We start from the raw sequence: 72,089 nt of genomic DNA, 5'->3' as shown, positions 1-72,089 counted from the left end.
GTGGAAAACGTGAATTATGTTTAACGTGGACGTAGGATTCGGTACTTACAGCCACACACTCCATAGGGAGGGCCCGGTTACCTGAATGGTGCACTTACTAATATATGGAAATGAAAGGAAGTACACCAACGAAAAGGTCAGTCCGCATAGATAGGGTCCTGTAAAAGGACTTCCTCTACATCAGGGGACAAAAGCTCGTGGAAATGTTTCAACCGTTGGCCATTGACTTGAAAGGTATTGTTGTCCTTGGGATTTACCAAGGTGATTGCCCCGTGAGGGGTGACTTCAGTAACTAGAAAAGGACCAGACCAACGGGTTTTTAATTTCCCTGGAAAAATATGTAGACGGGAGTTGTAAAGTAAGACCTTTTGACCTACCACAAACTCTTTGCGCAAGATTTGCTTATCATAAACACGTTTCATGTTAGCTTTATAATCCTTCGTGAGATCATAAGAATCATTACGGATTTCTTCAAACTCATTCAATTGAAACTTGCGCTTGACACCCGCCTCATCAAAATTGAAGTTAAGGCTTTTTATAGCCCACATAGCGCGGTGTTCCAACTCAACGGGCAAATGACAAGGTTTCCCAAATACAAGTCTAAAGAGAGACATACCTATAGGAGTTTTGAAAGCAGTCATATATGCCCATAAGGCATCAGATCGACGCTTTGACCAGTCTTTCCTATCAGGATTTATAGTTATTTCTAATATCTTTTTTATTTCCCTATTAGAAACTTCTACTTGTCCGCTAGTTTATGGATGATATGGAGTTGCTACCTTATGTGTAACTCCATACTTTTTCACAAGAGATGCAACAACTCTGTTGCAAAAATGTATTCCACCATTACTAATGATGGCTTTGGGAATGCCAAATCGACAGAAAATATACTCTTTAACAAAAAAACACAACTGTCTTATGGTCATTATTACGGCAAGCCATGGCCTCTATCCATTTAGACACATAGTCCACGGCAACTAGAATATAAATGAAATCGTGGGAAACTAGAAAGGGACCCATGAAATCAATGCCCCATACGTCAAAAATTTCTACCACCATGATTGGATTTAATGGCATCATATTACGCTTCGTGATTCGCCCAAGTTGTTGGCAACGAATGCACGTCTTGCAATGAACTTGGGCATCTTTAAAGAGAGTAGGGCGATAAAACCCACATTGAAGAATTTTAGCAGCTGTTTTCATACCACTAAAATGGCCACCACACTCTTTGTCATGGCAGAATGAGAGAACCTCATTATATTCCCATTGGGGAATACAACGACGAATAATCTGATCTACACAATACTTGAAAAGGTAGGGATCATCCCAGTAATATAGCTTAACTCTGGCCAAAAACTTCTTACGTTCATTTCTTGACCAATCATAAGGAATAACATCAGACGCTAAATAATTCACAATGCCAGCATACCATGGTGCAGAAAAAATAGCATACAGATGCTCATTAGGAAAAGAGTCCGGTATGGAGTCAGAATCACTATCATCGTCGTTTGTAAGTCTAGATAAGTGGTCGGCGACTACGTTTTCGACCCCTCGTTTGTCCTTTATTTCTAATGTGAATTCTTACAGGAGAAGAATCCATCGAATTAATCTCTGCTTAGCATCCTTCTTTGCGAGAAGGTACCTAAGGGCATCATGGTCCGTGTAAACTAGAGTCTTAGAACCAACCAAATAAGGACGAAACTTATCTAAAGCATAAACGACAGCTAAGAATTCTTTTTCAGTAGTTGTATAATTCCTTTGAGCATCGTTTAGAGTTTTACTAGCATAATAAATAACAGTGGATTTATTATCTAGTTTCTGTCCCAAGACAGCACCAACTGCATAATCACTAGCATCACACATGAGTTCGAAAGGTTTAGACCAATTGGGAGGCTGTATAATGGGTGCAGAAGTTAAGGCGTCTTTTAAAGTTTCAAAAGCCTGTTTACAGTTAAAATTAAAATCAAAGATGACATCCTTTAAAAGCAGATTAGTTAACGGGCCTAGCTATTTTCAAAAAATCTTTGATAAAGCGCTTATAAAAACCTGCATGGCCTAGAAAGGCCCTAATATCATGGACAGTCCGTGGAATAGGTAGAGTCGCTATCTTATCTAGTTTGGCCTTATCTACTTCGATGCCATCACTAGATACGATGTGACCTAGTACTATGCCATTTTTTCACCATGAAGTGACATTTTTCCCAATTTAAAACGAGACTCTTCTCTTCACATCATGTCAAAACTTTAGACAGGTTAGACAGGCATTCAGTGAAAGAGTTTCCATAGATAGAAAAATTATCCATGAACACTTCCATGAAACGCTCTACCATGTCACTAAATATATGAAGCATACACCGCTGGAAGGTACCAGGAGCATTATAAATGTCAAAAGGCATTCGTTTATAGGCGTATGTTCCAAAAGGACATGTGAAGGTAGTATTTTCTTGGTCATCAATATCAATAATAATTTGGAAATAGCCAAAGTAGTCATCCAAAAAACAATAAAAAGCATGACCAGCTAGAGGTTCAAGCATCTGATCTATAAAAGGTAAAGGAAAATGATCTTTTCGTGTCATGGCATTTAAACGTATATAATCAATACAGATCCTCCATTTCATAGGACCATGCGTGGCAACATATTCACCCTTGACATTACATACCATGGTAATCCCTGATTTCTTTAAAACTACATGAATGGGACTTACCCATTCGCTATCAGAGATTGGGTATATGATACCCGCATCGAGTAACCGTAAGACCTCTTCCCTGACCACCTCTATCATGGAAGGGTTCAAGCGACGCTGAGATTCACGAGAAGTCTTTGCGTCATCCTCCAAATGGATACGATGAGTGCATACATTAGGGTCAATTCCCTTAATGTCGGCTAAGGACCAAGCAATCGCAGAACGATGTTCCCTAATCACCCTGATCAACCGTGTCTCTTCCTCCTTAGATAACAGAGAAGATATAATTACCGGATGACTACCATCCGGATCAAGTTGAATATACTTTAACTCAGGAGGAAGAGGTTTAAGCACCAGGGTGGAAGGAATACCGATAAATGTTTCTGGATGGTCCTTATCTTGAGTAATGAATACTTACTTAGGCAGCAGGTCTTCAAACTCTGTATATGGAGCAACCGAAGGGTCTACGATTTGTGTAAACTCGAAGATGGTGTTGACTTCCTCTACGTAGGAGTCATCGACAAAATTTGAACTTCCAAAAGAAAGGAATTTATACATATGGTTTTCTGGAAACATGTTATTAAAGTAATCTTGAGCTAAGCTCTCGATCATGCTAACCTCTCCATCTATAGACGAATCTGGTAACTGTTTCATCATTTTAAAAACATTTACCTCAACCGAAAGATGGCCAAAAGACAAGGACATCGAACCATCGCGGTAGTTTATAAGCGCATTGGCAGTCGCCAAGAAGGGACGCCCTAAGATGATCGGAACAGAGTCATTAGTGACTTCTGTATTGAGGATAACAAAATCAGCAGGATAGTAGAAATCCTGGACCTTAACAAGCACGTTTTCAACCACACCCTTAGGGTACTTAATAGATCGATCCGCTAATTAAAACGTCATTTTAGTAGGTTGCATCTCTTGTAGACCTATTTGTTTGTATAGATAATACTTGAGTAAGTTAACACTCTCCCCCAGGTCTAGTAAAGCGGCCATCGTGTGGGAATCTCCTAAGGTGCATTGTACAGTTGGACGACCAGGGTCCTTGTACTTAACGATTCCATTGTGTTCCGTTAAAGTTGGAAATTGTTTAGTTAAAAAGGCGTCTTTAGAAATATTTGTCTTATGCCTTTTAGTGCACAACTCTTTGAGAAACTTAGCATGGTGAGGTAATTTTTTAATTGGGTCCAGAAAAGGTAAGTTTATCGTTAGATTTTTAAAAACTTCCCTAATCTCGTCGAAGTTTGTATCCTTGTTTAACATAGCTAATTTATGGAGAAACGGTGGTTTCTCTCTATATTTAGCGTATGGATCAACTAGATGTCTAACCTTTGCTTTCTGTTTCTTAGGTTGTGGTTTAACCGGTACCTCTACAGGGATAGGCTCTTCAGTTTCTATTACGGTATCTAGTTCAATCTCCGGTGTAGGGAGAACTGGTGGGGTACCTATAGGCATAGTTACTTTGTTATCAACCACTCTCCCAGAATAGAGAATGGTGATGGCATTTAGCTCACTTACGTTTTCATTCTCCGTACTAGTATTACCACTTACCACAAAGGCTGTGTTTGTCATTTTAGGATTAGCTATCGCTTGACCTGGAAACACACCTTTGGGTTGTACTTTCTCTTGAGCTAACTGCTGTAAGGAAAGTTGGATGGTTGTAAAATCTGTTGTTAAGATTGCATAAAGGTATCGAAAAGATCCGGTTGTGGAGGAGTGTTAGCTATAGGTTGTGTGACAGGAACTATGTCACGTTGATTATTAATTGGTGGATTTTGATAGTTATTATTTACCGGAACGATACCTCTATTAGTATTATAATTATTATTGTTATAATTATTATAATTACCCTGACCTTGTCCTTGTCGTGGTTGAACTTGGTTGCTATAATTATAATTATCCTGACCTTGTCTTTAACCTTGTCGTGGTGGGCCTTGGTTATAATTGTTTGCTGGCCTAACATTTTGATTATTAAACCCTGGAGGTGTTACTTGTTGATTATTTCTCCAACTGAAGTTGGGATGTTGTCTCCAAGGGGGGTTAGGAATAGGAAAACTATTAATCGAGCAAACATTATCTTGTTGTGACTGTTGTTGTTGATAGGCGAGAGGACAATAGGAGTCGGGATGCTCTGGACTCAAACATAAATTACATGGATTGGAGTTGACCTTCATGACAGGGATAAGCGTTTGTTGAACAGAAATAGCCTCAACCTTTTTAGTTAGAGATTCGATTAAATTTTTAAGTTCCGGATCGGGTTTTATCTCAAACATACCGGCTGCTTTAACTGTTGTAGAAGAACTAGCGGAACAAGAGAAATCGTTACTACCCGGTTATTATTACGCTTAGTTTGATCTTCTAAAAATTTATAAGCCTCTAAGGCTCCCTTACTTAGGAAACTACCCCCATTCATTATGTCAAGGACTTCTTTATGGTGGTGTAGAAGTCCTTTGAAAATGGCACGAACTAGCGTGTCTTTCGCGAGGTTATGGTGTGGACACTCTATAAGAAGATCGGTGAAACGATTCCAAGCCTCTGAAAATGATTCATGAGGATTCTGTCGAAAGAAATGAATCTTGGAAAGCATTTCATCGGTCTTCAGTGGTGGGTAAAAATGTTCCATAAACAGTTGAACATGTTTAGCCCACGAGTCCACAAAATTTGGCGCTTGGGCAGCTAACCAAGACGTCGCCTTATTGGCTAAAGTGAAAGAAAATACCCTTAGTTTAATTTGTTCACCACCAACCGTAGGATGGTGGAATGTAGTAAGGACTTGGTCAATCCTACGCATGTGCTTATAAGGCTTTTCATGGTCTAACCCATGAAAAACGGGTAACAAATTAAATATATTTGGGGGGATTCGGATAGAACGATGCAAGATTTAGGGATATCGTTCAAGGCTTTATAAAACTCAGAGAGAGGAGACTCTCTTTTTTCAGCCATTACTTCAGGTGGTGTGTGTGGTATATTAGCTAGAGATGTAGTGAGTGGTATACTAGAAAGGCGTGTTTGTTGACGTTGCCGGTTGATTACGTTAGGCATTTTTATTTGGCCTGACCTTAATCTCATGCAAGGCTAAGCCAATCTTAACGAAACACAACAACACTCTAAACAATCCTGATATGCTAGTATGAACCTCTAACAGGAGATGCGAGGTGTGGAAGAAAAGAGTACCTGAATGCCTCCTTGCTTCGCTTATGAATAGCGTCTTGTTTACGTGTGCTCAGTGTGTATAACAAGTTAAAACACTAAAAACTATGAAGAAATAGAAATTTGAAACAAACCTGTGGAAATCAAGAAGCTTTTAATGCAGGGCGCAGTCGAGGCCAGTCAAGCTGGAGTTCCAGCGTTTTTGAAGCTGGGTGTCGCTCCAATTTAGCCTTGGTAGGGTGCGGGTCGCGCTCAGGGAAAATCTCAAGGTCCAGGCACTTCAGCGCGGGGGGCGATCGTGTTTTGCCTTGGCAAGGCACGGATCGCGCTCAGCCAAAACGTGGAGTTCAGCGCCTTTGGTGGTGGTGCTCTATTTAGTTTTGCCTGTAGGCTGGGCGCTCAGGTGTAATTCTTCGAGGAAAATTTTTGGTGCTGAAACGGACAACCACAGTGAGAATCAAACAAGGGTGGGTGGGTTATGGGATTTTGGAAAACTAACAATTCTACAGAAAACAAAACTAAAGGGAACTAAGATGGCAGCGGCGCCATTTGATAAAGCGATAAAATTGAATACAATTCTACTCCAAATAAATGATGAAGAATAAACGGAAGTAAAGCTAAAACTTTATCGTAACACAGTTCTTATCAAAGATTTCTACTCTCGATACTATTGAAGTAGAGTTGGAATAGAAGATTCGTTCCACTCCTAGTTCTTTAGCATTCAAGTTTCCTACGACTATCAATCCTACCAAAATCAATGAGAGTTTTACGAATTATACTACGATGCAATTTATACTAACAAGATACTGGGATTATAATGATTCAACTACGAAATGCTACGGAATACTAAAGTTTGAATCTAGAATAAGAATTAAGGGGGATTGAATCCACCTTGAATCCAACTTAAGAACTATCATAGATTGTTGTAATCCAATTCTTACGTTCTTACGGTAAGAATTGGCCGTTCTAATCCCTAATTATATATGGTATCTCTACCAATTCATAACTAGCATGTGAGAAAGTCCGCCCATTCTCATGGCAAATCAGCGACCTTTTAGAGTGGAATAGACTCTTACAACGATTCTACACTACACAATCAAGTTTTTATCAAGGTTTCATCAAACCACTCTAATGGAGGTTTAGCCTTGATTCATCAAACTATCATTTCCATATGAATCAACACTAGATATCATAAAAAGATTGGAACTTTGCTTATTTAAACTCAAATGGAAACTACTCATGCAATAATTGATTTAAACTAATAATGACAAATAAGTAAATCTAATAATTGAAACTAATAATTAATTGAAAATGAAATTAGATCATCAAGAACTAAATATTTTATTGATCTAACAACTAAATAACAATCATTCAATACTGAAATTAAAACAAGAATAACAACTAATTAATTAATTGAAAAACTAGATCTAGAACTAAGCTTTAATGGCAACTTTCTATCCTAACCTAATTAATACTTAAAAGCTAATTCTTACGTGTGGAAATAGAGGAGACCAGATCCACATTTTCGTACATGGGCTGAAGGTCCATGTTTTGGGCTGGAAAATCAAGCCCAAAGCCCAATTTCTTCAGTCCACATGGCCCTTTTCAGCTGGCTTTGACTTTAATAGGCTTTTCGTCCACTTTTGCTCCTCTGATTGGGTCAAGATTTGGACCATTGGAAATCTCTTTCCGAGACGGTCGTTTTGACATAAGGTACTCCTAATTCTGAGGCCTGAGTCCAAAGATACAGTCTTCGGAAATTCTGCTGACTTTTGTGTGCTGTTTCTGCCCGTCTTGACTCTGACTTTTCAGCTTCTGACCGGGATTTACAAAGGCTTTTTCTCCTTAAATCTTGGACTTTAATCGCATAACTTCTTAGTAACCAACCCTTGCTCCTTTATATTGCCAAAGTGGCACATTTCTGCACATAATTGACTTCAATGCCTGAAATACATAAAAACACGTAATTAGCATTAACTCTTATTTATTACTCACATAATTGGTCTAAAAGTATTATTGTTAAGGGGTTAAAACTACAGTTTTGGGCTCTTTTCATATACTCTGAGTAGGAAGAAGTGAAAAACAAAAGGAAAACTTTGAGGTTCAAGGTGAGAGATGAAAGTGAGATGTGTGGGTTTTGAGTATAGAATGAAGGAAGTATATATAGGGTTTTAGTTTCTAAAACGAATTAACAAGTTGCCCAAAAAAATTTAAGACAATTGCCGGAAACAAAATATTTCCAAAACCTAAAACGGAAACAACTCATATGCATTATTCTAAAACAAACCTAATATCTTTTAGATTGAATTTAGAATAGCAATTTCCTAACTCATTGAAATTTCATCCTACCACAATATCTAATCATAGCCACACCAATAATAGCAACATTCTCGACCAACTCATTGCAAAATTACTTCTAAAATGGTGGATCGGATAAAAGCAATGTTAAAAATAATAATACCACCCCCAAACAATTCGGGAATGTGGGATTTACGCAAAAATCATCGCATGCTTAGACAAAACCCAAGTTAAATTAAAATAGAAATTCAAATAACAATTAACTACATAATTCAAATTTAACTACTGGATTTAACAACTTAACATTCAATATACTAAAAACAATAAAAACAACATCAAAACAAAAATTTATAGAACAGAGTTTACGATGGAAATACCAACACCCCACCCCCCAAACAAATTCTATAGAACAGAGTTTAGAAAATTTGTTTTAAACGTGGGTCTTTTAAAGTCAGATTCCCGAGACTTCATCTCTAACATATGTATATAATGAACATGCAGTTTACCATATATCAACAACCAAAATAGTTGTGGATCTTGCCATAAATAATTAACATGAAATGCACCCCTGAACAGAATCAAGCACCAAGATTTTCTACGACGTAACTTAGTGAAATGAAAGCGAAGTCTGATTGACCTAGAACGTAACCGAGCATGCACCTTCTTCTTCATCTTTGAACGAAAGGGTGACCAAGTGAATGATCGTGAGAAAATGGATGTTTGTGGAAGATATGTTGGAGATGGATAAGTTTTAGAAGGAAAGAATGGAAAAAATGGGAATATGGGTTTAGCACAAAACTCATTCATGGTGTAGGTAGGAACTGTCTCAATTCTGAAAATGAATGTGTCAAGTGCCTTTTCCTTGGGAATTATTTCCGTATTAGGAGGATTTAGAAAATTATGAAGCACAGGAGAAACAAGAGGGTCAAGTGCAAACTCAAGGTTCCTTTGAAAAGGTGGAAGGTGGGGAATATTGGTGATGGAAGATGAATGAGTGACAGGATGATGTGAGGTGGATGAATGGGGCTCAGCTAGAGCTCTCAGATCTAGATCATCAGAAGCCTTAAGATATGCAAGACATTTCTCAAGAAGTGGGCCAAAAGAATCTCTGGGATAGAGGGTGAAAAATTCATCTTCCGTCACAGCGTCAAGGGATGAATGGATGTTGACAGGGAGGGACTCGCAAGGTGGCAAGGAAGAGTTGCAAAAGAGTCTAAGGAAATCTTCCTCGACTTCCAGGGAGTTCTCGTCGAAGTTGGAACTTCCAAAGGAAAGGAATTTGTGTATCTAATTATCAGGAAACGTGGTTTTGAAATAATCTTAAGCTAAGCTCTCGATCATGCTAACCTCTACATCTTAAGTCGTATCTGGGAACTATTTTATCGTTTTAAAAACATTTACCTCAACAGAAAGATAGCCAAAAGACATGGACATCGAACCATCGCGGCAGTTTATGAGCGCATTGGCAATAGCCAAGAAATGACGCCCTAAAATGATCGGAACAGAGTCGTTAGCGACTTTTGTATCAAGGATAACAAAATTAGCAAGATAGTAGAAATCCTGAACCTTAACAAGCACGTTTTCAACCACACCCTTAGGATACTTAATAGACCGATCTTCTAATTGCAATGTCATTTTAGTATATTGGAAACACATTCCCAAGGACCTGCAATGACCGACCTGGAATTAGAAGACGTGTCCTTAGTATATTGGACCTGCAATTAGAAGACGTGTCCTTATAGCATTTTAGATCTTGCAATGACCGACCGCGCTATTAGACCTGGAAACACACCTTTGGGTTGTACTTTCTCTTGGGCTAACTGCTATATGGAAAGTTGGATGGCTTGTAAAATCTGTTGTTGGATTTGCATAAAGGTGTCGAAATGATCCGGTTGTGGAGGAGTGTTTGTTACAGGTTGTGTGACAAGAACTATCTCACGTTGATTATTAACAGGTGGGTTGTGATAGTTATGATTAACCGAAACGATACCTCTATTTGCATTATAATTATTATTGTTATAATTATTATAATTACCTTGTCCTTGTCCTTGTCTCTGTGGAGTTTGATTGTAATTGTTTGCTGGCCTATCGTTTTGATTATTATACGCTAGAGGTGTAACTTGTTGATTATTTCGCCAACCGTAGTTGGGGTTTTGTCACAAAGGTGAGTTAGGTTCGCTATTAATGGAACAAACATTGTACGGTTGTGCAGATTGTTGTTCATAAACTAGAGGACAATATGAGTCGGAATGTGCAGGACTCAAACAGAAATTACATGGAATAGAGTTGATATTCATGACAGGGTCGGGGTAGGCTTTTGTTGAACAGAAATAGCTTCTACCTTTTTAGTAAGGGATTCAATTAGAGTTTTAAGCTCGGGATCGGATTTAACCTCAAACATACTAGTAGCCTTAACTGTTGAAGAAGAACTAGCGGAGCAGGAGATATCGTCACTACCCCCCCCAGTTATTATTATGCTCTGTTTGATATGATCTTCTAAAAACTTATAAGCCTCTGAGGCTCCTTTACTAAGGAAACTACCCCCATTCATTATATCAAGTACTTCTTTATGGTGGTGTAACAGTCCCTTGAAAAAGCACGAACTAACACGTCTTTCGCAATGTTATGATGTGGACACTCTATAAGAAAGTCAGTGAAACGATTCCAAGCCTCTAAAAAGGATTCATGAGGATTTTGTCTAAAAAAATGAATCTTGGAAAGCATTTTATCTGTCTTTAGTAGTGGGTAAAAATGTTCCATAAATAGTTGAACAAGTTTGGCCCATGAGTCCACAGAATTAGGCGCTTGGGCAGTTAACCAAGACGCCGCCTTGTCGGCTAGGGTGAAAGGAAACACCCTCAACTTAATTTGTTCAGCACGAACCGTAGGATGATGGAATGTGGTAAGGACTTGTTCAATCCTACGCATGTGCTGATAAGGTTTGTCATGGTCTAACCCATGAAAAATAGGTAACAAATTAAATATATTTGGGGGGATTTGGAAATCTCCCACTAGGTCTGCAAGAACGATGCAAGATTTTGGGCTATCGTTCAAGGCTTTGTAAAAGTCAGAGAGAGGAGACTCTTTTTCTTCATCCATTATTTCAGGTGTGGTGTGTGGTATACTAGATAGGTGTGTGTGTTGACGTTCACGATAGATTACATTAGTCGTTTTTTCTCTACCTGACCTTAATCTCATGCAAGGCTAAGTCCAATATTAAGGAAACACGACAACAGTCAAAACAACCCTGATATGCTAGTATAAATCCTCTAACAGGAGATGCGAGGAGTGGAAGAAAGAAGTACCTGAATGCCTCCTTGCTTCGCTTATGAATAGCGTCTTGTTTACGTGAGCTTAGTGTATTTAACAAGTTAGAAACACTGAATAACTTGAAGTAATGGAAATTTGAACTGACCTGTGAAAATCAGGCTTCGCCAGAAGAGGGCGCGGGTCACGCTCAGAAATGGCCTTGGTAGGGTGCGGGTCGCACTCAAGCCTAACTCGAGTTCCAGGCACTTCAACGCAGGGGGCACTCGAAAGTTGCCTTGATAGGGCGCAGGTCGTGCTCAGGTCCAACTCGAGTTCCAGGCGCTTCAGCGCTAGGCGAGCTCAGAAGTAGCCTTGTATGGGCACGGGTCGCGCTCAGGCTATTCTTGCAAAAAAAATTTAGTTTCTGAACCAAACGATCACAGTTATTACCAAACAAGGGTGGATGGGTTTAATGGGACTTTGGAAAGACTAACAATACTAATAAAAACAATTCTAAACATAACTAAGATGGCAGCGGCGCCATTTGATAAATGGTAAAATGATAGTTTTACCTACAAATAAGTAACGCAAGTCAAACTAAAACTGATTTTCGCTTAATTATCAAAGTTTTCTACTCTCGATGCTATTGCAATATAGTTGGAGTAGAGAATTCGTTCCACTCCTAGTTCTTTAGAATTCACGTTAACTAAGATTATCAGTTCTATCAAAGTCAATGAGAGTACGGATTATGTAATTATGCTACGATGGTAATTCAACTAATCAACTATGGAAATATTAAATTGACTATATGATAATGAATTAGGGGGATTTGATTCCACTTTAATTCGACTTAATCAACTAGCAAGGAATTGTCGTAATCCTAATTGTAATGCTTCCGCATAACAATTGGGTGTTTCTAATCCCTAATTGTTCATGGTAATCTCTACCAACTAACAACTAGCATGTGAAGCAATCAAACTCATTCTCATGGTGAACTAATTACTTTCTATAATGAAATAGAATATTACAAACTATTCTAGGCTAACAACAATCAAGTTTTCATCAAGGCTTCTTCAAACCCCTCTAATGGAGGTTTTAGCCTTGAATCATTATACTATCATTTCTTAAACAAGAACAAATATAACAACTCATTATTGAATAAATAATTAAACTTTATAATCTAATTTAACAATAGTCTAAGATTTAAAATAGATTAAACTGAATTTAAAACTAATTTGGAACTAAGATTATGAATACTAATTATCAAATTAAAACAAACTAATTATGAATTTAAGACAACTAAATCTAGATAAGAATTGAATCAATAAACTAAATTGAAATGAAAAACTAATACTTTATTATAAAACTAAAACTGATTCTAAATAATAATCTACTTTGTTCTAAAACTAATTAATTGAATGTAAAACTAGATCTAAAACAAGTTATTGGATAATTGCTAACTAAAAAAAACTAGATGCTTAATAGCTAAGTCTTTTATCTTCAAATGGAGGAGACAAGATCCACTTTTTCGTGCATGGGCTGAGGAACCATGTTTTGGGTCGAAAAATTAAGCCCAAAACCAAATTTCGTCAGTCCACGGAGGCATTTTCAGTTGAATTTGACTTCAACAGCTTTTTCTTCCGTTTTTGCTCCTCTGATTGGGTCAAGGCTTGGACCATTAGAAAGCTCGTTCCGAACAGGTCGTTTTGACATAAGGTAGGCCCAATTCCGATATCTGAGTCCAAAGATATGGCTTCCGGAAGTTCTACTGACTTTTGTGCGTTATTTCTGCCCGCGTTGACTTTGACTTTTTAGCTTTGATCGGGCTTTAAATGGGATTTTTCTCCTTGGATCTTGGCATTTAATCATAGAACTTCTTAACAACCAACCCTTGCTCTATTATCTCGCAAAAAGGGCGCATTTCTGCACATATTCGACTCCAATGCCTGAAATACATAAGAACATGATAACAGTACTAACTCTTACTTATTAATCACATAATTGGTCAAAAAGCAATATTGTTAAAGGGTTAAAACTACAGTTTTTGGCTCTTATCATCCATACATCATTGATCTCCCCGCCACCTAAGGATCTTATTTTCTCTGAAATTTAGATGGGACTGTTCTCGATAAGCCGTGGAATGCGTTTCATCTGCGCAAGTTCTATAAGTAGATTTTAGTTGTTGTTTTCCTATTATCTTACCAAAAAAAAAATCTTTAGTTTGTTTCTAGTTCAGTCGTTTATTTTCCATTATTATCTTTGCACTTTTTAAAACTCGGTCATCAATAAAGATGTGGTTCTTTCACCTTAGTTCCAATGGTATTATTATGGTTCTAGTGAACCTTATTATCGCTATATTTAATTTCGTCTGTCTAAGTTTGAACGTTTTTACGCTCGCTTAGTTCGTTACTATCGCTACGACAAAATCTGATGAAGTTACCACATTTAGCTTCGTCAGTCTAAATTTGAATGCTTTTACGCTCGCTTAGTTCGATACTATCGCTACGATAAATCTAACGAAGTTACCACGTTTACCTTCGTCAGTCTAAGTTTGAACGCTTTTACACTCGCTTAGTTCGTTACTATCGCTACGACAAAATATGACGAAGTTACCACGTTTAGCTTCGTTAGTCTAAGTTTGAATATTTTTACGCTCGCTTAGTTCGTTACTATCACTACAACAATTCTGACGAAGTTACCACGTTTAGCTTCGTCAGTCTAAGTTTGAACGCTTTTACGCTCGCTTAGTTCGTTACTATCGCTACAACAAAATCTGGTGAAGTTACCACGTTTATCTTCGTCAGTATAAGTTTGAACGCTTTTACGCTCGCTTAGTTCGTTACTATCGCTACTACAAAATCTGACGAAGTTACCACGTTTAGCTTCGTCAGTCTAAGTTTGGACGCTTTTATGCTTGTTTAGTTCGTTATTATCGCTACGACAAATCTGACGAAGTTACCACGTTTAGCTTCATCAGTCTAAGTTTGAACGTTTTTACGCTCGCTTAGTTTGTTACTATCGCTACGACAAAATTTGATGAAGTTACCACGTTTAGCTTCGTTAGTCTAAGTTTGAACGCTTTTACGCTCACTTAGTTCGTTACTATCTCTACGACAAAATCTGATGAAGTTACCACATTTAGCTTCGTCAGTCTAAGTTTGAACGCTTTTATGCTCACTTAGTTCGTTACTATCGCTATGACAAATCTGACGAAGTTACCACGTTTAGCTTCGTCAGTCTAACTTTGAACAATTTTACGCTCGCTTAGTTCGTTACTATCGCTACAACAAATCTGAGGAAATTACCACGTTTAACTTCGTCAGTCTAAGTTTGAACGCTTTTACGCTCGCTTAGTTCGTTACTATCGCTACGACAAAATCTGACGAAGTTACCACGTGTAGCTTCGTCAGTTTAAGTTTGAATGCTTTTACGCTGGCTTAGTTGGTTACTATCGCTATGACAAAATCTGATGAAGTTACCAAGTGTAGCTTCGTCAGTCTAAGTTTGAACACTTTTACGCTCGCTTAGTCCATTACTATCACTACGACAATATTTGACTAAGTCACCGCGTTTCGCTTCGTCAGTCTAAGTTTAAACATTTTTATGCTCGCTTAGTCTAATTTTGCCAAGTTAAGTTAGCATTGGGGAGGTGTCTCGTTCTATTTTGTTTCATCTACATAACTCAACAACATTGTCAGTTTTCCACAGGTATGTTCTCTGACACAACAACGATATTCAATAGTAAATCCATACTTTATTTTTCTTTTCATCAAAAGACGTTTTAGGTCTATGGTATTACATTCCCACAATTACATAGTCATTGGTTTGGGAAAATCCAATGATTCTAGTATTCTGCAGATCTTTCTAAGAGAAATTTTATGAGCGAATTATTTTGGCAATTTCATTATTTTTTCTAAGGCATTATTATGCCGATCTTTCTATGTGAAAATTTCCGACATAAATTTTCCGACAACTTCACTATTTGTTCTAATGCATTGGCCAATATTCCAACAACTTCACTATTTGTTCTAATGCATTGGCCAATATTTCTAAGCGACACTTTTCGACGGCTTTTCTGAGCGAAAATTTTCTCTAGTTTCTTTCTTTTTTTATAAGGCATTGAGATCTTTCTGCTCAAATCTTTTCTTCGTAGACTTTTTCGTCGATATCTTTCGCCCTTATAGGCGGGGAAAAAAAAAACTAATAAAATTTTTTGTCTGAGTTTTTCAGACTTAACCAAAATTTTCAAATAACTAATAAAAATTATTGACATGCTTGTTTCATGCTATCGAAAATCACACGTTTTTGTTATCCATTGTTTTCGTTGCCAGACTGATTTCTACGTCCTAACTTCTTTCCATATCCTTGATTCTTCTGCAGCTTGGTACATCTTAACTTCACCTACAGTGATAACTAGATTAATTCCTTATTCAGACAACTTTTAATAATAATTTAAACCAATCTAATCACTATTCTCACCTTTGCCACAAACTTTTGCTACTGTCTCTTTGCCACAAATATGGAAGAAAACCTTTTAGCCACATAGTTTATTGAATCGTTCTCCTCACAGTTTTGGTGTTGTTTTTTGTTTTAAGAAGTCAACCCCACTAGTACCAGCAATAGTTTTTTTCGGCAAAGTACAGGAGCTCTTTTTGGCTTACTTTACTTTTGCTTTCCTACGTATAATCAAACCAATAAATCAAAGACCTATTGCAATAACCTTTAATGTTCATAATCGCCCCGTAGTTTTTTTATTCCCCTGTCAGTATAACATACCTTTTTGTCGTCGTCTTGCTCTTGTGCCTCAATCTTTCTGGTAATCTGTTAACACATTGCATTCTTGTTCTTCACGGTTCTGACGTTGGCTAAGGGCCTAAGGTAAGGGTCCTCTCACGCTTTTGTATATAGAGTTGTAAGCGGTGGGTTTAAGTAGAAACTGTCGTGTGATTGCAATAGTTTAACCGAAAAGAAAAAAGAAAAAGAAAAGGGTTTTAGAGCATCTCTAGGTGGTGGTAGTATACTCTTCAAATTTGAAGAAATTTTTTGGAGAATCTGGTCGCAAATTTCGACCAACTCTAGGTGGTCGCAAATATCGACCGCAAATGCAATTGGAAACCCTACCACGCGCGCCATTGGTACTGGCGCGCTCCAGTACTAATGTCGTGCGACATTACCACTGTCGCCCCCAAGTTCAAAAAAAACTCCCGCGACGTAAAAAAAATAACTTGCGCAACATTAGTAGTGGCGCGGCGCCAGTACTACTGGCGCGTGGTGCTGGGCAAAGTCAAAAAAAAAACTTGGGGCGACATTAGTACTGGCGCGCGACATTACTATTGTCACTCCGCATCCACATCCAAACCTCCAGATTTGCGAACAAGAATGCGAATAGACAGGTTATGCGACCATGAATAAGGCCACCTAGAGATGGAATTCCGAGAAATTCCAAATTTTTCTTCAAATATGAAGAATTTGACAGGTTATACTACCACCTAGAGATGCTCTTAGCTTACTGTACTATTTTTTATTAGAAAATGGAATTGTTTGATTTTGGTTTCCAAAAAAAAAAAATAATAAGACAAAACAGTTTGACCCTTCAAAGATTCTCTTCTTTATACAAACTGTTTCAAAATAACAATTCGGTGCAACCACTATTGATGGATGTTTACATAAGAACAGAATACCATGCATGCATCGGCTTTTCAACACCATGCATGCGTCAGTCCAAAAAGTGTTAACAGATAGAAACGAGTCCAATTGGCACGATATCAATTGATCAGATTGTTCTACTAACTTTTTCCTTTTCGTTGTCTGTGCATAAACGTCTCCACCGATTCAAAACTTAATTTCCAATTCCTTATGGCCTGCTGCCTTGTCACGCCATATCACTCACCCTTGTATATCTTTCTCTATTTTTTTTTTTTTTTTTTTCGTCTACTATTTTGTATATGGGAGCTTAGCCAGCACTTATATAATATTTCTTCGATCTAGTTTTGCATTGCTGGTTGAACTCTTATCTAATCCGAATTCTTATTTAATCCAAACTCTTATCTAATCCGAATTCTTATCTAATCTAAAGTTGGCATCCAATTTTAGTTGCTAAAGTCTTCACCTTCAAATCCAATTCGTATTTAACTTTCTTTTCTTCCTATTATTACTAAACTGCCCCTACATTTAATTGTAACTGTCTACTCCTAATATAAATCTTCTACTCGCATGAGTAGTCAAAATCAATTTTATTATTATTACGTAATTATTTCAGTACAGTTTTTGCCATCAATTTCTATTGCAATTTTCCGTGTCACCCATTTCGATTCTCACTTCAACCATCTTTCATTTAATTACATTGCATCCCATATAAGTTAGTTTGACATTATTTCGTTCACAATACTTCACGTATTTTTCCTGACAGTCCATTGTCCTATCATTTATATTCACACGACACTTTGTTATACATTTCGCTCACTCTTTTCTTATTCCATTTTTTCTTCGATTTTTCTTCTCTTCTTTGTCATATGAACTTTGTTCGCATGCCAAAGAGGGGGCGGTGTTTCGACCCACACCTACGTGAAAAACGTCCATTAGTAGGGGTCTCCATTTTTATTCGTTTAATCGACAGGGCTAAAGACCAATTTGCAATAAAATGGATCAATGTATATGCCCATTAACTCATGTGTCTAGGGCTAAACCCTAGCCACATGGCTTGCCACTTACGTACATTAATTTATGTCTAGATTTGTTTCATATCAAAGAGATAATCATCAATTAAGAGTCAGGTTCAATTGCAATTACTTGAGCTACAAGAAATCTCTACTCTACAGATATAAATACCAAACTATTTTTCATACAGAACTAGGTTCTTGAGACTTGATCCCATCGATAATTTAGGTACGTAGGCAACCGAAAGGTACAGTCTCATCATTCTCCCGATCACCATCACTTTTCTAACTACTTTTCTATGTTTTTCATCTCTTTCGTCACCACTTAGTGTTTTGATCATATTTGGTCGAAACAATGCCCAACTTGTCAACTGAGCTATCAAACACTTTTTTAGATACACTTTTGGTAAGAACATCAGCTAATTGCTCCTCTGAGGTTACGAAAGGAAAGCGAATAACCTTCCTGTCAAGATTTTCTTTAATAAAATGACAATCAACCTCCACATGCTTTGTTCGATCATGCTGAAGTGGATTATGTGCAATTTGAATGGCGGCTTGATTATCACAATGTAAATCCATAGGCTTTTGAAGCTTGAAGCCCAATTCCTTCAAGACATTACGGATCCACAACAATCCACATACTCCATGTGCCATACCTCAAAATTCAGCTTCTGCACTTGATCTGGCCACAACTTTCTGCTTCTTACTACGCCAAGTTACAAGATTTCCACCGACAAAAGTAAAATATCCTGATGTAGAACGTCTATCAGTTTTATCACCAGTCCAATCTGCATCTGTGTGTCCAATAATGTCCAATATATCATTCTTTCCAAATAGTAAACCTTTGCTAGGTGCCTTTTTCAAATACGAAAGATACGAAAGACTGCATCCATATGTTTTTCACTCGGACAATGCATAAACTGACTAACCATACTCACATCATAAGCAATATCTCTAGTATGAGAGAGATAAATTAACCTTCCTACAAGGCGCTGATACCTTCTTTTATCAGTAGGAACTTGGTCAGGATGAATGGCGAGTCCATGATTCATCTCAATGGGTGTCTCCATCGGTTTGCAATCCAACATCCCTGTTTCAGCAAGCAAATCAAGGACATACTTCCTTTGTGAGAGTGAAATCCCCTTTTTAGACCTTACAACTTTAATACCCAGAAAATACTTCAATTGTCCTAGATCCTTCATTTCAAATTCCTTCGACAAACACTTCTGCAATTCATTTTTTTCCTTCATATCATCCCCTATAACAATCATGTCATCAACATACACAATTAGAGCTATAATCTTACCATCCTTGTGTTTGATAAACAAGGTATGGTCAAAATTGCTCTGTTTGTACCCAAAAGCTCTCATGGATTTTGTAAATCTTCCAAACCAAGCTCTTGGAGACTGTTTCATGTCATACAAAGACTTCTTCAGTTTAAACACCTTCCCAACATCTTTGGGATTGTTCTTCACACCTGGAGGCATATCCATGTATACTTCTTCCTCCAAATTCCCATTCAGGAATGCATTCTTCACATCAAGTTGGTGCAAGGGCCAATCTTTATTTGCTGCAAGCGAAATTAAAATTCGGACCGTATTGATCTTCGCCACAGGTGCGAAAGTCTCCTCATAATCATTTCCATAACATTGTGTGTATCCCTTGGCAACCAATCTTGCCTTATATCTATCAATTGTTCCATCTGTATTAAGCTTCATGGTAAACATCCAACGACATCCAACAGTCTTCATTCCAACAGGCATATCAACTATGTCCCATGTTACATTCTTTTGAAGGGCTTCCAATTCTTCATTCATTGCTTTCTTCCATTTTGGATCTTTCAAAGCATCCTGCACGTTACTAGGAATAGATACAATAGATAATTGATTTATAACAAGTGAATGTGATTCAGAAAGCCTATGGTTAGACATAAAGTTAGCTATAGGATATTTAGCATTGGCTTTAATGTCTGGTTCATATTGTTTCTTAGGAACTCCCTTACTAGCTCTTTGTGATTTTCTAGGTTCAAGACTTTCTAACCCAACAGACTCATTAAAGGTTGTAGGAGGTACCTGAGGCGGATCATTCTGACCGAGATCTTCAGTTGTTGATGAAGAAAGGGAAATGTCGTGTGCTACAATTTCAGATACATCCTGATCATGTGCTTATGTCTGATCGCTGGGAACCAAAGGGTTGATTGTCTGCTCATGATTATTCTCTACTGCTACAAGATCAATTTTTGCTGTAGGAAGATCAAATCGTTCCTCCAAGTGTTCTAATTCTTCAAAGACATCAAAGTTGTCAATACACCAAGGATTCCCTTCACCACCACTCTCCCCCTGAAGGCAAGACTGGGAAACTCCCCCTGAGTAATACGGGTCTAATTCATGGAATGAGACATCAAAAGATATATGCATTTTGTCAGTAATTGGATCATAACACCTATACCCTTTCTGAAACTCTACATAACCCACAAAAATACACTTCTTCGCACAATGATCAAGTTGACTTCGTTCTGGTTTTGGGATATGGACATAAGTTGTACATCCAAACACCTGAGGCTCCAAGTTAGGCATAGATGAGATGGACAAAAGTGTATGGAGTTTCTGATAAGGATTCTGGAACTCAATTACCCATGAGGGAGTACGGTTGATAACATATGCTATTGATTTCACTACTTCACCCCAATAGGATTGAGGTACATTCATGCCAAACAAGGAAGCACGAACAACTTCCAACAACTGCCTGCTCTTCCGTTATGCTAAACCATTTTGTTGGGGGGTACTAGAATTGGAAGTTTGATGACTAATTCCAATTGACCGGAAAAATTCAGACATGAGGCCATTTATAAATTCTCCACCATTATCATACTAAATACCCTGATAGATTGTTGATACTACATCACCACCATTTTGTAAAAATCAGTAACATCCCATATACATCACTTTTGTTTTTCAATAATGACACCCAAGTCATGCGAGTGCAATCATCAATAAAAGTTACATAATATCGAGTTCCAGAAAATGAAGAAACTTTTGCAAGACCCCAAACATCAGAGTGAATTTTCATAAAAGGAACAGGACATCTATTAATACTTGTTGAATATGAAATGCAGTGGCTCTTGGCCAGTTCACAAATGTCAGAATGAAACTCAGAATCACTAACAACTGAAAATAAATGAGGTTGCAACTTCTTAAGATAACTAAAAGATAGATTACCTAAACAACGATGCCATAACCACACAACTTCTTTTGCATTCTCGACCCTATTGACATGATTAGCTTGCCCCATAAAATTCTTCTGTTTCTCTCCAGTTTATGTCAAATCCAGATAGTACAGTTTCCCCTTCTAACACCATAACCAAGGACCCGTCGAGTCAGAATGTCCTAAAAAACATAGAAAGATGGATAGAACATCACAATACATGCAAGTGCTAGAATAATTTGACAAACATACAATAGGTTATAAGCAAGAGATGGAACAACTAAGACAGATTCAAGAGTGAAGGTATCAGATAACACAATAGAACCTTCTCCGCTAACCGAAGTTGGAGTACCATTAGCAGTAGAAACAGCATTTTAAGGTGAATTTCTCTAAGACTTTCCACAAGGCTAGGGTCATTTGTCATATGGTCAAATACACTTGAATCAATTATCCATATACTATTCAAAATAACCTTACCATTCATACCGGATTGCGCTATATTAGCCGAAGCATTGTCTGGATGTCCAATCACAGCATTAGCAATGGTGGCCTTGCTTATATTCTTTTGTGGCCTCCTTGCGAAGTCCCACCAATCAGGATAGCCGATCACTTCATAACATCTCTCCTTGCTATGACCCAATTCTCCACAAACACTGTACCTTTTATTTGTATAAGGATTTGATTTACCTTTAGGGTGGCGTGAAGGACCAGAAAAACCGGGAGGAGTAATTGTCTTGCTATGAACAGCCAAGACAAAGGATTCAGTTAATACAGAGCGCCCCATAACCAGTTTCTCAGATTGTACCTTGTGAATGTAAGCATAGGATCTTGCGAAGGATCTCTCCACACACTTGATCGTACTCCGAATCTAGTCCACGCAAAAACATATGAACTCGCAATCTAGACATTGTGGACATTTCATGGACTACAGCTGCAACATTATTATTCTGGGAGGTCACCCTTTGATCAATCTCTTGGAACATGGCCACCAATTCATTGTAATAGGTAGGAATAGGTCTCTCATTCTGCTTCGCTTCAAAGCACTTCGTATTAAATTCAAAGATTCGAGTTTCATCAGAGTCATCATAAAAGGTCTTCTCCACAGGCTCCCAAATGTCTTTTGCAGTAGGAAGACGAATATATTGGTTCATAAGAGAAGTCTCCATGGAATCAATAAGCCAACGTTTCACCTTTTCATTATTTGTTGCCCAAACTTCATATTCTGGAGGCTTTGTGCCAGTCAAATAACCAATCTTTCCCCTTGCTCCAATACGCATCCGCATGAGAGGAGCCCATATGGTATAGTTGGACTCATCTAATGAAATAGTTTTTGGAAATGCCGAGTTGTCTTGTGGGGTGTAGTGGTGATGAATAACTTGTGAGGATGATTGATTTTTTGGCACAATTGGATTTTCGGTAGGCATTGCATAAATTTGTTGCAAAAAAAAAAAAAAAAAAAAAAAAAAAAAAAAAAAAAAAAAAAAACTGGTATGAGATTTAGGTTTAGGAAAAAGTTTGATATTTGGGTTTGAGATTAAGGATTCAAGGATGGTTTGCTTTCAATGGTTGTAGTACGCAATGGATTCAAGATTCAATAAGAAAAAACAAGTTCAAAGGATCAAACATGCTCCGATACCATGTAGAATTAAAAGACTTCAATTCAATGTATTTTATGATTCATCCCAAAACATGGGTTTATATACAAGTTAGTTTCTTGTCTACCAAGACACACTATTCTAAATACATAATATTCTAAATATATTATTTCCTATTTAGAATATATATATACAACTTTCTACACCTTACACAGATGAAAGCAAAAATATTCAAAAATGAAAATCCAATCTTAAAAATCTCAAAATACAAAATTCCTTCTATAATCATCATTACTTGATATAGCGTCTTTCATATCTCTATCATTAATATCCAACTATTTCCCTTCTTATGTAAGACTACTAGTGTTCTTTGCAGACGACTTGAACACTTTTCAACTGACTCAGTTTGTTGACCATAACTAAGAGTCACTGATTTGTTACTAAGACTTACTGGTTAGTTTGTCACTGACGCAGCACTATCATGCATCTATGTCTTCTGTCCGGCCTACTCGTTGCACAGTTCTTGTATTTCCCCATGTGTGTCATAAGTTTTACATTCTAGTTCTACATCTTCCCCATCATCAATATAATCTCCAGTGGAACCTTATACATTGATAGAGAATTTCTTAAGTTGTCCTTGTAAGCACATGATAGTCTTAAGATGGTCTTCGGAGCTCACAACACCAAGGGTAAGAATTGCTAAGAATTTCAAGCCTCTCATTTCCTTGAAACAGTTTGCTATCATGGGTGAATCCATCTTACACTGCCCAGTTCCTTGCATGAGTAGTTCTTCAAGATGAGAAAGTGAAGATATCACACCAACTTGTATGCTCTCTAATCTTCTGGTTTCTGAAATGTCAAGTGATCTGAGGTTAACCAATCCTTCCATACCCTGAGGCAATACAGTTCTTTAATAGACGTTCCACGTAGGTTAAAAACTCGTAGTTTGTTGAACTTTTCTATGGACGGTATTTTCTCCAACTTAGACAATACTGTAGAAACAGAAAATTGAGGTTGGCCAGTTCAGAAAATGATGGTGGCAACTCTCTAATCTCAATATAAGAGATGTCAAGAATTTGAAGAGTGGGCATAGGGTAAATAAAGAACCCGCTGGTTGTGTATGAGATAGGATTGTTCCGCAATAACATCATTTTGAGATTTTAACAGTTTGAGTTAATGGGAACTAGAGTTTTTATTTCATTTCTTACCAAAGAAACTATTTTTCCGTCCCATTTTGAATTGTGTGGTATGGACGTTAAGCGTAATCCAGCTTTAACCATGAAGCCAGGGTCCGGTCTAAGAATTGAGATAGCTAATTCTCTGAACAGATCATGCATTTTTAACCTCTCCTCTCCACTTTCCACTAGCACCTCCAACATTCTAGCAGCAGTCAGTTCTCTCATTATATTAAATCCCTCGTGTATTTCTTTTAACAAGTCCCCCTCATCCTGTATTAAACTCTCGGCCATCCAAAATCCAATCAGTTCTTCAGGTTTAAAAAGGTAATTGTGAGGGGAAAATGCACAGTACACGAAGCAACTCTTTATTGTATAATTTTTTTAATGATGATATAACTTAATCATAGTGTCACACCTCAAATTTTCAAAAAATTTAAAATAAGGAATTATCCAAGATATAATTATCTCAATCCTCACCCTATTTAATAATCTGAAAACCCATGATGAAATGAAACCCTAATAACCCATTAACAAACACGACATTAAAATCTAAGATCAAATTAAAACCAAAAATGAACAATCCTTCAATCACGCTTTCAAGAATTACTAACCAACTCTATTACATCTATTTCAAATTAAAACTTTACACTTCAGAAAACTTAAACCAATAAGGCTTCAAGAGCGAATCCAAATCAAACGTCTTCATCCACTACATTCTACTATCTATGTTTCCAAGAACACATCCACGTTGCAAAATAAAGCAAACATGGGTCAACAAATTGAATTTGCTGGTATGAGTAAGACTAAAATAAATTAATATAGCAGTAAGTTCAATCTTTCAAATCAAGAAATATACTATTATAATCATTTCAACTTGGAAAACAATTTAGTTCTGTTTTCTCAAAACAACATGTAGTTTCTTGTAAGATTTAAATCCCAGTATACATTTCCAAGAAATCTCATATAACAGTACTTGTAAGGGGGATTTTCCGTCATTGGATAGATGACACGTGTATGGGAAATAACCTAAGACTATAGATGTCCAGAATGAGACGAGGACCATTGGATCAGTTATGTGAATAAGTGATCTCGTGCTTAGCACAAGTGTTTAGTGGACATGTGTTAGGCACGTGGCTGACCGCCTCTAAGTATAACAGTTCTCCAAGTCGTTAGGAACTGATATAGACAGTTCCTGAACAGAAGGAAACTGAAGATGGCGATCTCTGATGATAAGGAAGGAATCGTGATGACATATCTTAGGAGTTATCTTTTAGATATAATCTTCTCATACACGATGGAACATTATGATCAACAAGGAAACTTACCTCTCATAAGATATAGTATAGATTCATACTTCTATAAGGAGAGGAATCCTAAAAGGAAGGCAGAGTCCAAAGATGGAAGGGAACTCACAAGCGGTGAGGACAGTCCTAACCTTAGGACTCTCATAGCTCTTCCTATATAAACCATAGGGATTCGCTCTTAAGAACTACGCAAAATAGGGTGATTCTTCTAAATAAACAAGAAGATACGTAGGCAGCCGCCAGGCGGTTCAACCCTGAACTCACAATTTTCTCATCCCTTCTCTACTCAGTCAAAGCTTCTAGATCACAGAGGAAGATCAAGGGATACTCGAAAACTCCCCTACAGTAGTCATTATTCTCACTTTCCAAAATAACTCACAATATAAATATCACTTACATTCCACTTATTAAATACACATATGATAACTGAATTAATTATGAGTTTGATACACCTTACCTTTAAGCTGATACGTCGTCTTAGGGTAAGATATTTACGTCCCTACATACAAGATTAACATATCCTAGCCTCCTGCAAAACTGAGTTATATATCACAATAAAAAGAATTTATCTCAGCCAATCAAATTTCCATTCATAATCAAACCTCATTTAAGACAATGAGGCCTAATTGATAAAACATGGTTTGTCTCGCATATTTGGGGAATACCACTTATCATAACACTAACAGGTCATTCATGACACATTCAATGAATACATTGGGTCATTCTCACCACATTCAAGGAATACACATCATAACACTAACAGGTTATTCATGGCACATTCAATGAATACCTTGGGTCATTCCCGCCACATTCAAGAAATACTCATCATAACACTAACAGGTCATTCATGGCACATTCAATGAATATCTTGGGTCATTCCCGCCACATTCAAGGAATACCCTAACACTAACAGGTCATTCCCCAACATTCAAGGAACACTGATAATCATAACACTAACACACTAACAGGCCTTGCTAGCAATTCACCGAATTATTCGCGAATTGAATTTTTGAATGGCAAAACGTATAATACTTCCGAATGTTTGAAAAATTCAGAATAATTTGCGATTTTTTGCCTTGAAAAGTATAATACAGATTTTGGCGAATTTTTTAAAAAATCGGCTAAAAAAATTAATAAATAAACGAAAATTCGGTGGCACTTTTGTTATTTTTTATGTACTTTATGTCCCCACTCTTACTTTAAGTCCCCAACTCTTACATTTTTAGTGATAAATTAATCCAAAAGCTTTGCTTTTATACTTTTTGAGCACCCATATTTAAATTGTCATGTCATGGTGTGTGTATTTTAAAATTTGAACGGTAATTTCAATTCAAGAACAAATAAATGAAGGCACCTATGTGGACCATTCAATTGGTTTCAATGTTTTTGTAGCTAAATTGTTTAGATATGTTTGTTATGTTGTAAAGAATGACAACTATTATTAATATTTACTAACATAATATCACGAATTTTTTACTTCCGAATTTTTGCAACTAAACGTTTAAAACGCGTATTAATTAAACACCGCATAATTGCCGTATTGCAAATTTTTGACTGAATATTTGACCGTACCGTTTTTTTGAATCACTGAATAATTCTCGAATTATTCCCGTACCGAATTTTTGTCGTATCCCGAATTGCCAACAAAGCTAACAGGTCATTCATGGCACATTCAATGAATATCTTTGGTCATTCTTGCTACATTCAAGGAATACCATCATAACACTAATAGGTCATTCATGGCACATTCAATGAATATATTTTAAACAATCATAATCACGTACACAATTAAATACTAACATTGTACTCCCAATATACAATCCATATGATCACACATACTAAACAACATATCCTATTTCTATGGAAACAAAAAAGAAAGAAATATAACTAACTCACCGATATCATAAAACTTGAGATCATATCTACTAAATAAAAGCGGAAAACAACGTCGCGCCGATACTCCTTAATTTTTTCATTCTTCTTCCAACTTTTATCTCTGTCTGTCTCACTCAAGCACTCTCAAGTAGTATACACTCCTTCTCTTTTTCCTATTTACGTCTCTTTTTATTTTATTTTTAAACAAAAAATAATAGGGTTCGACAAAAACCAAAACACCCGAAACCCCCATATTTCTTGCAACTACTCATCCCATTTCCCATGTTTTTATCTTTCTATCTTTATTTTTATCCTTTCTTTTTATTACACTACTAAAAAAAGGACATTTAATGACAGTTAAAAGTTGTCATGAAATACATATAATGACACTTTCTAGTTGAAAAAATGGTCGTCATTACTGGGGGTGTCATAAAAAGTCTACCAAAACTGTCATATAAAGGCCATGACAATTTCAATGAAAGTGTCAAGAAAATTCCATTTTTATTGGTAAAAATTAGTTCAAAAATGTCATAACGGGACACTATTTATGACAGTTTCTCGTACAATTGCCAAAATTTAATGAGAAAAAGCATCAACATATAGTTCACTTAATCACATTTATGCTACAAACGTCATAAAAAATTTCTAATTTTTCAAAAAATAAAAAATTGCATTTCCCATACTGTAAACCTCTATCGCTGATGTACTAGATATTCAACCTCTATGCTCATTACCATAAACTTAAATCGTACTATATCAGTGTAGAAGAGACTTCAATTCAATCTATATATGTTGTCAATAACAAGATCATAACATCATCATACATATTCATTCACAATTAACATTGATACACTATTGAAAAACTACAAAAAACTAACTACATTATTCAGCAAAAATATCTAACAAAAATGTTAATCAACAGCCAATACTTGTAGTCTTTCATTCATCTTTCGAACCTCATGCAAAACCTAAGAAAAAACAAAGCCAAGAAAATACATTATATTCATTAAAATATACAAAATAAGATAAAATTGAAAGCATAATAAACCACCGATGTGATATTAATGGACTCAATACAATACTGCAAAAGTTAAGTAAGCACTAATTAATAATTCATGTAAGGAAAGGAATAGTAAGATTATTGGACATAAATTAAGCAAAATTGTATTAGAAGGATAGTACGTGGTGGTTAGAAATTTCTACAAAGTGACACCTTCAGCTCATTAAACTTCTATCTCATTAGAACAAGATTGTGTGTTTAATAATGTGACTTCAATGATTCCAATACTCATCTATGCCGAACACTTACAAAGTCATTCCTCTTGAGAGTGGAAACCTATTGGGCAAGGAGCCAAGGACCTAATACACACTTCCAAATTAAAGACAGTGAAATTACATAGAAACGTACCAAGTTAGTGCTGAAAATTCAGAACGTAACAAGTTATTACTGAAAATTCAAACTATGCTAGTCCAAACAAAATTAATCAATGGCAACAAGCCCTTACTGATAAGTTGCAACTACAAACATAGTTATTCTTCCATGTTCCATCCGAGTGGTGATTAATGCGTCAATGCTTTCTAACAGTGTTCTACTACCTAAAATATATGACCAATGTTTAATTGAATAGCCCTAACATCAAACAAACCACCCACATACAGAGATCTCATATCCATCCTTATATCTCCTACTGTATTCCAACTTCTACCAAGTCCAAGAATTTCCAAACAAGCTTACATTTCTCCATCAATATATATTTGACATAATTAGCAACTACATTAGTTCAAGCTGTGCGAAGTACATACCTTCTTTAATTAATAGCATTGACTTTCTAGTTTGATCCAAATGTGAACCTGGTTGCTTCCATTACCATTAGATTTCTTTTCGACTTGACTTTTGGCAAAAACAATTCAGTCACTCATTCCACATTATGAATTACTATGAGTTTGATGGACAAGAAAAATAGTTAATTTAATACTAGAAGCACTAAATGATCAATGATGTACAATGTAATATTTAAGTAGTACTATGCTAGTGTGAATCAGAATATGAGAGGGCAAGACCAGACATATATCTATTAGAAGTTCATTCAAACAGTGTATATGCACTTGCACAAAGACCCCAGGCAGTTTAAAAAATGATCGAATTATATATATATATATATATATATATATATACAAACCACCCACATACAGAGATCTCATATCCATCCTTATATCTCCTACTGTATTCCAACTTCTACCAAGTCCAAGAATTTCCAAACAAGCTTACATTTCTCCATCAATATATATTTGACATAATTAGCAACTACATTAGTTCAAGCTGTGCGAAGTACATACCTTCTTTAATTAATAGCATTGACTTTCTAGTTTGATCCAAATGTGAACCTGGTTGCTTCCATTACCATTAGATTTCTTTCAGCTTGATAACCTGGCAAAAACAATTCAGTCACTCATTCCACATTATGAATTACTATGAGTTTGATGGACAAGAAAAATAGTTAATTTAATACTAGAAGCACTAAATGATCAATGATGTACAATGTAATATTTAAGTAGTACTATGCTAGTGTGAATCAGAATATGAGAGGGCAAGACCAGACATATATCTATTAGAAGTTCATTCAAACAGTGTATATGCACTTGCACAAAGACCCCAGGCAGTTTAAAAAATGATCGAATTATATATATATATATATATATATATATATATATATATATATATATATATATATATATATATATGCATTATAATAGTGATAAAAAGCAAACATATACCAACCATTAATTAATTGCAAGAAACTTTCCATTCCCATTTTCATTTCATACTAGCTGTGAGAGAGAGAGTAATACTATACCTTGAGGTATTAACTCACTGATTGATAGGATAAGGATTGTCGTTGTTGTTCCCTTGTCTAACACGCTCACGCCTATTTCTTCTGCATATCCAACCAATCAATACAAATAGGGATAATAAAAAGGGAATTGAATACCCATATAAGATGAAGATCGATCAGAGAGATTTGAATAAAAGAAATGAAAGAGAAAATAACCGTTTTTTACCAGAAGGTTAGGCAGAAAGATGGTTACGAAAATCGCATCCTCTATGTTTCATGGGGACACAATACTCTTCTTTCTCGTTTGCTCCATTGGACTGTGGGAGCTCCAATTTATTTGGTTAGGCATGGTTTGCAAATAATGAGATAACAGTTTTGTTTTATAGATAAGAATATGAGATGAGATGAGAGTGGAGAGTAGCTGGGGGTAACCACACTAGTTTTTCTTAATCTCTTGAAGTACGTCTATCTCTCACGGTATTATCTTGAAGCTAAATATTATAGAATCAAAGCCAAAGTTAGAGCCGGAGCAAATGGTGGAGAGGGGTTGGAGCTTGAGAAAAGATTGGAGAGAAAAATCCATGTGCACCATTTTTTTTAATTTAATTGTCCCTACTTCATTTTGAGTACCGAAATTTTGAGTTTTGAGCAATGGCCGTAGTCTTTAGGTTAAAACATTTTGGGTTTTAGAGCATTCCCAATGCAAGTCATTATGGTGGGTTCGTTTGTGACTTTATTCACCTCTAAATAGTTCAAAACCTTTGCCCAATGCAAAGGTGAATACTAAGGTGGCTATTTTCCCAAGTCAAAACAAAGGTGAAACCTTCAACCGAGATAGTGGCTAAGTTGTGAACTTCGGATGGGATGTTGGATTCCGTCTTTTTTTTTTTTTTTTTTTTTTTTTAAATGGGTTTTTTTTTTTGACGGAATGTTTCATTCCGTCTCGCATGATTTTTCAAAAAAAAAAAAATTTTTTTTGGTAAATTTCAGACGGAATCTAACATCCCGTCCGAGATTAAAATTCACATTTGCATTGGGCAGCTTCACCTTGCTTTTCACCAAAACAATGGAAAAGAGGGGGAAAATAATGACTTGCATTGGGAATGCTCTTATTACTTGGTGGGAACTGGCGAGTGTGGTTTAGAATACTTTAGATATTCGATATTGGGTATTGACTATTTGACCTAAAAAAAAATGGTTGCTTAAAATAAGAAAAGTTAAATATAATTAGCTTTATGCTTTTAGAAAAAGAATCAAGAAAATCTATTACGGCTCCACTATCAGCGTCATGAAAAAAATGTAAAGTTAAGATTCTTGGCAGTTTATCCAAAAGTCGTTAAGAAAATCGATGACGGCTTTACTATAGATATCAACAATATACATCAAGCGTCATAAAAAGAATGTTTAGTAAAATTTCTTGACGGTTTATACGAAAGACGTCAAGGAACATAAAATTTAACCGTCATAAAATCTCCTTTTTTTAGTAGTGTTATTTTTATTTTTATTTAACTTTATATATGGATCTTAAGCAACTCTACTTCCATACCTTAGATCAATGATGAGGTCATTAGATCATGCAAAGCTTTCCTCCATGCAATGTTATTATATTATCCACATGTCTCATAACATGGCCAAGCGTGATGATGGCGATGGGAATACCGCCACATTAATCCTGCTAACAAACAATTCACATGCCTCATCCAAGGACAATGTTTCCACTCTGATATTCTTATATGTGTGCATATCATCACAAACACTCTGCAAACGAGTAGTCAATACTATCTTACAACCACTCCCTCTATTGGGCATAGGAATTCCCACTTCTACTAAAGGAATTGGCTCGCAAACATTATCAATAATGATGAGAAACTTCTTGAGTTCCTTCAGCCACACATGTAACATTTCACCTCGAGTTTCAGTGTTGCCATATTTTGACAGATCAAGGTTAAATTGACGAGCGATGTCATCCTAAATTTTCTCTAAACTCAGTCAGCCGAGGCGACCAACCAGATGATCTTATCGAACATTTCTTATCTTACAAGTTGATTGATGACTTTCATCATAGTTGTCGTCTTGCCAACACCACCCATGCCAAGGATCCCAATTAAACCAATCATGGGATCCATCAAAGTTTCCCATATCTCATTGAAATTCCTCTCATTGGTGACCTTGCCAACTAAAGATGGTGAAGGAAATATTGGTGCCTTATATACGAATTGCTTAATTCCTAGTCTATAAGGAAATTTGTTGGTCTTTAGAAGTTGATCCACCTCTTCATAGATGGATATAGGGGGTGCATATGGGGGCGGTCGCACCACCTGGGATTAGAAAAACTCCACTACCACATAACTGATTGCCTAGAAAAAATTTCAAACTATAAAGACTCGCACCCCCCAATTTAGCAAACTTCCATTACCACAAAATTTTCACAACTATAGTGAGAATATAATCAACAAAAAAAAAGTGTAAAAAAAAAACTAATAAAAAACATTCCAATAAATCAACATTTTTTTTACTTCTATTTTTGCCCTTACAAAATTATCACTTATCATTTATTTTGAGTCCAAAACCATTATTAAATGAACAAATGTGTTTTTGAATGTTTAATGGGTTAATATGACTAAAACAAATAGCCAAAGGCCCAAAGCCCAACTAGTTAGTTTGTATAATTCTAATCTTTCCCTCATTTTTTTCACTCTCAATTCTTAAATAAGCGTCAGACCTCAACAAAAAAAAACAAAAAACGAAAAACAAATTCAAAAAGTACTTGCAACGCAGCTTGTTGCAAATTATTTATAAAACTCGTTATCATTATCAATAAAATTTTAACTTAAAAAAAACACAAACAAACAAAAAACAAAACAAAACAAGGTAATTTTTTACTTTCAATGTTAATCTTTTATAGTTTTCTCTACATGATAGTAGGGTTATATAGACTTACAACATTATAGGAAGTTAACAATTTGTTGAATTGTTGTAGATTTGTACGTATACTAGATTTTGTAGAGGGCACTACAACAAAAGGGGTTTTTTGCAGCGCACTCTTTTGCAACGCCAAAAAATTGTTGCTACAAGTCACCAATTGCAACGCCTGTAGGGGCTGCTAAAATTTCACCGTGTTATGAGTTTGAATTTATCAATTGCAGCCCCTCGTGCGTGGCAACTAGTGTAATTAAATTTTTAGAAAAAAATAAATGCAATTTTTTTATTAGGACTTTATCAATTAGGACGCCACTTTCGCTGCTAATGTTACAGCTTATAATTTACCGCGCCTTCTTCGTTGTTACAAGGATGTACAAATCTAAAAGGGGTATTTGGTATATCCTTTATTGTGACGAGAATGGTGTTGCTCTTGGGCATTCTTAAGAGCGGGGGGTATTTTCATTTTTTGGCTCTCGAACAAAAAACTAGAAATTGAAAAACCCTAAACACTTTCTTTTCTCAAACTTTTCCTCCAACCACCAAAGCAACAAAATTGACCACGCTTTATTTCTCTCTCTTTTTGCGGTGAGCAAGTTTTTTTTTTCTATCTTTTTTTTCGCTTGAGAAGCTTCAAATTGTGGGTGTATTGCAAAGCTTAATTTTGGTTTTAGGTTTCCTTCAAAGCTTCGACTTTTGGGTTGAGCTTCAAAAAATTTCAGGTTGGCTTAATTATCTTTGGCTCTTAATTGATTTATCAGGTTAGATGCTGAAATTTCTACTAAAGGAAAAAAGTTTGATGCTTTAATTTTTCAGGTTCGTATTCTTCTCATTTGTAATTGTTTGATTGTAGATGGTTTTGATTCTTTCCCAAATGGTGTTGTTTTGATGTTCCTTTGTTTTTCCCCCTCATTACGATGTTCCTTTGTTTCCCCCCTTTAGTAAAACATAGCTTTTGTTAGTGGAAAATTTGTTGTTATGCGCCATTTTAGTGGAAAATTTTCCTTGATTAAGTGTTGTCAATTAAAGTAATTAGATCTTACTTCCAAAGTTCTATGTTCCATAGTTGCTACTAAATCTGTTCCCGACTTATACAGCTCAACCTTTTTTCTTTACCATTTTTGCACAGAAGTAGGATTTGAACTTTTTTTCTTTGCCATGTATTGTATACAAACCTTTAAGTTAATAAATACATTAATGGAATATTTGTGCCATTTGTTTGGTGGAATTTGTTTCACCTTGTTGTAGTTGTAATCAAGTGTTCCCTCACTTCTATGAACTATGAAAAATATCACTAGACTTTGTCCAGACCTTTGAGTGTGTACTTGTTAATCTTTAGAATAGGAAAAATATTACTAGACTGTGTCTAGACCTTTGAGTGTACTTTTTAATCTTTAGAATAGATAAAATTCAGTCTCGTTGTTCCTTAAATTTTTGTGTGGCTGTACTATAAGTTATGGGTTGATAGTTACATTATGAGATATTATACTGGGTAAATGTTTGGGTTGATAGTTACATTGCCTTATCGGTAGTTCATTTTGTTACGTGGATGTAGTGGTTAGATTGGTGTTAAAGTTCTGAATTGTACGTAGGTTAGTTTATACTTGACATGGGGTAAGTTGCTTTTATACTAAAGTTCTATGTACATACAGTAGTTGTAACCTGGAATGTTTTAAACACACAAATGATGCTTGCTTCATTTTAAATGCTAACACATCCAAAGCCAGCACTACTCTAGATCTTCTTTTGGCTAGTCTTAGAACTTGCCTCAACATTTAATTTAGACTATTCGTGTTTTGGTGGTTCCCATGTTGTGTTGTTGTGGACTTTTGGTATTCTGATTTCTTTCCCCATGTTTATGTCAGTAAATAGTTCTGGTAAAAACTAAACTTATAGGTGAGTAGTCCAATCTTCATTTTCTGGTGGTAGAAACTAGTGTTAAACTTATAACTAGGTGAGTATAAGCCCTAGTCCCAGTAACTAAACTTATAGATTTTTTTTTACTTGTCTCACTAAAGAGATTATCTTAACCTGGTGGTGATTTTCGGACTTCTGACTCAGATATATCACCTACTCAAAAGAGGAGGAAGCAGTTCGATGCATTCAAGTAGTGCATAATTATATCTTACAAGGTCAACCTTTAATGTATGCTCATGGTCATTTCTTCAATGGGTTTGCTTTCGAAGAAATGTCTCGATTTAAATGTTAATGGCTATTTATGGGTTCGTTTTTTGCGAGCTTGATTTGGAACCACAAAGAAATCGCCACACTTGGTTGAGAAACATGGTATAAATGTGCTACTTGGTGTGCTTTTGGCTGTCATGTGCAATTTTCTTGTGTTAGCTTGAGCGTTTTTCGATACAATGTCTTTCCCGATCCAGCCTTGTAGTAATCACAACCTGTGTATATTTGCATGATATTGGAACCGAAGAAGATAGTTTCCTTAAAGATGAGACTGCTTTCTGCATATACAAGGTATAGTATTTACGGTAGAACAATGCATTTGTTTACGCTTATTATATCTTAGCATTGTACTTTTAAAACATGTGAGTACATCCGAGGATGTATGGGTGTATATACATACATAGGTATTTACTTTGGTCATAGCAACAAACTATGTGTTTTTTTTTTTTCTTTTTTTTTTTTTTTTTTTTTTTTTTAGTTTCGTTCTTTTGAGTAATTATTCTGTTGTGGTTTGATTTGTGTAACATTTTGTTGTTTTTCTCTTCATTATGTTCTCTCCTACTGTAACATTTATTTTCTAGCGGGCTTTCTCACTTTACAACCTTCTCTTTGAGTAAGATATAACTTTTAATGTTTTTAAAATTTGAAGCGGGTTGCGACTAGTTCTCACCGAGGAAGTGGTCCACTTGGAGACCGAAAAGCCAAACGCATCGGCATCTAAAATCCATCTATTCTATTGTCTTATGCGGGACATACCGTTCAGCAAGCTCAACACACGCCGACCCGAAGCCTATCCTATAGTATAGAAGTAAGAGGGTGTATATATGGGCATAAACGACCCGGCGAGGTGGAGCATCCTTTTCCGGTTAAGCCTCTAGAGTTGGGTCATACTCAACTCGATCCCGGTCCGGGTCGACCTAACCTTGATGAAGGAGTGGATAACCACGACCCCGCAGAGTTTGAAGTGAGGAGCCAAAGGAGTGAACGCGTCTAATTTCTATTAGAGTTTAGATAGATAAAATAGGGGGATGGGAGTCAAATCCATAGGTGGCAAAGAATAAGCAAGCGGGGGAGTAGATCGATCGACTTCTAATCGGGGCAAATTGCGGTCGTTTTTCTCACCATTCGATTCTTGTACCCACCGGTGATATCGATGCGTTTGCCCGATTAAGGGCGAAGGTGGTTAAGTCAGTCAATCAAGTAAAAGTACATTATTTGGTGATCAATTGCCCGGCTTAAAAGGCTCAAGGACTTGTTTTCCGAAGTTTGGAACGATAACATCCCGCAAGGTCATGCTTGATTCTCAAGCGGCGAGAAGCGGGGGTTTGGTTTTGTTGCCTTTTCTACCCGAGAGAATGCCACTAAGGCGATCAAAGAAATGAATGGAAAGATGATTGGAAAAAGCCTCTTTATGTTCTTTGTGGCCCGAGTAAAAAGAAGAAAGGAAGGCAATTCTAGAGGCACGCCCCGCTTTCAAGTTCAAGCATCGGGGAGTGGCACATGTGTCCTCCGATTTGCATTTATCATCTCCTTTGGCTTCTACCCGTGGCCCTCAAAGAACCTTACTTTGGCCAAGGTTATGCTAGTTTAGTTTGACCACAGCCGCGGAGTTATGGATATGAGCAATTTGATTTTGGAAATCGCCCGGCTATGGCTCCACGATTATCTGATGACATGACCACCTCCGGAGCCGCGGCGGCTGAATCGCCAATAGGTGTAAGACTAAGTGGAACTCCACAACAACAAGCTGCATCGCACGCCCCTGCTCAAGTCCAAGCATCGGGAATGGCACATACGTCCTCCGGTTTGCATTTATCATATCCTTTGGCTCCTACACTTGGCCCTCAGACACCTTACTTTTGCCAAGGCTATTCTGATTTAGTTCCACTAGAGCCTGCAGGTTGTGGCTATGAGCAACAATTCGTGTTTGGAAATCTTCCAAAGAATGGCTTTAAAGTATATGATGCCGGACCCACCTCGGAGTGAAGGGCGACTGGACTTCCGATGGGGTGTAAATCGCGATGGAATTCCAACCGCAAATCGCTTCGGATGTGAGAGTCGGATGTATCCTCTGCTGTAGTGACTTGAACATGATTTTCTTTGGTGCGATGGCGAAACTAGCGTAGATGGACCGGTCCGGATCTCTTGAAGAAGTAAGTAGGTGAAGCCATGATTGGCCAGTTGGCTTTTAAAGGGAGAATTTTGTTGCTAAGAAAGTTGATTTATGTGTTTATAGCTTCTATTATAGAATTGAATACTAATGGAGAACAGTATCATTAGTTTAATCAAGGCCATGGTGTTTGGCAAGATCCGAGCCGCACGTCACGGATCGGTCATATCACTATTAGTTGTATAATGAGTGTGCGTTTTCTGAAAAAAAAAATTGCCCTGGCTTAAGCTTATGAATAGTATGATTTTGTTTACACTGTTTACGCAGCTCTCGTATCGAAAGAAGAGGAAGACTAGTGCTTCTTTTGAAGACGAACATCAAAACAATGATTTCTTTTAATACGCTTCGACATGAGATCGACCATCAAGGGCTTTTGTGCCTAGGGTGGAGTTGGGAATAATTCAATTGGAACACCACAGAGGGCACGCATGACCAGGAAGGTTTTGAAGTGAAACTATACCACACCTCCCTTTTATTTTGTGCTTGGAGTTGGAAATGAGCTGCTATGCCCACAGCTCTTATTCGAGTCCTTTTATTTTGAGTATACAGGAAGCATCCCACGCTCGATACCTTTACATCTGACTCTGCCATCTGTTGGAACTGTTTTTTGTAGTTGAGCTTGTTTGCTTGATTTACTTGATGTTTAGCCTTGCTTATTTTATTGTTTCATTGGTGATAACTTTATGACACGAGGTTTTTTAATGGTTTGGCATTTACATGTACAATTTAGTTCAAAATCTATTAGCTTTTGGCTATTTTTGTCTTCTTATTTGATCTGTACCTTCATGAATGTGATCGAGTTATAACTTTGATAAGTTCTTTCTAAGTTTTTGGCCATGGGCACCAATTTACGCATATAGGAGGTGCATAGTTTTATATGCATTGCCAACTTGTGTATATTAGGTTTATTAATGCTTCTAATAAATTTACTAATGTGATTTTTTTTTATTTATTTTTTTTTAATTTGTTGTGCCAGATTGGTCGATTGGTCGCCAGAAGTAGTAGAATCAAGAAGAAGCTCGAGTGGATGCTGCTCAAATTAGCATGCTATAGACATTATTTGTGGAATTTTAGTTTTGAATAATTCGTTTAAATTTAGTTGAACGTTGTAAAGATTATGTGAGATGATGTATTTTCGCAAAAAATAGTTATGTGAATTCTTTAAGATTTTTTGTATTGAATGATTTAGTAATGAAATTCATTTTGTTATGATTTGTGGTGAATTGTTATAGGGTTCTTGTGTTCTATAAAAAATTGTTTTTGGGCAGGATTATGTAAATGAAAATGTACAGGTATATGTATGAATTGCACCATTTGTAATGTTAAATGCGTCCCAAATAAAGCGTGTGCTTTTCTGGAATTTATATCATTCGCAACAATTTTGGTGTAGCTAAAAGTTTTGATTCTACCGTAACGTAGACACCTTTTGCCATACTTGGTGTGTCGCTAAATTTATGGACGTCTTTTGCCACGCCAAATGTACAGCTAAAAATTCAAACTTTCCACACTGTGTAGCCAAATATTTAAACTTTCCGCAACAGAAATAGTGTAGCAAAAAGTTGCCTTTTGCGACGCTTAGTTGTGCAGCTAAAGGTATCACTTTTGCAACACCATCCTAGTTGTTACAAGCTCTCTTTTGCGACGCCAAGCGTTGCAAATAGTTTGAAATAAATTTGTAATTAATTTAATTTTCATAAATGAAGTAGCAACGGAATTAGTGTATTAGCAACGCCCATAGGTGTCGCAACAAACTAGGAACATTTGCCACGCCAGTTTTGGCGTTGCATTTGAGTATTTGAGACGCACTTTTTAGCCACGCCTTTGCAACGCCATCTGGTGCGTTGCGACAGATCTTTTGCCACGCTCAAAGGCACTTTTAGCGATGGGGTATGGCGCTGCTAAAAACATGTTCTGTTGTAGTGAGATATGTATAGACATAGTAGTATCAATTAATGGCTTAAGTGCTTATGTTTTTTTTATTAACAAACTTGTTTTAAATGAGATCAGTAACTCTTTGATGCTGGCGGGGTTCGAGCCCCCAGACCTCTAGTATCATCACCCAAAGTTTTTACCGACTTTGCTAGTCGGCACCTGCCTTAAGTGCTTAAGTAGTTAACTTAATCAATCCATATTAAATTCTTAGTAGTCAACGCACTCTAGTTTTGTGAATTGAAATAAATGTATAATTTTGTTGATTTTTATTATTTTGAACTTCCGACAAAAAAATAAAAATAAAAATAAATAAAAATAAAATTGCATACTTTTCACCCCTTGGCTTAGAATCTTGGCTCCGTCTCTGCACCTCTTCCGATCCGTCACCAGTGTGACTTGTTTACTCACCTGTCTGACTTGTTCAAATTGTCTTTGAGGAGACCAACCATTGAAACAGGATCTTCTACGAAAGTCGTTCTCTGCAAGGAATGTTTCTATGTTCATCATTTGGCTTGCGACTCTGTCGAAATCTTTTAGCCTAATCGGTACCTACTCAGTGGGGTTCTCTCCTCTGCTGTCAGCTCTTCACAGTTCCATCCTTATGCTACTCTCCTTCTCACTTATTTCACCGTACTTCCTTCTGAGGATGTTCATACCGCGTTCTAACCTTTCGACATCGTTTCTAAGGAATAGGCAGACGTTGTATAGGTATAGGTATAGGCATAGGCATAGGCATACGACTAGGGCCCCCATCCATAGGCATAAGCGTAGGTACCCCATGCATAGTAGTTCCATAACTAAAGACCCCTCACAACCCTCTAAACACATGTTATTTATGCCCAGCCCGCACCAATTAATTAGAGCAACAGTCAAGCTTAGCAGGATCTAGACTACTTGGATTAACAATACAGGGAGTGACTCTCAAGGACAAAACTGTCGAAAAAGTAACTCTCAAAGACACCTTTTTTTTCCGTAACTCACAAGGACCGGGTAGATGAAAGGTCAAGTATGCGTACCCTTGACACAAAATAAAAAACGGATCGGGTAGATGAAATGTCAAGTATACCCCTGACGCGAAATAGTTAACGGCCCAGCCCAGACGAAACGACCCGGTGTATTTAGTATGAACATTGAATGTTCATATATACCTTTAAGCAGGTGTGAACACTCATTGTTCATACCCCCAATTACAAACATTAGCTATGAACAATGAGTGTTCATACCTATTGGAGCTATGAACAATGATCCAATAGGTATGAACATTGATCCAGTTATGAACATGGATTGTTCATACCTATTTGGGAGTATGAAAAATCATTGTCCATACATCAACAGTGTTCATACATCAAACATGAACAATCATTGTTCATGACTACTTTTAATTTTTTTTCAATTGGTAGGTATGAACATTGAATGTTCATAGTCCTTTGGGTATGAACATTCAATGTTTATAGTGAACATTCAATGTTCATAGTCCTTGGGCATGAACGTTCAATGTTCATACCCAAATGACTATAAACATTCAATGTTTATATCTCAATATATTGTATAAGGTACATTCACCTATATGGATATGAACAGCAGAAGGTATGAACACTCATTGTTCATAGTAAAATGATAGAAAGGATAAAATTGAAAAATATTTATTTTAAATCCGAGTCATTTGTCCTTGAGGGTTATTTTTACGGAAGGGTATAACTGACATTTAAAAAAATGTAAAAAGGCGGGGCCAACTTATTTTTTCCGTGAGGTTCCTAATTTTGAAATAGTGGGTTCGTGAGTTACTTTTCCCCAAAATTTGTCCTAGTTACTCACAAAAAATTGTGTCCTCGAGACTTCCTTTTTCCTGAAATTGGGCCTTGGGATCAATTTCTTGTTAACAATATGACCCAATTTAGAGCAAATCTCTCTTCAGAAGCCACCTCTGTAGTTCGAAAAATCAATATCCAATTCCGCACTTCAGCAAAAATTCCGCCTCATATATAAATTTAACAAAAAAAAATAATAAACTTCTCGAAGAGTTAGCTTAGAAATCCAAGGAAGATGGAAACAATTGAATGCAGTTCTAAAGATAAGAGTTGAAAGAAAGAAATAGTCAGTTTTAAAGAACCATTGTGGGGTCTCAGGATTTGTGTAAATCATTGCAGTCGTTGGTAGGAAACTTCTAAGAAGCCAAAATTGTCTCTCTTTTATAGGTTCACGTGAAAATAATTTATGTTCATGTTCGTTAAGTGAGCGGAACAAATGTTTTTGGGAGAGGGAGAGGGTACTTTGCCCAAAATGTAATTTAATAGGTTTCTGTCTTTCTGTCCTCAATTTTGAACCTTCTAGCGAACTTCCTTTGCTCGACCCTCCTTCTCAACCAAACCCAACTCTCTCTCTTTCCACACCTACAAACCCATCTCTCCTTCTCTCTTCTTCACCCTCCGCTCACACCCCATGGATTGGCTTGCAGTTATCTAGTATTAGATTGACTGTGACATGGGAAAAATAAATTGAGGATAAGTGGTGGGATTGTATTGGCTGAAGTCTGAAGACTTGAGGGGAAAAAAACTTTTAATATTCTTCCAAGACATGCCAATATGATGTTTCTTCCTTCCATCCCCTCCCCTGCACTCTACTTTCGCAACTCATTCAACGAATGAGAATAGACTGTAATAACGAATGACGTTATTTATTGCACTTGTTTTCTTAGTAATCAACGAATGAGAAACTTCTTGACTTCCTTCATCTTCATACCTTACCTAATAATTTAGAGTGGACTACTTGTTTTTTAAGCACACAAAGTGTGCCATTTATTCCCCTGTAGTCTGTACTCTGTAGAGTGTAGACCCAGAAAAATTCCTTTTCAAAGTTCTGTACGCAATTTGAACTTATGGGCTTAGCCATTTTGATCATTTTCTTTTTCTTCAACCATGTGAAAGCAATCCTGACCATGACCACCGCAAGGACACGGTTAAAACTAGATATTTCAAGATGTTCTTTCACTGGTTGTAAAATAATTGGTAGGCAAGTGGGGTCATATTGGCTGAAGACCTGAGGGCATAGACTTTGAAGATTCTTCCTTCAGTCTTTCTATTGGGCTGTTTCTTCCTACCTTCCCCTCCCCTTCATTCTACTTTCACAGCACCTTCAAGGAAGATCATCTTGTAATAAGGAACATAATAGATGGAGTCGCTGAAGCTATAGGATCTCTTTGAGATCAACTAAAGATATTATATACAAACTTCTGAGTTCTGATCTACTTAATTACTTAGCTCTCTGTCTTAAGTATTTTGTTTTCCACCACTTGGCACCTTAAATTAGCAAACAACAATGGAAGGTTTAGCAACACCTGCTACTGAGGCAGCTAAGTACTCATCTGCTTTTCTTGGTCCTCGAATTAGTTACATTGTCCATTACAAACAATACGCTGAAGATTTGTCGAACAAAGTTGAAGATTTAACCAGCACGAGAAATGATATAAAAGGAAGAGTCGAGACAGCTAGGAGGAGAGGAGACACGGTCTACCAAGTAGTTGAAAGGTGGCTAAAGAAGGTGGACAAGGTGCTAACAGATGCGATCGAACTGAAGACTAAAGCCAGTGGCATTGATAGTTCTTTCAAAGGGTGGGGTGGTGGCCGTTACAAAGTTGGGAAAAGATCACAGAAAACATTTGTTACGGTCACTGAACTACTGAATGAAGCGAAAAACTTGAATGATGTATCGAATCCTGCACCGATATATGACATTGAACTGATGCCTACTGAAGACTTCGAGGCATTTGAATCCACAAAATCAGCAATGGACCTGGTCATGAAAGCATTGACGAATGACAAAGTCAGCATAATCGGAGTGCACGGAATGGGTGGTATTGGCAAGACGACCTTGATGAGAAAAATTGGCCATCAAGTTAAAATGAACAAGCTGTTCAACGTGGTTGTGATGGTGAGTGTTTCACAGAACCATGACTTGAAGAAGATTCAGGATGAAATTGCGGAGGAGTTGTGCCTGAGTTTTGGACAGGAGAGGGGAGATTTAAGAGCAAGGAAATTATTTCAAAGATTGAAGCAAGAAATGAGGGTCCTCATAATCTTAGATGACATGTGGAAGGGACTGGACTTGATGGAGGTCGGAATTCCTTGTGGGGAACATCATACTGGCTGTAAGGTCGTGCTAACAACGAGAAGGCAAGACGTATGTGGCACGATGAAAACACAAGCCAATGTTCGATTAGAATGTTTATCGGAGCCAGATTCGTGGCGTTTGTTCCAAAAAAATACAGGTAGTGAAGTAGATTCTTCTGACTTGAATAAAGTGGCTAAAGATGTTGCAAAAGAATGTAAGGGATTACCCGTAGCACTTGTTACACTTGGAAGGGCGATGCGAGATAAGGATCAAAATGCGTGGCAAAATGTACTTGAACAGTTGAGACAGTCTGACTACTTCACTTATATTGAAGATATGGAACCAAGGGTCTTCCAAGCAATCAAGCTTAGCTACGATTATTTACCAACTGATGAAACCAAAGCAGTCTTCTTGTTCTGCTGCCTGTTCCCTGAAGACCACAAGATAAGTACGGATGAACTGCTGAGGTATGTGATGGGTGAAGCTCTAGTAGGAAATATCAATCTTAAGCAAGCAAAGAGAAAATTACAGACAGTGGTTGACAAACTTACGTCTTCACATCTGTTGTTAAAGGGTGATAGGGATGGATACATTTTGATGCACGACGTTATTCGTGATGTGTCGATAATAATTGCTTCAAAAGAGCATGATTTTATCGTTAGAGCCGGTAGAGGTTTGGAAGCATGGCCAGAGAAGGAGATGTTGGAAAAATGCAGGCGACTTTCGCTGATGAGTAATGAAGTTACTGACCTCCCTGAGCGTTCTGAATGCCCAAACATCTTGACCTTGGCATTGTCGAGGTGTCAGTCACTGGAGATAATCCCTGAAAGTTTTTTTGAGGGCATGACATCTTTGGTAACTCTGGATCTCAGCCACACTCCCATCCTCTCCTTACCATCATCACTGGCATGCCTTGAGAACCTCCGAACGCTTTGTCTGGATGGTTGCTCTGGGCTGCAAGATGTTTCTTTGATTGGAAAATTAAACAAGCTTGAAATGATTAGCCTGAAAAAGACTTCCATCAAGATGCTACCAGTGAAGGAAATACGTGGATTTACAAATCTAAAGTTGTTATCATTGGAGAGTTGATCCAACTCCAACTTCTACCACTGAAGATAGAATCTCCAAGGAACCATCGTATTGAAATGCTTGTTTGGGTAATGATTTTTTATTAAGTGTGAATTATATCAAGTCTTCTGGTGTGCTTAATGTTCGTCATTTTTATTGATGAGGTAGTGTGAATCTGTGAGATGCAATACAATGTTTGAGAATAAATGACCACGGCCACTGTTGTAAATAGATGTTGAAAAAGGTTTTTCCTTCTCTATTCTGCCATTACTTAACAATTCAATTCCTAAATGCATGACTAGCTCTCATATCTTAGTTTTTTCGGTAAAGATACATATATATTGCCTGTGCCTCACAAATCTTTCTGTTACATACACCAACAGTATCAGCATACAAAGCAGGAAGAAGAGAATTACGTGGTTGCAAGCAACAACAAGAACCGAATTAATTTGTCGGTTTCAGTAGCATTGCAAGTGAGGGGACTCGAACAGTCGAACCTGCGTGTCCAATTTTCGTGCGCTAACCCTGATGGGCTCAAAATCGCATGGACTATAACTTGCTAGAAAGATTAAATACAGGGGCAATTAAATATATAACACATTAACACATCATTTGATGGACTTCTACAATTTAACTGTTAGTTTGTAACAAACCTAATTCTAGTATTGAAGGAAATAGAAAAGGTACAGAGCTTCTAGTAGCCCTGCAATTTTAGCTTTTGATAGTTGGTGTACAAGCGAACAAACAAAAAACACCACTGGAGATAGCACGGTAAGGCTCAGGCATAAAATGTTTCAAGTAAACTTTGGAATCCAATCCTCACTGTGAAAAAAATATATTGATCTAACAGCTGGAAGACTAATGTGTTTAATTCCTTTGTTGTTATGCAAGACGAGGTGTGCCAGACTCAAAATTGTGTGTGAAAAGAGTGCATTAAGTGTATTGGAGACAAAAAGTTCATGTTCTACATATACTCAAGGTAAAGTTCTACATATTCGAAAATACAATAATGACGGGCAAAATGTACATACATGTATACAAGGGAAAGAAAGAAAACTCCCGCTTTCTTCGGACTTCCCGTACATCTATTAACAAGAATACAGTGGCTGCTAGTAGAAATTGTAACAACAAAACCAATTTCCCTCCTCTAAACGAGAACGATTGTTCATCATTAGAAGATGCATGGCTAATTGGATTCAGTACCAAAAGACGATAAGCCGTTTGAATTCCTTTTCAACCATCAAGTCTGGTTGAGCCATCTTTCTCTGTATCCCCAATTTGAAGTGGATTTAAAGCTTGGCTGTGCTAATTTGTGCATATATGCTTCACCAGTTACAATGCATACAAAACTTTTTAACATCCAAGAAACTACACCCCTCTAGCAGTCCTTTTCCCCCACCATTTCTTACGAGTCCTATTGGATTCTGCATTACCAAGTTTTTGCAGTGCTGCTTTTGTCTCTCGCAATTTAGTTTTGTAGTCTTTCTTCCATGCCTCAAAATTGAGCCTCAGTTTTCGAAGCTCATCAGTGGGATTCAAAGTCGAAGCTGACTGCCCTGATTTGACCTCTATAAGGAATTTGGCATCATCGCTAAAGACCCGTTTCCGCTGTTCAAACTCGTTTACCAGGTGGCTGACTGCACTACAAGCAAAATTGGATTCTTGCCCTGCTGGAGAATTAGAAGTGTGATTTGATAATTTAGCAGGTGTGCTTTCCTCAGGAGTGTGGGTTCCCACTGACATTGTATCCTCAGAGTCATAATCATGACGCAGGGGGGAGGCATCAAACTCCCCGTTTACGTTAGTTGTACCGCCAGCAGCGAGACTTTTCTTAGCTGCAGCTAGACTTACCTACAACAATTTCCACCAACAGTTTAACCCCCAGTGATGTAAGTGTAGCGTCACTACTAATTCCGCAATCTCGTATAGAAGCACTGTTTGACCCAGATAACTAACTATAGCCTGATATTGTTCAAATCTAAAAACTAACAACTTTGTATGGTCCATATCAGTTAACTTGCACTGGGAGAACCTTTTTAGACTTTAATTTTTTTTTGCAAGTGGTGTTTCCGCTCTATCAGACAGTTGGTAAAGCGAAACAAAAAGAGTGATGGTGGCAAAAACCTGTGCATACTGACGTATATTTGTAACTTTTCAAGTGGAAAGAACATGTGTCCCTGCTGGAGATGCTAAGAAATATATAACTAGGTGAGAGAGTCACCTGAAGAGATGTCATCTGCTTTTGCCATGTTTCCTCCATGGATTTCATCTTTTCCTCATACTCTGACCACCTCGTTTCCAATTGCTTTACACGTTGCTGCAATAAGGAATTCTCCTCTTCCTTTTGTCCAAGTGCTGCTTCCGCCTTGAGAACTCTCATTTGAAGTTCTTCAAGAACTGAAGAATGGACAAGAACATGCTCCACGGATTTCTGAGGAAAAAGTATACGAGATTAGATATACAATGATAATAATTGAGAAGGAAACTCAGAATACACGTGGTAGAGAAACAGGTACAACCCATGGTAGATATTCTTCCAGATACAGCAGTTCCATTACATTACATACCCCAATCAATTGTATACTGAAATAGATTGTAGATGCATACACATGATCTCATCTGGTAGTCCTGATGGAAGAATCTACCAGGTGGCTTCATGCCATTTTTCACAGGATTATGTACCTAAGAGGGTGTGCATAATCTGAACAACCAGCAAGTAAATAAGAGCCAAAAGGGTGACATGATAAGTGAAAATAGGAGAGAACTAACAAAGGAGGGCCCAAACAAAATACAAAATAGCAATTGAACTAATCCCCAAATCAGATGATTCATCACAATTGAGATAGATTTAGTAGTGGGTTCCTCAATGAATCAGAAATCCTGAAATGTATGGATTTCATACGTTCACTTCAAGGTTTTGTTACACTTATAACGCGAGAAATATGTGTCGGATATGTGTCCGCATATCCGTGTCAGACACAACACGCACAAGTTGTATGTAATTAGCTCAGTTATTTATATTTCTCCATGTCGAATACGGTGTCAATGTAACTTTGGAGAAAAACTGTACCATCCAAACAATGCATTTTGTTTCCAAAGAAGAAACAGAATGAAAACCTGTATAATTAGTAGATACCAAAAAAAAAAGGAATCCTTCTACTTAACTTTCAGTATAATAAGTTAGATTTCCTTTAGCGAGACCTCCACAGAAAACTGTTTATGGAACTTAGGTTGAAGGATTTTAGGTTCACCTAATTGAGTTCACTAACAAAGTTGAAACACCATAAGGACCTTCCCACATAACAGGTTATGGAACTTAGGTTCAAGTATTTTCAAGTCCACTTTATTGAGTTTAAATAACAAATTGGAAACTCCACAAGGGCCTGCAGATTGCAAATTTGCAACTCAACCAATTTAACCTAATGACAGCGGCACCAGCTGACCTTTTTTACAATGCCCTATTTTAAAATGTTGAGTAGTCCAAGTAATACAAAATTTCTTGCCACTAATGATCTTCAATACTCCTAAAACCAGTACCCGGAGGTCTAGGAATAAGTACCTTAAGGCCTGAGATATTTGGTTCCTTTCCAAACTTTCTGTTGTCGGAATTTGAGTTGTCATGCTTCTTCATCTTGTATATATTCCTTCTGATCAACCAACCTCTAGTTGCTGCAGAAAGATTGGAAAAGAAAAAAAGTTATGTGATTGCACAGAACAAAAAATGTCATTCCACTAAGAAAATAGTTATAGAAGTTACCAGACTGCAAATATGTAACTGCCTTCTGCCGATCAGCCAGTGTTCTCCTTGCAATGTGCTTTTTCAGATGCTTTTGTATGAGAAAAGCTGCTCTTCGCCTATTTATTAAAAGCTGATACTCCTTTCTCGCATTTTGGCAGCGGATAACTGTGTGAACATAAAACCCAGCCAAGATCAGACAACAGATGGTATGAAACCAATATCAACATTAAATAATCGAACAATAGTCAAGAGTGAGTTCATATGTAGTACGTGACTGCAATATAGATATTGTTCTTTTTAAATCATAGAAGTGAGAACGGGCTTGATGACCACGGAAACACTTTTGAACCATGACTACACCATTCAGCAGCCCTTTTCTTGCGTCTTCCAATGCTGCAATCTGTAAGGCACAAACACAGAGCAAATTCAATCAAAAATGAAAACCTGGAACTTTTGGTCGAAGTAACTTCTCCTAGAGTAGTTGCCACATCTTACAAAGAAATGGGATATATCTACATAACTAAGACAGAAGCAATACAGGCAGACAGCATGTCAATTGAAATAATATAACAGTTGACACAAGAAACAGTAAGTTTGAATGTTCATTTTACTTGATGTCCTTTAGACTCTAACAAGTACAACTGGTGAGTAAACATGAAACAAGGAAAAGAAACTACGAACTCCTTAACTCAATAAACCTACCAGCACGCATCACATGCCATTTATCACATTCGGTCTATCTAATGCAAGGTCTCTAAACTGATAGTTACCCCTTTGAAAACTAGTAGACATCCCATACCAAAGCAATCCTTTCACTTCTAACACTATTGATGTAGACATAGAGTTAAAGTCAATCCCATGGGTTGCATTAGGCGGGCCCTTTTTAGTTGGTTTATTTTATTTTGCTATTTGCCATGTGGCATAATTTCATTGGTTTGTTTTGTTGTCAGTTAGTATAAATAAGAGCTTGTGGTTAGGGTTTCAATAGTTGTATTTATGAATTAGAGTGAGATTCAATAAAAGGTGAAACTTTTAGGGTTCTATAAAGTGTAGATTTTGATTAATTTACAAGCTCTACATTATTTGGAACCCTAAAAGTCTCACTTTTTATTGAATCTCACTCAATAATTCATAAACACAACTACTGAAACCCTAACTACAAGCGCTTATTTATACTAATTGACAACAAAACAAACCAATGAAAATATGCCACATGGCAAATAACTAAATAAAATAAACCAACTAAAAGGGGCCCGCCTAATGCAACCCATGGGCTTGACGAACTCTATGTCTACATCAACTATATTGGTGTTATTTGAGTGTAGTGGACCAAACAAAAAAACCTTAATTCCTTAAATACCAAAAACATTCATTACACTCTTAGATGTTATTAAAGCCTATGTGATGTATCTTATTGGCGGAAGCTTCAACAATGGATACTTATCAATAATATTTAATAAAAGAAGCACCTAAAACTAGATGAGCCAACTAGGATTTCCCCCTACTAGAAGAACAATTCTTTTAGAATAAATGTTCAATAAAATCCAACTAACAATGAAGGTCTAGATACCTTTATATAATAAACCACAATCCTATTTCTAGTTAGAGTATAAAATAGAAACCTTACTAAATAACCTAGTTCTAAAACAAATAAGAAAGCAATATTAACCTATTACTAGATGAGCCAACTAGGATTTCCCCCCTACTAGATGAGCCAATTAGGATTTCCCCCAACTAGATGGGGAAATTAGGGTCCCCCCCCTGAGTACACACAAAAAAAAAAACACTCAGGAGGGAGACCCTAATTTCCCCATCTAGTTGGGGGAAATCCTAATTGGCTCATCTAGTTGGGGGGTAATACTAAAAAATCCTTTAATGAAAATAGGCAATATGCCAATTCCATATCAATGCTCCTGCATCACTACGGGAGCCATGAGATCAAGGGGCAGTGAGAACCACACTGCTGCTCCATATTTACATGCATTAGATAATTTAAATTCTCCAAACATAAAATGTTTCTATCCGTATCTGTGTACAATCAAGGTTGATAACCGTGTCCATATTCAGGCATGATAGGCCATCATAATCGTTATCCTTACCATTGGTACAGTTATTGTAAGCACTACTATACTGTTATAATTAAATACTATTATTTTTGTTATTAGTACCATTACTATCGTTATTATTACTATAATTGTTGTTGTTATTATTACGACTACTACTAGTAGTACTACAAACAAAAACCCTTAGTTGTGAAGATTAAAGAAAATTCGTAGTGATGTCGTCAATTAAGGGAATTACCTGTCCTGTTCGGAGAAATAACTTTGTATAACCAACTTGATACATATCAGGATGGATATTAAATTGCTGGAGAATAGCCACTGATATGCTTAAAGGATCCTCAGGTAAAACATTTTCAAAGAGAAGAAACCTGTATCTGCAAACAATTTTTTTTTTAAAAAAAGTATGAGTAAATCCTAGAGGATTTCATAGTGGTCTGCATCAGGCAACACCTTATAACGACTTTTTTTCACACTTCTTTATGACCATCAGATCTGGTCTAGCCCAACACATCGAAACTCCAATACCCTTCTTTACCTTCATTAACTAATACATAAAGTGTATTTTGCATGATCCTTTTCCGTTAATCGTTTGTGTGATACTTAAAAGACTAACTCTAACACTTCACTCTAGGCATGATCCGCTGAACAAGTCCAAAAGCTTCTAGTAAACCTGAGTTCAAATTTTTTTCATCATCTGAAAAGACTCAGTGCCTAGACCAAAAGGAAATCAGCACTGAAGGCCTTTCTGTTAAAGTAATCGCTTACAATCGATTATCACCATAAACACCTTCAACAAAGCCTCAAAGGTTAAGCGTTTCTCAAAGTTGTCTATCCAAAACATCAAGCAATTCTCTCTCGCCAATGACTTCTTCTGTTCTTAAATATTCTTCCTTGAGAATCAAAGTTAGGGTCCTGTTTCTGCTATAAGCACTAGTTTGCTAGTTTGCCAAGTAATCTACTACTAGTGCAGAAGGAAGTTTTTGTGACAAGTTTGGTGGAATCTGATTGTCTGTAAGAGTGGAAAAGAATTCACTTTACTGATTACTACTTTTGCTTGTGGAAAATCTATTGGACCTAAACAAGTGTGCAATGGGTGCCCTTTTAAGGTGTCACATTGAGCAAGGATAGACATAAATTTGAGCAAGAATAATTATAAAAACATAAATGCATCATATACTACCTTCTGGAAAACTGCTGGTGTGTCATTCGAGTTGGAAACCCAGACCTTGAGATCCTGACCACCTCCAAAACTCCACAGCATCTAAGCTGTTGTAGAACAAGATCATTATCATACATCCCAGGATGTTGCTTACTGTTTGGCTTAACACAGCGTATAAAGTGTGGTGTGGTGGTCTCCAACCACTGCATCAATTTGAACAATTGACCCTACAAGTAATAAGAAGGTTTACATTAAGCTTCCATGTTAGTGATTTCACAAAAACATGGTGAACAGCACACCAAAATGCTCTTAACTTCAAATTTAGTTCATTTATCATACGTAATAATAGATTAAAATGGCATAAAGCTAAGCTTATGCACCAAAAACAGTCCAAAAACCAAAATGCTCTTAGCTTATTCTGATAGAAGCTATACAAAAGAAATTACCCCAAAATGACTTACAAATGAATCTTTACCATAAACCAGAAGAAATATTTGCTCATATGATTAAAACCTAATAACACCCTTGATGTATCTTGTTGGCGGAAGCTTCAACAATGGATGAACATCAATAAGATTTAATAAATCAAACACCTAAAACTAGGGTTTATACCTTCAAACAAAAAGAACAATTCACAAAGAATTAATATTCAATAATAACCATCCTAACAATGAAGACCTAGATGCCTTTATATAAGAAAGCAACTACTAAATCTAATTGGAAACCAAATAGGAAACCATCTAATTCCTATTCCTAATTGAGTTAGGAAACCAAATAAAATAGAAACTACTAATTAATTATTTATTCCATGCTCATGCATCATACTCCCCCGCTTGAAAGAAACTCGTCCTCGAGTTTGTTGCATGTAGACTTGTGAATATTCCGCAAAACTCTTGTACTTTATCATCACATTCCCGTGGTTCAAAGGAATTCGACCTTGAATTTTACCCAAATAATTGCTCACAAGAAGAATAATACACCAAAACGTTGCCAGCACTCGGTTCCAAAAATGATTTGGTGGATGTAACTCGCGTAAAATGCACTTCAATGCTTTGTTGTCGTACCCAGATTCCACTTCGAAGTTGGAAAGGAAGGGATCAACATACTCAGTGGAAAGCTTACAAAACTCGCGACAACCATTAACTGAATAGTAAATCCAATGTAGACTACAATCTTGCCATTGGTATTGTCGATTTCCATTGGCAATACGGTCACCCATGACTTCTTGCCCATGGTTGGCAAAACTTGAAATGTGAGCATTAGCATCTGTAGCCCTGACATTTACAATACCATCTATCATGTTACGACAATAGAAAACAAATGTTCCTCCACAAGGATCAAAATCCTTTCTACCTGTAAAAAGATTAGAAGTTGATATACCTAGAAACTGACAGCCTTTTTCTGAATTTCTTCGAATTTGATCAGACAATTGGTAGACTTGAGGCAAAAGTTCCTTGTTAGCAGGCTGGTGCTCCACTCCTTTAGAAATCATGACTAGCATGGGCTGGATACCAAGTCCAACAATGTCAAAGGGCCATTGTTTCATATTTGTCTCATCTTTCTTGGCTAGTGAGTCTTTCTTCTCTTCATCTTGAGCTACTGCAACATGTGCAACAATCGCTAGTTGGGACAGCACTACTGGTGCTAAAAGATGTTCGGCATGGTGATGGTGAGGTAAGGGTGACAGTGGTGGGGAGGGATTGGTCTCGACATTGTCTTCTCTCCTCTTGAAATCAGTGTTTTCAACTTGAATTGGTGGTGAATAGTGAGCCTGTGAAGAACTGATATCCTCTTCGGTGCAAGCAGTAGCTCCCCTCATTAACTCCTTCAAACTCTCTTTATTCTTCTCATTCTTGACAATCATTGAGGTGCTGATTTCAACATCAGAATCTTTCAATTTTTTCTCATCACGTTGACAAAAGTCCAAATCACAGTTTTGCAATTGAACAAGTGGTAGTGATGGAGTGGATTGACTATGCTTCTGATCGGGGAGAGCTGAACCCAGATGTTGTTGACGTCCAAGAATTAGACTCTCATGATGACATTCTTGTGAGGTGATTTCTATCTGATTAGAAGTGTAAAAATCCAGCTGTGGGGATGAAGAACTTGGTTGCGGGTTTATTTCGTTAGAAACAAAATCCATTGCAGCAGCAGCTTGGTTAAAACAATCACTAGCAGAAGGAGCACATGCTTTATAAATCCCATGTGTATTAGATATACAAACCGGCGGGATAACCTACTTCACAAATCTATCAGAAATTTTATTCCTTATCTTCGCCTCACTGTGTTGGGAATTCAAATTTAGATGACCTCCCTGATCACCCCTACCTTGTTGGTGTTCATGATGCCTATGGGTTTGGGGTGTTGGTGCAGCCACCCAAGCATGAGTACACTGCTGTGGTTGTCGATAAAAAATAGATCTATAACGACTTGACTGATCAACACCATGTTGATGGTATTGATTGTCCGGATTTCGACTATTAGAAAAATCAAAGTCGAGATTCCTCATCGGTGGTAGTTGGGGATCAAAACAGGATAACAACTCAACAATGAGATGTTGTTGGGATGGGTAGTATGTCTCAGGATCAGCATATTTATTTTGGTGAGAATATCCCTCATCGGAATACTCATCTTCATCGGAATCAATAAAAGACTCCTCTTCATTGTAATTGTAGGATTCATTACGAAAATACGATCTTCGCGACTCAAAATTTTGGCGGCGGCAATTGGGAGTTGGGGAACGAAATCTAAAGGGAGGTTCATACCTTTTTGAAGGAGGAAATCTCGATCGGCGGCTGCGATCTAAATCACAATCACTCCAAGTATGAGGATCGGTATGGTACTTCGATCCATGGGGACTTCGCGGCAGTTGACTCTCTTCTACCTCTTTTTCGATAATCCATCACAATATCTCCCAAGAAAAACCTGGCTCTTGATACCAATTTGATGTATCTTGTTGGCGGAAGCTCCAACAATGGATGAACATCAATAAACTTTAATAAATCAAACACCTAAAACTAGGGTTTATACCTTCAAACAAGAAGAACAATTCACAAAGAATTAATATTCAATAATAACCATCCTAACAATGAAGGCCTAGATGCCTTTATATAAGAAAACAACTACTAAATCTAATTGGAAACCATCTAATTCCTATTCCTAATTGAATTAGGAAACCAAATAAAATAGAAACTACTAATTAATTATTTATTCCATGCTCATGCATCAACCCTAATCTCACAAACATCAATAGAAGCATCCAAGGTGTTAAACTTACCTTTTAGATATATTCATCTTATCATATGTATTTTATATATATATATATATAATATAATGTACATTGAAGCAGCGGAAGCAACAATTAATTAAAATCTACACTTTGCAAAACCCTACGTCTCACCTTTTATTGAAAATCTCTCAATAATTCATAAACACAAAACAACTAACTCATAACCTAATTACAAGCCCTTATTTATAACAACCAACTAGGGTTTTCTTTGTTAAGCAAAGAAATTACTAGCATACCCTTGCAGCAAATAACTAAACACGGAAAAATCAATTAAACTAAAGAGGCCGCCTATTGCATGCACCCATGGGCTTGACCAATACTCGACTAGATGTCCACATCAATATATTTTGATTATTTTCGATTTTTTCACTGATCACATGTTTGGCATCTGCCACTTAATGTAAACGTGTATCTATACCTCATACAAAATGAAAAAGAGTTACTCTTCAATATTCACATTATACAAAATGACACGGAATTTTGTGAATTTTGCGATATCTGACGAAGAGATCGACATCAAAGGTCAGCATTTTGTCAATCAAAAGTTCATTAACATTAACCTTTTTCCTTTGTATTTAACCACACAACCGTAGAAATATCGCCTACAAATGCTAAGAATTCAGGGATTGCATCTTTGTCGGCATTGAGATTTTAAACTTTTAAGCCTCAATAAAAAGACTGAAAAGGAGATTTCTACCGCCATCTAGAAGACTATATGAGTTCAAATCATACATGCCATAAGGTGATGCAATCGCAATTGCAAAGAAACGAATTCTACGAATTTTCAACTAAAATCAATTCAATTCCATCCAAAAACTAACTTGGCCAAAGGCCTACAACTCCTTATATAGGAATACAACTTCTAAAACAAATAAAACACCCTTAATTTGGAATTATTAATAACCCCAAAATACCCTTATACTAAATAAGCTCAAAATACTAACTAGACCCAATTCTAGCACTCCCTAATGACATAGAAACTAATATAGGACTCAATTATCAATGTGAAACCCCAGTTCACATCATACTCCCCGACTTGAAGAACTCGACTCTGACGAGTTAAAAGTCTTCTTAGATCTCCAATCACTACAACGATGAGGTGGCAGATAAGCATCCTTCCTAGACTTAGCAAGCACAATATGATGAGACGGCATCTTTCGTAATGGCTGATTACGCAATGTAAAAACACATCGACCCTGAGAAATACGATAAGTCTGCTCCCATGCACAATAAACAGCTCGGACACGATACTGCCAAGTGGTGCCTAAAACCAAGACACAGGCATCAAGACTACTCACATGACAAAAAACATAGTCACTAAAATCTCTCATGTGAACACCAACTCGGACTGTCTCTGCCAATTCCTCAAAATCCCTAACTCTGAAAGAATGCACCTTCCTAGGTCGGCAATGTACCATAATAGTCAAACCAAGTGTGTTAACCATGCAACGAGAAATCAAAGAAATACTACTGCCATTATCCAAAACCACATGAGCAGAACAAGTCTTAGAAGCCAGTGGATTATATAAAGTAGCACTCTGTCGAAATACATTACCATGTGTAGACTCTGCAATAGGCGAAACATGTGCCATAAGCATAGGGGACCCTGTATCTGCTGGAGTAAGAATTCCATCAGATGTGTATCCTTGCAGTTCCTCTTTCGTCTCAAGTTGAGATGTCTCCACATTAATAGTCAAAACTGGTTTCTTAGAACAGTTTGCTTGAACATGACCCTCTTGACCACAACTATAACACTTAACAATTCCCTTTGGACCTATGGGAGTAGCTTTATAAGATGACATGGAAGAAAGGTAACTCATTTTCTTCTCAGACTCACTAGCAAAACTGTAAGCTTCCTCCAAGGTGTTAATCCGAACATGGACTAAATCATAATGAATATCTCCCCTCAGACCATGCATATAACGGCGAATGAGGACTTCCTCACTCTCTGGCAAGTTGCAACGTGACTGTAGACGGTAAAAGGACTCGGTATATGCTTGCACAAACTTAGACTCTTGTTTCAAATTTTGCAACTTCCCGTACAACTGTTACGCATAATTCATAAGCACAAACTTAATAACCAAAGCTTCTTTCATGCGCTCCCATGTAGTGACTTGACTCAAATTCTGGCGTAAGCGTTGTTGGAGAAACTCTACCCACCAAATCAAAGCAAAACCTCGAAGCCTTGTAGCAACCCAAGACACCTTGTGATCTTCCGACGTATTTTGATAAGCAACCACATTCTTTATCGTGGCAATCCACTCGAGGCAAACCTCGGGTTCCATGATCAACTCTAGAATATCAATCTTTGGCTTGAACTCACGCTCAATTGGTTGAAGACAATTCACAATAATGGGAGGAGGAAAATTATCTCTACAAGGTTCCTTTCCATTCGCCACCAAATCTCATAACTCGGCAAAATGCGCATCGAGAGAAGTCGTCAAATCCACTTTTAATTTCTCAATTTTTTCATCCAAGGCAATGAACTTCTCATCATAACCAGATGTTTTCACACTTCTATCATTTACACTCTTCTCTAATGCCTCAAACTTCACATTAAGTTCTCTAATAGTAGTAGCCATTGGAACAAAAAATAAATTTGCAGCGAATAGTGTGTGTAAACAGTAAACACATTGAACAGTATGCAAACAATGTCGATAAACAGTAACAATATCGGAACATTAACGATGAATAGTAACTGCAATAAACAGTACGTGAAACAGTAATGATGAACAATACGAGTAATACTACACTGACACAGAAAAAATAACACAGTCAATATACAGTGACGTGGCATGTTGCAACATTGATGTTGCAATGGTGAAAATATGAGCCAAAAATCTTTTTTCTCTCTCAGAACACTTATTCTATTTCCAATAATATCATCTTTCCATTCTCATCTTTTCTTCATAACAAATCATTCATTCCATTGATTTTTCATGGTGCAACATTGATGTTACAGTGGTTTTTGTGATGCAACATTGACGTTGCAGTTGCATTTCTCGGTGCAACATTAATGTTTCAGTGGTTTTCATGGTGCCACATTGATGTTGCAGTGATTTTCATAATGTTACATTGACGTTGCAGTGTTATTTCTCGGTGCAATATTGATGTTGCAGTGGTAGTTTTTCATAGTGTAACATTGATATTGCAGTGCCACGTCACTGTGTCAGTTTTTCTGTGTCAATGTAGAATTACTCTGACCAGTACCACATTTTTTGTTTTTTAAAACCGTAAAGAGATCAAATATATTTTCAGAAGAAACAATAAACCAATTGATATACCTTTGATTGAGTTGCGGAAACTATTTTTTTCTCCACTAATAATTCTTTTATCTAGCTTTGAAATCTAGCTCTAATACCAATTTGATGCAATCGCAATTGCAAAGAAACGAATTCTCAACTAAAATCAATTTAATTCAATACCCTTATATAGGAATACAACTTCTAAAACAAATAAAACGCCCTAAATTCGGAATTAATAATAACCCCAAAATACCCTTATACTAAATAACCTCAAAATACTAACGAGACCCAATTCTAGTACTCCCTAATGATATAGAAACTAATATAGGACTCAATTATCAATGTGAAACCCTAATTCACATCATAAGGATACCCACATATTTTCCTTCATTAATAGAGAGGTGGGGGATAGAGCCACTCCCACTCTATCCACACCACATCCTAGCCACTCCCAAGAAATATGGACTTAAAAGTTGAATTAAGGGCTGATATTTTGTAGATATAATCTCCCCACCATAAATAACATGCCCACAAATTTTCGGCTCATTCAAATATGTCTAATTTAATCAAATGTTATTGTGAAATCGGAAAATTCTGAACCGTTAGATAAAAATTCAAAATTAAATGCTAGTTTTTCCAAGGTTAGACATATCCAAATAGGACGATTTTTTGTGAGGATGATCTACATTGTGAGCTGATCATATCCACAAAAAATCAAGTCCTAATTCATACAATCCACTCGGATTAAACCAGCAGTAGAAAATTGCAATTATAACAAAAAACAATAATAATCATATAATGATAATGACAGTAATATTAATTTTAATATACTAATAATAAATAAATAATCGGGTTAACAACAGAAACAGTAATTACAATAACCAAATAACTTTAAAAATTCATTGTTTAAAAATCAGTACCATTATCTTACTTCCATCCTGCATTTGGTATTATATATATCACAAATTTGAGTGTAATTGTGCAAAATTGAGATATAATAGGGGAAGAAACATAATATGAAGATTGAACTTTTATTTTCACCTTAAACTTTGCTGCAACACTTTGTTTCTGGGAGTCAATAGCACCTAGCCGGGACAAAGGACTTAATGGCTTCTGCAATGCATTAAGCATGTTTGAGGCAAAAAACTGTGGCAGTTGGCAACTGCAAGATGAAAGAAGTTGAATGGAATCGGAATGCACTGGATCTCTGTTCTTTTCCAAGAAGCCACTTGTATGATACAAAACCTGATAAAACTTGGGTTACTAGAACAGTGGAGCAAACTCAAAAACACGAGCACTTGAGCAGATATACTGAGAAAGTTAGGGCACACTATATAAGCCAAGTAACTGATTTATAGGTGGGTTCATTTCATAATGTATATTTCTTTTGAATAAAGAAGCGCGCTCCTACTTAGTATAACGCAAGTGTTTTTCTTGGTTGAGAATATGAAGAGCTTTAGTGAATTAATAATTTTGTAACGAGGAGCTGGGGGAGACTTGCTTATAAAAAAGAAACTTTTCATTACGGACACTAGATTCAGCCAGGGGCGACAAAAAAATGGTCGCCTAACAGTCAATCTCTGCCTTTTCACCCCACTTTAATGGTTCTTTCATAATTTGGTAACCAGAATGCAAATATCCCACTTTAATGAGCACTTACCTCATTAGTTTTCCCAATTTCCTATTCTCTTCTTTAGATGGTAAGGGAGCTTGGTTCAAAAATTCAATTCTAATAAGATTAGACTTGTACTAGTGGGTCAGCTAGTCTCAACATCCTCGATGCAGTTTCAGCTGAAAACATGCTTGACGTCCTTGGTAGAATTCAGGCGCATCATTGACAAATAATACATAAGTCAGTACATTTTTCTTTGTGTTTTTCATAATTCCTTTCTTAAGAAGATTAAACTTCAATGGGAAACACATTTGAGATGGTTCTAGAAACCCATTACGTCTAGTGGTCTAAACTAAAAGATTTTTCTCAGAGAATAATTTGACTTGGATAGGCAAATTTCAGTATGATAAGTAAACAGACCACTGGAATAAACTATCAAAAGATAGCAACAGACTTCTATTATCCACGAGGGACAATTGTTATAGATATTTTAGCAACTAACTAATTTAGATTAAATCCATTAACATGGAATCATTGAAGTTTCTTGGTTACGAATGTGGGAACCGTCCAAACTGGAGCAACAATGCTAGTGATTGTTAACACCCCAAAAACCAAGTCAGCAGAGACACCACTTTAGAATATAGGGAAGTTAAGGTTAAGATTCTTGCATTTTTCACAATTTTTTTTTTTTCTTTTTACTCAAAATTCCCAAAATAGTGTCATTTTGCATCTTTTCAGTCTTTGTAGTTGTCAAGGGCTTTAATAAGTTTCAGGTTTCCACAAATCACTGATTCAAAAATGCCTATCATATGGTTCTTCTAAAGTACAATGGTATTGAGGATACTAAGAATCATAGATTAGTCATGAAACCAACTTAAAAATCAAGTCACAATCTTCTAGGGTAAAAGTAAAACAATTAAACCGTCTCTGAAGCACGGAAACTCTCATAACTAACCTGTCCGGCATAATGACAGACACCGAAAGCTCCACCCCTTTCCCCTTTGAAGCAGGGATTAACACTCAAATGCTGTTTAAGCTTATTGGCAAAAGTCAAATCAGTGGCTTTAGGGAAGGTTGATTCCTCATCCAGTAGAGAAAGTAACCCTAATGGCTTCTGCGGGAAAGAGGCCAGTGCAGCATCATTAGAAAAACTTTCCCACACAATTACAACAATTTCATAGTGAATTTGCCATCAAATCAAGATTTTAAACTGAACTTTCCTATAAAAAAGAAAGTCAATGGAAAACTTCACACCAATTAAACACACCCTACATAAAAAAATACCACTAAAAGATATTTTCTACTAGAAACTGTGATTGCTAACAATATATCAAACTAAAAGCTTGACCACATACTAATATAAAGACACACAAAAAGAAACACACAGATTCTGAATATAACACGGAGAGAGAGAGAGTATACCTTCTCAAAGAGATTTAAACATTCTTGATTGTCCTCAAAATCCACTTTTGTCCAGTCAATACCATCTTTCGCATACTCCTGAAATAGATGTTTCGGGCATAGAAAGATATTACTATATACTACTCACACATCAAGATTAACACACTAGGAAGCTCTAGAATGTCAAACTATACAAAAGCTGAAATAAAGAAAATCAACGTCACAAATAGAAGATCATCATTAGTACCAGAGCACAAGAAAGTCAGATTACTTCACTAATTGATTTGAGAATTGAGAAGCCATGGGTTTCAGTCTTTATGTATCGTACAACTTAGATTCTTGTATGTAAATGATTATTTTTGCTATTCTTCCTCCTAGCTAGTTGATGACTACATATCCTTCTTTCAATGTTGCAGTTCCATGACAAACCGCAATCGTTAGCGGTTTGTTAACAGAGATATCCACTAAAAAGCTTAATCTTAGCTTAAAGCAGAAATTTTTTCAGAAGTAGGTATACCTCACACAGTAAACATTATATAACACTGTCTTCGAGGGAGCTCTGGGTATTCTTTGGCACACAACTAATTAAATTAGTTCTATACCATTGGCTATTGATGTCACTTGACGAGAATGACAATAAATTAACATTCACTGATTCTCATTTCCATAACCCTACAAGCACCTTTTACTACCTTGTTCCTCGGGAAGGATTTTATTAAGTCGAAGAAGGTGAAAGATGTACTACAACCACAAGACTGTATATGGCTTAAATGAAGCCAAAGAAATGGGAGAGGGTATTTGGAACTGCATGCAACAAGGGCATTTAAGAAATATACCTTAATGGGAGAAAAGCAGTTCTAACATATAGGTCTGATAGGCAATTAATAAAAATACAAATACAAAAAATAATTTTAATTATAAAAATAAAAATGAAAATATTAAGATGCCTTTGTCTAGGTGATAACACTAAGTTGGATACTTGACAACACCCAAGTCATTGTTCAACAACCATGGGGGATGTGAAGGTGGCGAAGTGTCAATTGGTAAAGACTCTAAGTGACAGATACCAAGTGTTGGTAATGTTCAAGTAAGGATTTTTGACAAGTCTAAACTTTAAATACTCAAAAATGTAATGCATGAGTAAATTTTAAACATTTATGTAATCTTGTATTTGAAGTTGGATAGAATTGGACTACGGTGTTGCAAGTTGGCTTATGGAGATTCTTCTAGATCCTGACATAACTTGCACAGGTTACCAACATCCTATAATATTTTTTTTATTTTTTTTCTTCTTCTTTTTAAAATGTGAAGGAAAATGGTGAAGTAGGCTTCTAGTTATGGCAACACATACACTAAGAGGAAGAAAAAGAAACGGTGATGAACCTGTGCTAGACACTGTCCATACTTCTAACAGGTACAAATGTAATGCCCCGACTTACTATATCCAAGCTTGCCTCGCGACGATATAGTATATCAAGACACCCGAGCTACTTGACCGTCTCGACAAGTGCCAGAGCAATCAAGTAATCGGTTTACAAAATGAAGTCATTAAGATAATCCTAAACAAATGACACAGCCAAGTCCCAACATAAATGTCCAATACAACAAATCCCACCATGTTATAAAAGAGCACTTACTTCTCTAAACAAATGATACATCTCCAACATAACAAAAGGGAGAAGAAAATAAAGAAGAGTAATGCTAAGTCAACGTCGGGCTGCAAGGATTTAGGATCATCTTAATGACTTCATTTTGTAAACAGATCACTTGATTGCTCTGGCAGTTGTCGAGACGGTCAAGTAGCTCAGGTGTCTTGATATACTATATCCTAGTGAGGCAAGCTTGGATATAGTAAGTTGGGGCATTACAACAAAATATAACCGAGTTGGCATTATGGTGTTCTCTCTTGCTTCTAGAATCTCAGCCCCAACAAAACTTTAAACTGTAAGGTCCACATTTCAAGTTGTTTATCATTTAGAGTAAATGGGTTTTCGCACATAGATTAAGTGAGGATCTGTCTCCCTCTCTATGCGTCGTGAGGAAGGTCATTACTCAGTAACTTCTTAAATAAACTTTCATTTCATTATTATTTCTTCACGTGCTACCAAACAGAAAATCAACAAGAGCTGCCTTGAACTCACATAAAGGAAATCAGCATCATGATCTCTGTAATCTTGATGCATGGATGCTCACCTCCTGTTCTAGTTTAAACAGATGCTTATTAAAATGTTGTTGCAGCCTCTCATTTGCGTAATTTATACAGAACTGCTCAAAGCTATTCCTCTGCAAATATGCATGCAGTCGTCAAAATGGTAAAAACTGCAAACTTTCAACCATCAACATCAGCATAAAATATCAGACGGATACCTGAAATGATTCAAAACCATAGATATCCAGGATACTTATGGATCTTCCGGTGCACCTTTTACCTACTTCAAGTGACTTATTGATTTGTTCTACAAGCCAGTCAAATAAGCTTGCATAAATGGTTTTTGCCAATGCATCCCTCGAGTCAATGGCCTGGTGAAATAAAACAAAAAACATTAGTATCTGTTAAAGATTTTTACACGGCAAAGAAAAAATAATTCAAACGAAAAAAGGGGGAGAAAAGCATTTTTAATTCAGACCTGCGGCAAAGTTAGGTTTTGGACTATAGAATCATTTCCAGCACGGATTTGGCGAGAAGATAAAGCTAGCATCAGGTCCTGAACATTGCAACCCATCAACTTTGCAGTACTTATTGCAGCTGTAGAAAAACTAATTAATCAACTAAAATCAAATCTTGAGCTATTATCCACCTTTTGTTATTTAAAAATTGGAAGGAACTCAAAAGGACAAAAAAAGTGAACGAAAAAAATGAAGATCATTTCTTCTTTACTTTCTATTCCAATAAAAACTATGTTAAAAGCATAAAGAAGAAACAGAGAAGACCTCAACCACATAGCATAAACAAAAACCACAAGTAAGAACTCAGCAACTAACAAAAAAAAACCTTAAATCTGCTTGATTAGTAAAAGAATTCTTGAATAACGTAACACTAACGTACAATGAGTAGACATAATGTAAGAGCTTCAAGCTCTAAGATCATGCACTTCGTCACGATTGAATATATTGGTTTGCTCATTTGAAGGACTCTAAATATCTGTATATAGATTTGGGTCTCATAGAAATCGCACGCAAGGGAATCATAAATCAATAAATGATTGTTGAAACTCTATTCAGGACCAACGACTTTTCAGGGAAGCCCCAAACCTGCTCAGCAAAGCCCCATAGTTGCACGTTTTGCCTCTCTCCATTAGCTAGGGGTTCCGGACAAAACTGTTTCCAACTACAAATTAGGAGTTTTCTAAATTCTGATTGAGCCTTCTTAGTAAAGAAAGACTACATAAGAGACATCTCTTTGTCATTGTTCATTTCTTATAAACCAACAGCAAAGTTCTCGTAGTTTTAATACTCTAGTTCATAATTTTATCTTAGTTAATAAGCTTTTGCTATGTTAGTGGGAAGATAGACAAGACCAGTAACGAAGCCCTTTCACAAAGAAAAGGAAAAGATAAAAGGTGACTCAACAGAATATCAAGTTTCTTGACTAAAAGTAAGTAGACTGACTAGGGTGGGAATAAAAAGGAAAGAGAAAACTCGGGTAAACAAAATCTTTAGAGAATAGAAATGTACTCCGATACAAAGTCATGCATGTAGATTCATACCTTCGTCTTCAACAACTTGCACATGGTTCTCATTGTCAATTACTTGAAAGGAAATGTTTCCCATCCATAGCACAGTAGCAAGCATAGCAAATGTACTCTCTTGATCATCTTTACAAAGTTGAACAATATCTAATGCCTCCTGATCAAATGAACGAAACAGAAACCCAAAGCTGCGTTGTCATTATTTATGAATAAAAAGCAAAAGAACTACAAACTTAAAAAATAGATATAAGTAGTATTAGTGTAATTTACAAGTATAATGTTTAACTTTTAGTTACCATAAGCAAATGGAATCTCCGAGCATCATCGACATCATTGACTGTTAAACAATCACTCTGTTTCAAATAGTGGTACTCACCAGCCATTTTCAGATTTAACCTCTCTGCAAAGCAGCACAAACACTGATTCTTAATTATGACGAAACAACTTATAAGATTTCCACTCAATTGATAAACAGTAAACATAGGGAGGCTCAATTTCCAGACAATTAAGTATTAATGACAAATAATACAATGAAATCGATACATTATTTATGGAGATGGGATAAGAACCTTTTAGATAGGATGGAGCACCAGCACAAAGTTGATAAAAGGCATGGTATGATCTTTCTCCCTTAGCCAGTTGAACTACTCTTGACTGGTCACAGAGACACAAGATTCAATCAAATGGGATGAATTGTCCAGAAAATAACACGAAGAATATCTAAAGATATAAAAGATACCTTCTCAAGCAGAACTAGTCACAGCGTCAAAAGGTATTTTTGAGGTCAACAAAATACACAGTATTAAGCAAGTGAGTCAGTTAAAGGTTTTAAAATGGACTGGCCCAATTCACTATTTTGTGGCAGAAAAATATACAATCGCAATAAACAATCAAACATGCTTACATGTTTGAATCTTAGCACCACATATTTTCCCAGTTGTGGTAAAATGAATTTCAATCAGTTTTCCCTGTATAACACACAAATAAGGTGCAAGTCAACAGAGAACATATATATGTTTAATAGATATTGTTGTAGTGAACATTAAGTGAGATGAAATTAAAGACAGAAAAACCTTTTATTTTAACTAGAACACAAGAGCAAACTACGACAGCATCGAGAGGATTGAAAACTTACAAATCGGCTTGAGTTGTCATTTCTGGATGTTTTTGCATTCCCAAACGCTTCCAGTATACAATTTGTCTGAAGGATTTCATTTTCTATCCCATTCCTACCTCCAAGTGCAGCTAAGTACTGCATTGCTATTTTTGCTGTTTCCGTTTTCCCAGCTCCACTTTCGCCGCTGTTGTAGAAATTAAGCATGAACCCGGGACCTAATTAATACTTTGCATAAGATCCAAACTCTTTTTGCTTATCCCAAACAATAATTAATTAAGTTTCTACAACTCTTTTACACAGTAAATGAGAGCATAAAACCCAAGAAAGGAAAATAAGAAAGGAAACTCACAGTTACAGAACCCTACCTTATAATGATGGATTGATTTACTTCAGCTGAAAGATACATAAAATGGGAGGATAAGTTTAAGAGCTTCATGAACTAACCAAGCAAGGTTCTTTACCAAAAGTTAAGACAGACAGAGAAAGACGTATCTTCAGAAAGTACGGCAAACAATGTGCATTATTCACCTCTCATCATCTCACTGAACGCAGTGTCAGCTATGCCATACACATGAGGGCTGTCCATAAGCTTCTGCTTATATCCCATCACAAACTCATCGCCATAAATTTGGAGATCTTTAAAGGGATTAATGGCAACCAACACAGGTCCGGCTTTTGTCTACAGAAAGAGAACAAAATTTTAAGCAAACCACAAATAACGGTAATAACAAAGTGTTTAAGTAGAATCAAAAAAAAAAAAAAAAAAAAAAGGGGGGAAATGAAGTGCACTTACATAAATCATATTGTGAGAATATCTGTATTGGAGATTGTGGAGGACTGATGGTTCATTCAAGTAACTGAGCTGTATAAGATCATCCACGCCCTCAAGGATATCTGGATTAGCAGGTAAAATATTGTCTATAGGAACAGTAACAATCTGAGAGAGGACAAGATTTTTCTTGGATAAGAGACAACAAAGATTACGTACATTTTTCAACTAAAGAATATAAAAGTCAACTCACTTTTTCATCAGAAAGCATAACAAGAGCATCCTCTCCCGATGATGATTGTGTCTTTCCAGATACCCATTGGCCGTCAGGGAGCCGACACCACACGCGAAGTTTCTGGAATGAAACACTTCATCTTTATGCATGTATTGTATAACAGGTACCCATAATCAAACAGTGGAAGATATAGAAAACAGGACTACATAATCAAAGCAAACCATTAAGACCAGATAAAATAGTAGCATAAAAATTCACCTCTATGCCAGCTCAAGACTAGCGTCTAACACTAAGAGAGAAAAATATAAATTGTGTAAATCCTAGAACCTAGTCGAGTGAGCGGAGCGAACGTTTTTGGACTTGGGGGGTTTGGGTCCAGAATGTCAATTGGTTGCTGTTCGTCTGACTGTCCTGAAAACTCAATCTCTATTCTTCTCTTCTTCTTCTCCAAACTCACCCAAAACTCTCACTCTCTCTGCAATCTCAACAACCCTTCTCCCTCTCTCCGCTCACTCCCCACTGCATAGCAGTATTCTAGTTAGTATCAGCCCTTGAACAGCTATGACTAGAAGAAGACAACATTTAGACAGTTTAGGGCAGCGTCTACAACCTAATTATATGTGAATGATTGCCTGTTCAGCTGAAAAATATCTGAGATAATTAGACACTCCTACTTTTACCCCCTTGTCTGGGACCTACAACCTCACCACCTCAGTTGTATGGAAATTCACCCCAAGCATTAACACAAAGCAAGGACAGAGCAACATAACCTCGCACCACAGGCAAGTAGCATGCCACTATAAGCATCATACACAATCAGTGATGCCCCAACTACAGTCCATCTCCTCTAGTGTATTCTATGATCTTGCCCATTTATTTTGCAATGATATCAGTGCATGTCTATTGTTACACTCATTTAACTTGTGATTCTAATGTCCATGGTCTAGATGTTTTTTATGAAAGTCATAGATTTCACTATGACACATATAGAACCAACACTTGTAACTATCTTTATCGGGGCAGGAGCCATATACAGCACTTTTTATACAACAGTTTATAATGGCCTATATCTCACTCTACAAATTTACTTACGACTTGATTTTTTGTGGATATCACCTCCCACACCATGGATAACAACCCTACAAAAATGGGCTCATTTGGAAATTTCTAAAGATCCCAAAAGAAGGTTGTAAAATTTTAAATCCTGACCGTTAAAAAAAATCACATTTTCAAATCAATTTTTGAAAGGGGTAGAGATTTCGAAATAAACTCAAATTTTGTGGATATGATCTTTATAGTGATAAAATCATACCCACAAAGTATTAGCTTTTAGTTCAACTTAACAAAGGGTGTTGTCTAAACTGTTGTACAAAAGGTGTGGTATATGGATCCATCCCCATCTTTATCGTTAATATATATAGCTTACCTAGCAAAAGGAAAAAAAAATGATTCTAATAGCTACGAAACTTGATTATAATATGTTATTTGACTGTAGTTCATGTTCACAAGTGACATCCATAATTATTCAGACTATGAAAACAACTAATGTCATACCTTGTTCAGAATGCTGCGGATGTTTTGCCCCCATTCGGATTCTTCAACCAATAACCCTAACGACGAAGGACCATTTGCAAGATTTGACTCCTTATTTTCTTCACACATATCCTTATCCTTATCTACCTTGTTTACATAAGGAGATTGAGCCGGTAAAACCTTTTCCACCTTCAACATCTTTCCACTACCTAAAACACCTACTTTATATCCCAATTCCTTCTCATCATCCTCTGAATCTTTTCTATCCCTCTTCTTCCCATCCTTCTCTCCTATCTCATTCTGTATATTCTCAGGAGCAGAATCATCAACCTTAAAGTTATTAGGCAATATCCTTTTGGAGGTAGGTAATCTAGCTTTCGAAACAGGACGAGTAGGCAATGCAGGTGGTACATCCTTTGGTTTCTCGTCTCTTCTTCGTATAGAATTCAACATCACCTCTAATGAGCTTCTCCCAGCACTACCACCAGGCGGCAAACTCACCGCCAGCATTTCCTCTAATGAATTCATTCAATCACTCTTTGTATAATTCGATCAAAGTAGAGATTTTTTTTATCCCATGGAAACAACTACCCATAAAACAAATGCCCATTTCTAAAAATCAAATATTTAGAAATATTCTTCACCAAACTCAATCATAAAATATTATTTACACCTTGTGTATCAAAATAAGCAGAAAAGAACACATTTTTTACCTCATTTGTATTTGTTGTTGTTTTTGGCTTAACCATTAAAGCTTGAAAGGAATTTTTCTGGGGACAAATTTAAATTCCAAATAGGTCCCTGGTTTTGAATAAAAAAATAAGGGAAAAGAGGCATTGGAGAAATAAAATAGTTTTTGGGTTTTGAGTTTTGAAACATGTAACGTGAAATCTGGAGGGAAAGAGTACTAAATAGGTCCCACATTTTGGAGTCAAATTACGATTAAGTACTGATGATGATTATGAAATTTTTGGAATTGTTATTGGTATGGATTAAATAATAAATTAGTTTTTTTAAGGTGGTGAACTGACTTTTAAGAACAACTCGTGGGTGTTAGTTTGTGGATGGAAGAATTTTGCATTTAATGATTTAAATGATGAAAAACTGATTCTAGTATAGTTGATAATATTTCCCTTGTTTTGGATATTTCTTAGGGTCACATTTAGAACTTGGTTTTCTATAACAAAAAATTGATCGTATAGGCATGTGCATACGTACCGGTTCTTTTGAAAATATTTAGCTTTTTTTTAGAAAATTGGGACTACTATTTTAATCATTAACCCGTTTTAATTTTCTAACAAATTGTTCTATATGAAGTTTTAATTAAGTTTTAAAAACCCGTTTTTTCAATTGGAAGAGAGATCCTGTTTTAATAAGAGAATAATTACCGTTTTAATTAGATATGCTAGATTTTCTCTTTTCAATAGGGAAGGAATTCTCATTTTAATAAGAGAATGATTCCCGCTTTAATTATAAGTGCTATAATTTGTTTTAATAGGAAAGAAATTATCGTTGTAAAAAAGGATTTCCGTTTTCAAATAGGAGATAAATTTCCATTTTAATAGGAGATGACGTGGAATTTTAATAGAGCTCGAAAAATACCCCTTATAGGAGCTTTAATATTAAGACTAGCTTGTAGGTCAGTGCATACGCACCGGCTCTTTTGAAAATATTTAGATTTTTTTTTTAAAATTGAGATTACCGTTTTAGTCGCTAACCCGTTTTAATTTTCTAACAAATTATTTTAATTAAGTTTTAAAAACCCATTTTTTTCAATTAGGAAATAGATCATGTTTTAATAGGAGAATAATTCTCGTTTTAATTATATATGCTATATTTTCCCTTTTCAATATGGGAGAAATTCCCATTTTAATAGGAGAATGATTCTCGCTTTAATTAAAAGTGCTAGAATTTGTTTTAATATAAGAGGAATTTGTATAAATTTTATTCCAAAAAATATACTTATTGTTAACTAAACAAGAAAATCAAGTTGGTATAACAAATATATCGTGAACAAACCTTTAGTTCAACTAATTAACTTAATTTACCAATGATTAAATCCGAGCCTAGTGAAGATTCACTATGTCCTTAAGAGAGATTTTCCCCCTCACGGTGCTTGAAGGTTGATGGGAAACTGCCTCCCAAGATAGAACGGATTTCCTTCTATAGAAAGCTAGCACTTAAACTCTATAGACTCAGCGAACACAACATAGTATTTGACTAAGAATAGGGGGAGAAGAGAAAGATCAGAACTCTGTGTGATCTGGTGTGTCTTTCTCTCCAAATTCATCCACTATTTATAGGTGAGTGGTGCCTCTTCGAAACAACACAGTGACTCTTGGTAAAAAGTAAACAACTATTTGAAAAGTCACATGTCTTGAAAGGACATACTATTTCGGCATAAAGTACTGTTTCGAACCAGTGCCTATTTCGAACGGTCACACCTTTTCGGCATTATGCACTGTTTCGAACCAGTGCACATTTCGAAATGTCACACCTTTTCGGCATGATGCACTGTTTCGAACCAGTGCACCATTTCGAAAAGGTTTTTCTCACTTTACGTACTGTTTCAAGATAAACCCATTTCATCTCAAGTGGGGTAACTTGGGAGACAAATTACTCATTCATATCTCAATGAATTTGTGCAAATCCATTTTTTCTAACAATCCCCCACATGAATTAAAAATTGGCGTCTTCTATCATAAACATCGAATTTATGTTCTTTTACAAATGAAAAGATACTGCATCAGGTCAAGTAGCATGGGAGGCCTTGAACTTGCCTTAGTGAAAGACGATCGAATTTAATTGGACGATCAGTAGACTTCAATTAATGTCCTTAAACTGTCAGCCGTTTATATAAACCTAGACAATCATCTTCCCGCAGTACCTTCTCGAATATTGTTGGTTCTCACGTTTGTGTTCATTTTGGCCTTGATTAGGGGTGTCAAAATGGCCCTCAAACCCTTAGCCCGCCGGCCCCGACTCGGCCCATGGGTTGAAAAAGCCCTCAAAATGAGGCCCTCACACATTCGTGGGCTAGGCCGACCCGGCCCTCAAGCCTTTGAGGGGAGGGTAAGGGCCTAGATTTCGAAACTTAAGCCCGACCCTCATTAAGCCCTCAACATTTATTACATATATTTTAATAAAAAAAATTACAATATATTTCATTTTAACATTAATATGCCAAAAATCACTTAAAAAAAGGTTTATCTATTAAGTTTGCCAACCTTATAATTTCTTTATAATATTTTATGAAATAAATTTAAGTGATCTTAATTGACTAATACAACTTTAACAAGTTTTTTTAGTAGTTTGAAGGTTTAATTGTGAAGTGCATTCGATTTTATCATTTTTAACTAATGTTTCTAAATTTATTTTGTAAATCAAATGTATAACATAGTATCCGGCCCTCACGTTTGGCCCTCAAGCCCTTTCGAGAGGCTTGAGGGGTGGGTAAAGGCTTTGAGATTTAAGCATTGGCCCGACCTGACCCAACGCTCGAAGTAAATGAGGGTAAGGCTGGCCCAGCCCTCAAAGCATGAGGGCTTCATTGTTTGAGGGTCGGGCCAGCCCAACCCAGCCCATTTGACACCACTAGCCTTGAACACTTCTTGGTTTCAGAGAGTGCTTTTGAGACATTTGCCTTAAAATTCTCATAGAAGCGGCCCCATTTCACACTCACACAGGTGATTTCTTAAAGAGTATCCTGCAATACTCCACTTGGATAACATAACTTTCCAAGATATAGTAAATCATTAAAAGTTTGACTTATCCTGGGTCTCGCGACAGATATGCACTGTCTTATATAGGAATGGGTTAGAGTATACT

The 72,089-nt window shown here is 36.6% G+C and overlaps 3 protein-coding genes across 3 annotated transcripts; 1 reads left to right on the top strand and 2 right to left on the bottom strand.

The window, feature by feature from the left end:
• Positions 1-22,038: 22,038 nt before the first annotated feature.
• On the bottom strand, positions 22,039-22,521 carry LOC147504763 (uncharacterized). Its single transcript, XM_086605357.1, has one exon. The coding sequence runs from the start codon at positions 22,519-22,521 to the stop codon at positions 22,039-22,041; it is 483 nt and encodes a 160-aa protein (XP_086461483.1).
• Positions 22,522-42,550: 20,029 nt separating this feature from the next.
• Positions 42,551-44,431, top strand: LOC147504762 (disease resistance protein At4g27190-like). Its single transcript, XM_086605356.1, has one exon. It carries the CDS (start codon positions 42,551-42,553, stop codon positions 44,429-44,431), a length of 1,881 nt encoding a protein of 626 aa, XP_086461482.1.
• LOC147504761 (myosin-1-like) lies at positions 43,669-69,302 on the bottom strand. Its single transcript, XM_086557506.1, has 24 exons — positions 68,283-69,302; positions 66,747-66,848; positions 66,518-66,661; positions 66,253-66,403; positions 66,090-66,117; positions 65,743-65,908; positions 65,512-65,575; positions 65,347-65,360; positions 65,177-65,261; positions 64,904-65,007; positions 64,626-64,764; positions 63,546-63,664; positions 63,286-63,438; positions 63,112-63,201; positions 60,940-61,017; positions 60,473-60,631; positions 58,947-59,150; positions 51,393-51,598; positions 50,451-50,586; positions 48,420-48,549; positions 48,168-48,314; positions 47,970-48,079; positions 46,632-46,841; positions 43,669-46,261 (listed from the first exon to the last, which is right to left on the bottom strand). Exons 1-24 carry the CDS (start codon positions 68,787-68,789, stop codon positions 45,779-45,781), a joined length of 3,729 nt encoding a protein of 1,242 aa, XP_086413632.1. The 5' UTR covers positions 68,790-69,302; the 3' UTR covers positions 43,669-45,778.
• Positions 69,303-72,089: the final 2,787 nt, after the last annotated feature.

This window comes from Coptis chinensis, chromosome 4 (assembly GCF_015680905.1).
Source record: "Coptis chinensis isolate HL-2020 chromosome 4, ASM1568090v1, whole genome shotgun sequence".
Classification (NCBI taxonomy): Eukaryota; Viridiplantae; Streptophyta; class Magnoliopsida; order Ranunculales; family Ranunculaceae; genus Coptis; species Coptis chinensis.
The sequence above is the reverse complement of the archived record's forward strand: the minus strand, read 5'-3'. Positions and strand labels throughout refer to the sequence as shown.

What these genes read in the sequence shown, in the direction of transcription:
- LOC147504763 (XM_086605357.1), bottom strand. Translation starts at nt 22,521, where the DNA reads ATGCGTATTGGAGCAAGGGGAAAGATTGGTTATTTGACTGGCACAAAG.
- LOC147504762 (XM_086605356.1), top strand. Translation starts at nt 42,551, where the DNA reads ATGGAAGGTTTAGCAACACCTGCTACTGAGGCAGCTAAGTACTCATCT.
- LOC147504761 (XM_086557506.1), bottom strand. Translation starts at nt 68,789, where the DNA reads ATGAATTCATTAGAGGAAATGCTGGCGGTGAGTTTGCCGCCTGGTGGT. An exon ending in AATCAATCCATCATTATAAG is followed by an intron (nt 65,909 to 66,089) that starts GTAGGGTTCTGT and finishes TTTCTACAACAG; the next exon opens with CGGCGAAAGTGGAGCTGGGA. An exon ending in GGAGATTCCATTTGCTTATG is followed by an intron (nt 64,765 to 64,903) that starts GTAACTAAAAGT and finishes TCATTTGATCAG; the next exon opens with GAGGCATTAGATATTGTTCA.